Raw genomic sequence first — 72089 nt, 5'->3', positions numbered from 1 at the left:
AAAATAGGTTATATATATATATATATATATATATAGAGAGAGAGAGAGAGAGAGAAACCACTTAAGATCCTTATTCTATATTTACATTTAAGTAATTTAAATTTTTTTGTATTAGGACTAGTTTAGTTAAGTGCATATTTTAAATGGATAGTTTTGGCCCGGTTTGGCTTACCGCACTGGATGTGCTGTGTCGAAGAAGCACCAGCACTAGCATTGACATAGGTGCGGCAGCTGTTTAGGCGCACCCATGTGATATACTTTGAAATTGTTAAAAATTGCTAAGACATGTTTTGCTTCTATGGTCTGTCATTGTCATGATGAAAAGAGTTAAAAGAGTAAAGAATGCATTTCTTCTCATGGTAGTTGATAAAGATTGGAATTTCTGTCGAGCTAAAGATGAATCCAAAACTCAAGCAATGCAGATCAGTGTGGATTATTTGTGGTGGAATAAACTTTCACACTTAATTTTACAAAGCCAATTTAGGACATGTTGAGGGAAGTTGGTCAGAAATTTTGTCAAATGTAGGATGACATGATTGACCAAATACAGTCTATACTTTGAGCATGAGAGAGAAAACATTGCACTTAGTAGTTCAAAGTTTCTTCATGACATACAATCAATATTGGTTGAAAGATTGGCTAAGAGAAATACACCTCTACATTACGCGGTTCATTCTTTGGTTCCAAAAAATTATTCCAAAATTTGGAGCTGTTAAATATGATCCAAATCAAGCTTACGAGATATTTAAAAACAAACCAGCATGCATAGAGGCTTTTTGCACATCCTTACATCAAAAGACAAGCTACTCTTGAATATGCAATGTTCTGTATTGTTCATGAAGATTTAAATCTTTAGATGCAATGGTAGCAAGGGAAGACGAAGTCCTAAGTAAGATGAAGTCCTAAGTCCTTTTGACTGGTACGTATCCTGTGGATCAGAAATATACACACTCCAAAAACTTGCAATGAGGTTACCATCTCAGCTTGCTACTATCATGTTGCAAAGAAAATTGGAGCACACATTCTCAGATATACAATATCAAAAGGAATAAACTCACTAGCAAGCATGCAATTTGTGATTTCTTTTACAAAAGAAAAAAGAGTATAGCTGTTGTATATTTAATATTTCTTTGTGTTATTTGGTTGATTCAATAATTTTCTAGCGTTAAATAATTAGACTAAAATCATTATGCTTCTATTTTATGGCTATTATCCTCAAATTTTTTATTTTCATGGTGCATTTAAAAGCAATTGTAGATCATCTAAATTTTGGGATGTAAGCATTTGATCTCAAGGGAAAGTGTGACCCCATACTACTAACATGTTTAGTCAAACTAGCTATTTCTTCTTTTGATGATTTTAAGGATGACACTGAAAGCACGGAAGGAACAACAAAAAAGTCATCAATATGAGTCTGATGAAGTATGAACTAAAAACTATCCTATTGGAATTTGGTTTGAATCATTGACAGAATGATTGGAATCACTCACTAGAATGATAGATTCTTAGTTTTATATACTTAATTGATGATTTTATTGTTTATGGACAATTTTGTATTATATATATTCCCTTTCCGCACCCTCCACCTGTGTGAAAATATGGCCTGCTTACACAGAAAACCACCTAAGGACCATGAATACACCAAGGGCTTGCTCCCCATTCCAAGTCAAGAATGTATCTGAGTACCCTAAAATTCTAGACAGAAGATTGCAATTTTTATGTTTCAATTTAATTGATTCTCACGAGATAAGGCATCTGTAGCATCAATGACTTTTTTTTTGGAATCATGCTCTTTTAACTATACAATAAATTTTACAGACTTATAATGATAGCACATTTCATTACAACAGATTGTGTGTAAAGTAGAAAAGGTTCTGTTAGAATTTAAGGTGGAATTAAAGGGTTGAGGGCCATCTTAGTTCTTAGGCCTGGCAGGGTATTACAGTAGGTTTGTTAAAAATTTTGGACTGCACGCTGCACCCCTAACTAGCATATTGAAGAAGGATCAGTTGGTGGAGCACTCAAAGTAAAGCTGCATTTGAGAGACCATCAAAGAATACATCAAGGCATGTGACACTTGTAGACGGCACAAGTACAAGACTCTACGCTCTGCTGGCCTTCTACAACCTTTGCCCGTTCCTGACAAAATATGGGAGGATTTGTCAATGGATTTTATCAAAAGACTGCCTCGATCAAAAGGGAAATAAGTTATCTTAGTGGTGGTAGACAGGTTATCGAAATATGTGCATTTCATAACACAGCCAAGGATCTGGCTAAGGCTTTTCAGGATCATGTAGGAAAGCTGCATGGAATCCATGTTGGTGGTAAGTGATCGTGACCCCTTGTTTGTAGGTAACTTTTGAAAAAATTACTTCGAATTGCAGGGAAACCAGGCTGCAAATGAGTACTGCATATCATCCACAATTGAATGGTCAAGCGGAGGTTCTAAATCAGGTATTGGAAACATATCTGAGGTGCTACGGAGAGTACCAGCCTCATAACTGGATGGAGTATCTCTCTTGGCCTAAGTATTCCTATAACACAGCCGAACATTCTGCCCTAGGAAAATCCCTTTTTGAAGTGGTGTACGGCCACCACCTGACCTACGTCGCTTCCATCCTCAAGGGGAACGACAAGGCAGTACAATAAAAAGCATTGTTATTCATTCCCAAGAATATGAGACAGGCCAGTGGGTCTAGTTGAAGAACTTTCCTGCAGGAAGGGTCCAGCATCGATCAGCAGGAACCCATACATTGTCTGTAAGGCATTCAGGTCCCTTTAAGGAGATAGAAAGAATTGGGAAATTGGCCTACAGGCTATAGCTTCCAAAGAGTTCATCAATTCATCTCGTGTCTCATGTCTCCTGCTTGAAGGCCTGCTATTCTAGAGCTGAACCAGATGCTGCAGCCAACCCACTGCCAAGTATTCATTCAGGACTGTTTCCATTCCGAGTGCTTCAGCAAAAATTTTACAGAAGGTCAAATCAACCTTGCACAGCCTGGCTGGTGGAATGGCAAGGACCAGAAGCTCCAAACTCATCATGGGAGGACGCCACAGCGACACAGCAACAATTTCCTGAGTTCATACCTTGAGGACAAGGTGTTGGTCAAGGGGAGGGCAATGTTAGCCTCTGATCCTGAATCATCTTATTAGTAATAGTATAGGTCACGAGAAGAAGGTGTGGGTCGGGTCTTAGGAGCAAACAACCCATTTTAGACCCATTTTTCCCTCTTATAAAAAGGGATTGATACTGTATTAGGAGGCCACAACTTTAACAACATGGACCCTCTCTTGTGCTGAGAGAGCTTTTGGCCCCAAGTCAGAGGTGAATTAGGTTAAGTGTGTTGTGTGTGATTTTCTTCATCGCAACTCTGTTAGCCGGTGACTAACAGAAGGTGCACCACAGAACCAGGATTTGGAGGGCGCATATCTCTTACATGAGGATGATACACAAATCAACAATAACCATGGCTATCTCAAAATTTTGATGGCTAATCCTCCTTATGAGACCAAGTGTAAATCAACAAAATAACAGGAATACCATGAACAGAAAAACAAAAGGGCACACTCCAAACGGTTGTGAAAAGTTGAATACAAAGAACGAGAATAATAAAATCGACCCAAAAGTAAGTCTCAGAATTTTCCATTAACAGAAGAAGTACCTCTCTTAGGATTTTCTTATCGCCTTTGCCAGTCGATTGGTCAAGATCAGCAATCTCCCACAGAGGAACATCTAACAGGTATCTTATAACATTCTCATCCAAGAAAGGGAATCTAGCCTGAAAGATGAACAGATAGCAGAATATTGGGCCAATGTGATTGACTTAAAGAAAAAAAGAAGGGGATGAAGTACCTCTTTTCCATGGTCAGAAATGCATCTATCATCTCTGCCAAGGTTCCTTTTCCAGATTCTTTGCATATCCAACTTCAGCTCCTCCTGCAACGTGAGCCAACTGACAAACGAAGAAATGAATCTAGAAAGTTCCAACAATGAAAACCAGGAACTTGCATAACTGCAGAGCGTATGATTGAACACTACAACAACACGAACATTTAACAAAAAATATAATAACCTAGTATTGAAAACTAGGAGTGTGCTTCTGTTTCAGTTGACACCACTATACCTGCAGTCCCTTTTGCGTATCTGTTACACAGGTGCCTATACATATGCTTTGCATATAGTGAAATGAAGGGTCTGGTTTGTGCTATGTGTTTTACATGAGTTGATCAAGGCCATCAAATCTGTCACATCGCCAATGTTTGTGTCCGTTGTGCATTTAAAAAAAGAAATTGAACAAACATTTGGGGTGTGATGTGTCATAGCCGATGCATGTCGGAACCAAGACATGTGCACCGCCAAAACTTTATGCATCTTCGCATATCCTTCTAACATAAGATCAGAGTAATAACCAAATTCAGCCAATTCCACCAAGTTGAACTGAAGATAAATGAGAAGGCTAACAGCTACTTAGGTTCAGGTCAACCAGATGAGATGCACCCAAGATGTCGCTTTTACAAATAAAGGTGCAATATCTCCAAAGCAATTTGATGGCACATAAGAAAAATGTTTATAAAGAGGCACAACATGATTTTGTGCATTGCAACTGTGAATAAGAAAGCGCAATTGCAGATTTCCATTTTAAAGAAAGCTTACCCTCCTTGCCTATATTTAGTTTTGTGTCTACCATAGCCAGCACATTGCTCATCCGCACCTGAACCAACCAATAAAATTCTAGCTTCTGATTTGTACTTATGACGCTGAGCGGTTTTTTCACAATTTCCAGAAGCTCCTTCATTTACCCAGCCATCTCCACCAGCTGCCAACCATAAGGCTATCCCAATGTTAAGGTCCTAGATAGCATCAGGAAAATATCAGGCTCTAACCTAGATGGAGTACAAAGAAAAGCAAGTACCTTTTCAGGTAAAAATTATGATTGAAATTGCACAAGGTACAATAGAAACAAGTTAATGAGCAGCACAACCCCCTAAAGCTGCATTGCAGAATAACTTTTCATTATCGATGAACAGAAGAGGAAGCGGCACGGCGTCTAGCTCGCTTACATGTAGTTGGATCATAAGCCACTTGCTAACACAACTCAAAATAAGGGCTCAAAATAAAAAATAGAAAGAGTCATACTTCACAGTAATTTCTAACACCAAATTCCAAAAACTCTAAAATAAGATGATCCAGCCTACTATTGTCAAGACATTCTGTTACTATATTCTTTGTTTCAGTTTTCAAAATGCAAGTCTCACCAATCACTGCAGGTGGTGAGCAGGTGATAAAAGAGGAATGTAAAGGGCATCAGGTTGAAGACCCAGGATGAAGTCCCAACCCTGCCATGCTGTTGCTGGAGTTTTCCCATGGTGTTGTCCCGACAAGGTTTGGTGGTCAAGCCTCATCCTTAGTTCCAAAAAGAAAAGGGGCAAGTTTAGCCACAATTTACCAATCTGCCTTCGCAGCTTGCACTTTCTTTTCTTTCTTTTTTTTTTTTAACTTTTACTGACAAAAGCAAATATTTGATAAGGAGGTGTAGCTATTTCTCATCCTCACCACAAAGGAAATGAATCAATTTTTTTTATTTATATGCAAGGTAAACACTTTTCAATCCTTCATCCTGCATGAGAACTTGAAGTAGTTTTTTCTTGCTAAATAAATTTGAAGAGAAGAGGAAAAAATCATCATTAGCGCTCTACAGTGGATAAGGATAACCCTCGCGTAGATATGCATGTTTTATTGAAGAGCTGGAAGATCAGTTCAATCATAGTATCGTAACAGTGATGATCCAAATAATGATGAACAAATATCCACTACTCTTGCCATTTGGACTGTCTGAGTGTGTGCATTGAGATTAAATTGCTATTATGCATTTCAAACGCTTCTAATTGACTTCAGATATGACTTTGTAATAGCAACAAATTATTTTATTTCCTTTTTGTATGCATCTGTTTGCATAATTATTATCTCAGCTTAGTTCTCTTTATTAGTATTATTCCTTCACATCACTACAACATTAAATCTCCAGTTTCGCTACCACTTGAAAAGACCTCATATTGCTAATACAACATTAAACCTCCAGTTCTAGTGCCCACTTGAGAAGACCCCATATTGCTTAATTTCCTTCTTCGTTTCATGTGGATCCATGTTTTTCATCAACTAGGAAACATTATTCACTCTAATAGCATATAAACAATCTCAAAATAAGTCACAACATAATTCCAAGCACATCGCGATATTTTGGACATAAGACCATAATCTTATTAGAATTCAAGTTGGGTTCCATAACAGAAGCTACTAACCATGTATGTATTTGCTGGACTAATCAGTGACATAACATGCTTTGACTCTGAATCCAGCTTTGACAGATCAGCATCAATTTCCACGAGACGCCATCTGCATTAACCAAAAGTTAAATTAAAGCCTCGGTATATGCAGGAGAGAATGTTGGTATTACAGAAATTCATTAACTTTTTAAAAGAGGATAAAAGTTTGCAGGTACTATGACATCTAAGGGACCACCCATAAGCAAAGAGAAACTTTCCATATAAAACAAGAAATTAGTCCAGAAAATTTAAGAATGAAGGTCTTTAAGTGAAACTTGTGAAAAGCAAAATTAACAATTTTATGGTCAAAAGTAGGACATTCATACAAGGTCTTGTTAGGATAAAAAATTGTGAATGGATGCTTAGTAGTTACTAGGATTTTTTTGATGCAGGAACTCCAAGGAAATATATGCCAAGCATTTAAAGATAACAAAATGAACGTTGTACCTATGCCACATGGATGAGGATTAAGGGGACTCAATCAAATAAACAAAGCAAAACTTATGGACATTGTCAAATTAAGTTATGCACAAAATGCACCTCTGTGTTAGCAAAATTCAGACAAGGATAAATGAGGCATTTTGAAACCAAATTTCCTACAGCTTCATCCCAACTCTGATGACTTATAAAAAACACAGTTGAACAAAATGGAAGTTATTATTAAAGAACAACAAAGTCAAGGACACAGCGTCAACCATGTCAAACAGAGGTTGAATGCATCAAGGAGTGTCATGATGTATTGAAAACATGTTCAAGTGCATACAAATTGACTCAACATGGAAGCAAAGAAGGGCCGGAAGGAGGAGCACGCTGCACAGCAGGGCACGAGCAAAGGTAGCAGGGGTGAGGGCTACAACTGAAAAGAGTCAAAGCCCTAACCCCTTTTTCGTTTATGCTTTAACAGATTAACGAGCTCTGTCGCCGGAGGAAAAATGCTCTGTCGCCGGAGGAACGAGCTCTGTCGCCAGAAGAAAAGCTATGTCGCCGGCCGTCGAAAAAGCTCTGCCGCCGGTGCTTCGGTGCTTTGAGAGGGAGAAGACGGAGGAAGATAGATAGGAGCGATAACGGCACTTTTACGATCGTGCCCTAAATCGTGTTTTACAAAAATTTAAAAAAAAAAACAAAAAACATGGACAAAAAATGTCCATGACGCGGTTTGACTACACTTGACTCGCGTCAAACGGAGTCACGTGCGCATCCAAATATGACGAAAATGGTCGGGTGCAGCTGACCGTACCCAACTCACCTTGATTCCGTATGGGTGTGAAGCCAGGTCGCACTCGCATCACGTCGATGCGGGTGCATTACCAAAAACAAAGCATTCATGTGACTTAGGGTGCAGGTGCGGGTGCGGGTGCCGGAGCGGCAAATCTCAAAAATTTTAGGTGCGGCAGTGCGGTGAGGAATTTTTTTTATTATAAATAGTTTTTTATGATAATATATATATATATAATATGACAAAAATTGTCTATAAAACACAAAATGAAAACTGCCATCTTTTACCTTCAAAATGAAAAAGTTCAAATATAATAACGTTTAACTTCAAAATGAAAAAGTTCAAATATAACAACGTTTAATAACTTATAAGTTGTAACCGTGTTGTACAAAACAAAATAATCTTAAAATGTCATAACAACTACAAAATTTGATGCACAAAACAAAATAAACGTGCTGAATCTAAGTTCCAGATAGACTATTATGAAGAAAGTAAAACCAAACAAAAAGAAATGGTTAAAAATCGAATCTCTCATATTGCCCACAAGAATGAAGAAACATTATCATCAAAATACTAATCAAGTAATACTGGTGAGGCTGAGCGACAATGGATGCCATGAGCACCAACCTTCTTCCTCCCCAGCCCTTCAGCCCTTCTACTTACTGCCCACCCATTCCGCATTACACACAATCACGCCATGGTTAAAGAGGAAACGCTAAACAGGTAAAAAGAACATGCTAAACAAGTAAAACTGTAAAACAGTAAAAGTCGGTGCAGGCTGCAGCAAAAAAAAAAAAAAACTGACTTAATCATTTTAATGTTTTAAAACAGAACACTTAGAAAAATTGCATTATAGCAGGCTTAGTAGCATTCATAAGTCTTGAGTGGCTGAGTCTTGATGACAAACCAAAAAAATAGAAACAGAAAACAAATAAAATCAGTCAAATGAGACATTCACTCATTTAGATGGCATAGACCAAACTAAGATGCATCATTAAAAAATTTTAAACTAACATCTAATGAAAAACGAACAAACGTGAAAACGAACTCAATACGATGCACAATATATTAATAAAACAAAGAAAGGGACTGTAAGATGGGATTTGAAGAACCAGAGAAAGCGCGGCTGCCGAAAAAAATCCTACAAGCTCTTGCGGGCAGGAAGAACAAGCTCTGCCGCCAGCCGTCGAAAACAAAGGCAGCGGAAGGATGTAAAGCATCGGTCACCGGTGCATCAATGCAAGAGGAAGAAGACGGAAGAAGACAGAGAGAAGCAAGAAGGAAGGGGCACGATCATGCCCTAAATCGGTTTTAAAGAAACAAAATCAAGAAAATCAAAAAATGGACAAAAAATTCCAGTACACGGTTTGAGTGCCCCGACTCTTCTTAACTGCAGCTGGTTGCGAATTCAGGCCGCACCCGCATCCTGTCGACGCTGGTGCGTTAACAAAATTGAAGCGTCCGGGTAACTTAGCTGATTTGTTAATTCGTTATGCTCTCCAATTCAATTCAAAAGCTGATTTTCATAAAATCAACAAAAACACCCCTGATTCCAGAAATTTAATGCTGGAAATTGCTGATTGGTTAGGAGAGAAAACAATTTCACAATGGCCCTCCTTCGTTAGTGATTCCATATTAGGTTTTCCAAAGGTTTCACATCTAACTGTTTCGGATAAAACCACTTTCTGAAAGTAGGAAACCTTAACAAAATGACAAACTGATCTGCAAGGCAGCTTTGCCTCTAATTTAAGAATGATATGAGACTTAAACAAATAATAAGAATATTTTTAAAATTAAAAAAATAAAAAAGTTTCATATATGTAACAAGAGCACATTACTTTGAGAATTATACAAATATGAAAAAAAACAGAAACGCTTTTCCATAGTTATTCCTACATTATACATTATTCAATTTAAGGCAACTTCTGAAAATTTAACTGTCATATAACCAAAACCACACTAAAAACTGGACTTTTTCAAAGACATTATGCATTGAGATTTAGTAGAATAAATCCTCTTACTGAAGTCCATTTAAATCATGGTTTCCATGTTTTACAACTTTATGCTTGACTAACTTCAACAAATTTATTTTCCAAATCCAAAACTTGATAAACTTTTGCACCTTACATAAGATCACAGTTCATCCATCATCTAACAACGATTTAGAATGTAAATTGAAGAACAAAAATGATACCTTGCTCCAGGCCAAGGCCGGGCAGCCTAACTAGATCTTATCAATCTCTATATCCTTTCAGTTTCAGAAAAGACTTTGTCGAGATTTTTTCTGAAAAAAATTGCTTGAGAGAAGACTGGCAAGAAAAAACTGGTATATCAGCGATTATTAATGCATACATATACATATACACATAAATATGTATATCATATGCAATTTTTGAGAGAGAGGGTCCAATCATATCTATGTATACACACTGGCCAAAATCAATACAAATGCAGAGTTGCTTTCAAGGAAAACAAAATGCCAGTCAATGTTGGGAAACAAAAAAGGTGAAAATTACATGTTTGAATTTAAAAATGACAAATCTCCTCAGTTAGACACATGTCAATATGCTTCGACTTTGATGAACTCTGACTGTTATTAAAATATGACATTGCTGAATTATTGTCACAAAATAACTTTAGTGGTCTACCAACACCACTCACAATGCACAATCCGGTGACCAAATTCTGCAGTCATAAAACATGATTGGGTGTCTCACAACATGTTATGAACTCTGCAACCATGTTTGAAGTAGCTACCAGTTTCTGCTTGACACTTTTCTATGATATAGCTCATCCATTCAACAGATATACGTAGCCCAAAGTGGATCTACGACTGTCCTGACATCCAACAAAGTCAGAATCTGACCCAATTTTAGAATCAAGTTTTTTCAAAAAACCATTTTGACACCTAAATGACTAGAACTAGGTCATCTACATTCGTTTTGTGTCATTCTGAATAAGCTATACTCGATATAATACAAAATACATATATATACATAAATATACAGTCATAGACAACCATGCATAAAGAAATCAGAAAAATATATATCATGATATGTACCGTAAATGATTTTATCATTATTCATATTCACAAACTAATAAAATTTTGTGCACACAAGAAGTTCTAATTTACTATGTCATCAAATGCACTTCAGGAAATTTTGTTCAACATGACACCCATAAACGGTACAGTAATGCTAAAGACAGGCTTGTAATGCAAGCATATAGAGATGTGCTAGCAGATTATCCCAAAGTACCTCCTGCAAGGAGCGATTCTTTGAAGTTCCCTGATGCCTTCCCTTGCAGAGACTCTATCCGGTGCAGAGTGACCATCAAAGCTCACATTTAGCAAATCAATTTCATCTGCCAGTAGTCAAAACATAAACATGATTCTGACAAAATGAATAAATGTGGTACCTGGCTATCACTAACTTTAAAGCAAAAAGAAATCATAATACAGAGAAAATCTTCAAATATCTGAGCTAACAATACGACTTATTATGTATTTCGTACAACTGAAATAAATTGCTTTCCTGATAAAAGAGACGAAAGTTAAAAAAGTTTACATAATTGACATAGCCTACACAAAGGCCATAAGATTAATATTCAGAAAGACTCTAGTCTCTAAGCATTGTACTCGACTATGATACGGTCATAAGCATCCAGACTTACAAGATGGTTCCAAACATTGGTCCAGTAGAGCTGCCAATATCATGGAGTCCAATCCACCAGAAAAAAGAACTGCTACAGGGACAAGATGGCTTCTTGCAAGCAAATTTTCCTGAAAGCATATTCCCACAGGATACGATTAGTACTAAAAAGGATTAACTCTTCTACTTTCACCATTTTCACAAACTTTAGAGCTCCACTGCTAATACTGAAATATAATAATTAATATGTTATGTTATTGGATATTCTGTCAAAAGCATTAGGTGCAACCTAGGTAGTTAGATGATCCTAAAGCCTAGGTCGTATTAGGCAGGACTAGGCACGCTCAGCAGTTTTCCCAAAAAGGGAAAAGTCAAATACAATACTAATTCTTAAAATTAAGTATAAAGCTGAAGCGACCCTCAATGAAAACCAATAATCATCAACTGATAACAATAAAACAAATAAAAAAGTGTGATGACATAATTAAAGTTTAAAAGTTATATATCATAAAGAAAAGGAAAACTTGCAAGCAAATAAACAATGAGTTTCACTATTGTAGAGCAAAAAAAATATTAGAATTTCCAAAATGTCATATGCTAAATTTCTAAGCCTAATTTTTAGAACTAAAATCCTAAAGGAAAACCTAAATACGAACCTAATTAAAAGAGAAAGACAGAATAATGAATATAAATCATCAACATAATCACAGTTTTCCATCATAGTCGTATATGAATTGTAACAGGAACTATAACTATATGAGCATGAAGACACACTGAAAAAGAACACCACCCTGAAATGTATAAACCAAAAAACCAAGAACTATACAGTACAATATAACATAACTGACCCAAAGCACTGAGGCTCAACAAGAGAAATGCTCAAAGGCACTTGGAACAATCATAGGAAACAGGTAAGGGACTAAGAAATATTATTACACGCATTTATGTATATACTATATACCAATAAACCCATAGAGTGCACACACAATCACTCACATATTAATGTAAATAGATACATAGTTTTATATAAATTAACACCCACCCTCAAAAGTTTTATATAAATTAACACCCACCCTCAAACGTATGGTGTGATGACTGAAAGTTCACCAAAGTGCATTGTTACATAATTTCATGTCCTTGTCAGCGAACATTCAGGCTTCATAGACCATGAGTTTGAGCCTTTGAGGAAGGGTGTGAATATATATGTGGGTCTGTGTGTATTTTCTTTTCCTTTTTACCATTTTAGTTCTTTTTGTATGTTAATTTTTTGGTAGTGTTTGGATGATGCCTTTAAAAATGATGTCTTTGAAACTAATGTCATCTGAACCATTACAACAAACAATGTCTCCCTAATTCAGTATCATAGACAAACCTGTATGAACTTTGAACTAAGTTGATCTCACATTTCATAAGAACATATGCCTAACCACCATACCAATATTACATTAAGTGAAGAAAATAATGGAGCTTAACGCCAAAAGCCACAAAGGGAGCTTAGCTCAAAATATAAGCAAAAGCTGCAAAAAGCAACTGGTTAAATAAATATCAACAGCAAATAAGAAGAAAATCATAATCCACAGAAAAACCAAACGTTTCCAAAACCAGCAAGGAGACTGCGTCAGGCGAATAAAGAATTTGATGACAACAAAAATTGGAAACATTACAAAATCCAACACAAGAAAGGTTCAGATGGAAGCATTTGTGAAAGATACATGATCGCAAGTAGTTATCCTAGTTTGTGAACATTTGCTTATCCAAGAATAATGCAGATAAAATTCTGTTAGATTGCCCCTACAAAAATCAGGAGGAAATAAAAATACAAGAAACTGGTATTCTTCACTTGCAGCATTCACAGTGAAAAATCTCTCCATCCATAAAATGGAAAGGAGGTTCACCAAACAAAAAATGATCAGCAATAGAACAGCATTTAGACAAATGCTAGCAAGCATGAAATCAAGATGTTAGCATTGACTTTGCTACAAATTTCCAAAAGTTCTAGAAGCATTGACCATATAAAATGTAAGGAACAAGAGAAACAAACTATGCATATGATGGACTCTCTTTCTGCGGAGTTGCATTTAGAGATACTTTATTCCTGACAAAGTTTGCACCAAAAGACCACGTCTCTTCCCTTCTCTCCTTTTTTGTTTCTTTATACTATCAAGTAACGCCCTCATACCAAATGTTCACCCACCATCCTTCAGCAGAATCCCCTAATTTTCTCTGTAACTCCCCTAACTGCCAAAACAATTCCACCAGCATTCTAGACATCTGAAACAATTAGGGCAAAAAAAATGAAAGCATGGAAGATCCAGTTGAAAGAGTGACTCTAGGAATCCAACATCCTTCCCTTTAAAGATGATAATGGAATCCCCTAAGTTTCTTCGTAGACTGCCAAACCTTTATCGCTTTGAAGATGATAGTCAAAATCTAGAGAAAGAGATTAACAAAACACGATCGAGAAAAATGCCGCAAAGTTGCCAGAGGTAGAATTTCATAAGAATAGCACATGAGGACGACCTCCAGGAATAGCTTCAGTCGTGCATTCAGGCGAGCTCACACACAAAGACACTTGGGGTGAAAACCCCACCCCAAGCCCAGGGTTTTCACTCACCATATAGAAAACTATGTCAAATGGGTGTGGGTGCTGGTGAAGATGCTGGTGTGGCATGTTCCCAAAAAAAATAAAAAAGTCAGTGCGAGTGCGGCGAGAGCATATATATATAATAGGAGAGGTTACCTTAATCTCATACAAAATTCAAAGTTTTATTAAATAAAATAGGAGAGGAGAGAGAGAAAAAGGAAAAAAGAAGAGAGAAAGATAAGAGAAGGAAAAAAATTTAAAAAAAAAACACGAGAAAAGAAGAATGGGTGAGGTCAATAGCACCTGATTCGGTTTGACGGAGTCGGGTGCCATGTCGGGCCGCACAAACCGAATCGGGTGCCCTATCGAGCCACACCTGCACCTGCACCGGAGTTGACGCAGTGCGCCACCATATTTAGTGCACCCATGTGACTTAGATAAAAAATGGTTTTGTGAAAATGGGATTTCCATAGACCCAATTTCATGTCACCCAAACATGAGCTAAACCTTGTTTCAGAGGCAGAACAATGTCTTGTCTGTGAAACACCGTTTTGGATGAATTGGCAACGTCATCCAAACAGCCCCTTTATGCCTTCTAGTTCTGATAAAAAAATGGACCTTGACCCAGCTGGATTGGCTGTTGACGATTCCGAACTTTTGGGATTTGTCCAACAGCTAGTCCGGGTCCCCTTTTGCATATACAAGAGATCAATTACCTGCTCTTGCAAGCTAATAAACTATATATTTATTTTTACTTGTTTGCCTCTTTCCATTTGGGAGAAGGTCTTCGAGCCTCGCTTGTTGTAATTGTGAACAAGCCTTTTGTAGTGGCTTCTTGAATCATTTTGGCCGGATTTTTACACCTCTATGCTTCAAATTCAAATCAATGTGTACAACAAACTTAGCATTTTTTACTCGTTCAAAAAAAGAAGCCATACCATGCTTTCACAACACTTTGAGAACAATAGATGACACAATTATAACTTCCATACTGTGCATCTTCCTCGCATGAACATCGCTGTTATATGTTTTACAGAAATACCGATGAACACCAAAAGAAATTTCCTCTTACATATTTCTAGGTTTCTAAAGTTCATAATTGTTTACACTATTTGATAAAGAATTTTGCCCTTCTATCTGTTCATCATATGATTGACATAAATAAGAGAAAGGATTTAAGATTTTTTTTTATAATTTAATTTGTACAGTAATTGTTATGGTGCTTGACTTTTTTATTGATTATGATACAATATCCATATTAGGCTAAATATTATATTTGTATTCATTATGACAGAATATTGTTTTATGACTTCTTTAGAAATCTTTCAGCTACGAACAATGTGCTTCTTGCTTAAAAGTATGTGTGTCACCTTAAGAAGGAGCACAGCCTTGAAGCACATTTTTTGTTTTCAAGAACATCATGCTCACTCGCACAAACTGCAATATGAAAACCAATATTGCTAACAAATGAAATCTTAAAATTTGAGTCAGATATTCTTTTTCTCCAACAGTTGCAAACTTGAACAAATCAAAATGTTTTTTTCTAGATAGCACTATAGTTTGAGACCAATGTGGTTAACAGCACTTTTTTGCATATTGATTCAAAAGATGAATTAAATTCCCATAAAGCACTACAACAAAGCAGATATTGATGCATAAACTTTTTACAGTAAATTGCTTTCTCCAAATCACTTCGTTTTGAAGCATGGAGCCATATGCCTCATCTATACAGTAACCAAAACTTCGACTCACTATAATATGAGTTAACAGAAGAAAAGAAAAAACTGATAACGCATCCACCTCCCATCCAAACTCCTCACTCTGTTCAATTCACATTTTAACTTCTGAAACCCAAAGTATAGTCCTTAGTAAAGTAAAAGTCTTTTTTAAGCGTCACCAACATCCTGATCTATCCAATTGAGGATAAAGCAGCATTTTAGACATTGGTGGACAATATTTTATGAAAATTAATCCCTCTAATTTTAGGAACTTATTTATATGGAAAAACCAACTGACCATAAGATCCATGCTTTCAGTGTTCAATACCCTTTGTCTTTGCTAGATATTGACATATTCATTACTATTGAGATAGTTTCCTATTAAGTATATATCTAGCCATATAAGTCTACTAAGTTGATCAACTATGCATGTCCTACTAATATAAACTAGTAATAAAATTACTGACATATTAGAGAACAAATTGAGGAACCGCACGAACACTCAAAAGGACATCTTTTGATCTTAGTTGTCAAGGCACCTAGGCGGGACTAGGCGCGCCTAGACGGGACTAGGCGCCTAGGCAAAAAAAGTGACCTTTTCTTTTTGGGTTTTTTAGTTATGTTATCCATTACGTCAACTGTAAGCTTCTATTCCAAATAAAACTTGAAAAACTGTTCTGTTCTGTTCTAATTGAATGATTATACTTTGTAAGTAAAGCCAAAAAGTAAAACGTGAAAAAATTGTTCTGTTCTTGTTTACATGACAGAATAACAGTACATTTGCAGCTTGTTTACATACAGGAAAACTGTGCCGTTCTGTTCTAGCTGATGCCTTAGTTTGATACACGAAAAAAAACACGTCATCCTTGTTTACATACTGGACAATGCTTGCATTTCTTATAGACTATTTCATTTGAATCATTTCAAACGAAAGTCATATCAAATCAGTACATATAATATGCATTATAAGTTTACAACAGATTGTACATATGAAATATATAATATACATATAAAACACAAAACACCCTCACAAATGAGAAAATAAATTTGTATTCAGGTTGCAAAAGTGAGGTCTGCACGTATTTCTCTGATTACTAGGCATGCACTAAATAAGAGAAACTGGTGGTCGTTTTACCATAAACCTAGGTTTTAACATGGGTAAGAAGGCTGGCAATTATATAATATAACTGCATACAATATAAGTATATATGGTATAACAGTGTATAATAAATTTACAGGACTTAATTTGAAGGGAAGGTGACTTTTCACCTTCCCATGGACTAGGCGTGCTAGTGCCTAGTCCAGCCTAGGCGCTAGCATAGGTGCCAGTCTAACACATGTCGCCTAAGTGATGGACCTAGGCGACGGGTGTGGACTCATGCTTAGGCGTGGAATAGTCCACGCCTTAACAACTAAGCTTTTGATATTCTAATAAAAAAGTTAAGTACAGCGGATACTGATAATGCAACTGGAGTGAAGTAGTGACAAGAAAGCAAGCAGCAGTTTGATAACCCAATTACCCTTAAAATCATCTTGATTTCATGCAACAAAATACAAAACCCAACGCCTAAACAAAGGAAAGTTATTTGATTTTGAACCTGAAATATATAATCTTTAGAAGTACGTCTTGATACAGATTCTTTGAGTGCGTTAAGCAAATATTTTGCTGACAATGAAACTGCAAATGCAAGAGAAACATCAGAAGCAAAACAAGCATTTCTGGCATGCATTCCTCAAATAGGATAAATTGAACTGGAAGATAGGAAAAGAAGCACACCATTAAGCAGTGAAACTGTTTTTGGTTGGTTTATGCAGTTGATATCAGAATCAAACTTATTACTGCAATCTGCTTCACCATGCAATTCACTACCATAAGTAACACTACGGTGGCAGTTCAACTGTGTCAGTATGGGATCATTAACGCAAGCGACATTTGAAGGTGGTTTCTCTTCAAGCATTAAGCTTGAGATGTTACATCCTCTCTGCATTGGATAACACTGATGACAAAGATTATCATTCTTTGGTTCTACAAAGGATCTATTCCATGCAATCAACCTTTTTATCGGGCATCAGTCCACTCATGTTTAGTAACTGTACCCACCCTGCCTTGCTTATTACACTGACTATTATGCTTATGAATATCAAAATCGACACTGTAGATACCACAAGAGAGCTCTTCCCAGTAACAAGAAGCATCTAATAGATTTTCTCCTGGGATCGAATGAACCTTAACATTGCCAAGCGGTACACTGCAACCCTGAAACTCAGTACCACTCTGATCAATTTGATCTGCCATTTGAAATTGTGATCATGAATGAGTACAATTGTAAGTAAAGTTATAAGGAAACTACTTGAATTTCATTTTCAACTGTCAACCACTTATGCCAGCAACGTTACAAGTAATTCATAAAAAAGTGCGCGACCACTGCACTGCACTTGTTTCTTCTCCTATATGAAGCTGAAGAGAGTAAATAATCTTTTTCTTCATGTTCTTTTATAGATTATATGGTGCCTACCATTAAACTGTAGAACTAGTGGTGGCGCAACAGAAGAGATAATAAATCGTGAGTCCTCTGTATTGGGCCAATGAATGAGAAGACTTCGCCGACCAAATGCATCCCGACCGTACCACAATGTTCTTGATTTCACCTGCACAGCATTACAAGCAGCTATTCAGATATGAAATCTCTTAAAAAGTTTTTTCAGATTCACAACCAAGTTTTGTCCCAGCAATGAATACCTGCCAATATGCTAAAGCCCATGGCCCTCTGATTGTGGACAATATCTGTGGAACAGATGTATGGCCTTCTTTATCATTACAGCAACAGATCCTATGACTTGCATGGCAAGAACATGAACAACACCTCTGCAGCGCAAGCATTAGGATTTCAGAATCATTCTCCTTACTTCCAACATTAATTCCACCAAATATTTCACCTAAAAACATGGGAATATAGAAGAGATATCATGGAACCTAAGAAACATACCAAAAAAAAACAAAAAGCAAAAAAAAAAACAATATGCAGGAAACAAGAAACAGGCAAAATTACCAATAAGAATCTCAAGATAAGTTGATATATTCCATGCTCCAAAAATTCAGTACCATTTACAAGGTATCCTCGAAAATCACCTCTACAAACATGAATACTATCATGAAAAGTAAACTGCCATGATAAATGTACCGCATCCTCATTTCAGACAGACAGAGAGAGAGAGAGAGAGAGAGAGAGAGAGAGAGAGAGAGAGGGATTCCACGTAAATTAGGTTTAAAGAAATAAGGTGATTGCATGGATGGCAAAATGCATGATCAAGATACATAGTCCCACTTCAATCCACTGCAGTGTCCCCCTTGATCAAGCAATAACGATTGGTTAGCAAGTTCTCCCCATCTTACATTTTCTCCAACATAACTAAGATTTGGGAATCCAAAATAATTCTCAAAACTGAACCAATTCCAAAAATATGATAACAAATGCAGGCATATATGCTCTATGAGTAAGGCAACATGACAAAACATGCAGCAAGTGCATGTTCATGCTAGGAGGAATAGCAGAGTTAGCAGCTGAAATATCATTATAAAGTGCATCTTCATACTAAAGGGCATAGCAGAGTCAGCAATTACACACCATTATAAACAAGAATATTTCCAAAATCATCTGCCAGCGGTTGATACACTGGATTGGTACCCCTAAGTTGCAATGTAGCACCAATAAAATGCATTTCTGCAAAAGGCAATTCATGAGTTAAACGAGTATCATATCCACAATCTAATCTGCTTATGCCATTGGAGAGTAGCGTTGCAGTTTCATTCTTGCTTTCCTCCTCAACATGAGCATCAGCAGCAGCAGGATAAAACAGTGGCCTTGTCTTGTCTAAACCTGCCCAATATCCAAAATCTCATATGATTTTGCCACTGGAGCATGATTCCCCATTTTGTTGACTTTCTTCTCATCAAGAATGCTAAACAAAGTAAAATCATGTAACTTGCTATTACCTCCACATAGTTCAAGTTGAACTTTCTTGCTTCCCATGTGATCAGGACCCCGCCTCTGAAGAGCTGCCAATAGCATCTCCATAGTCCATGAACATCCTAGTCCCTGCATAAAGGACATGTCAAGTCAACTTCAAAACCAGTGACTGGTTAATAAGCCATAAAAAGGAAACAGAATATGCTATATGAAAAGAAGATGCCTTTTATAATCAGATGTGTGTGAGGTGTCGGATTCAGTATCCATTTTTCTTTTCTCTTTTCTTTCAGTCTGTTTAAGAGGTGAAGAGTCGATATATGCAGCCTAGTTGAGTGAACTAGTCTTCAGTCTATGTATTAAACCCACCCTTTACTTTCAAGTTTCAACATGGTACATATTTGCAAGGGGATTAACTTTACTGATATAGAGAACTACGCAAGTTCACTGGGAGCTGGGCTCCCGTCTTACTTGGTTGAGTAGAACATCATAGTGTTAGCCGACAATAACATGTTAAGCATTAAAAAGTGGCATTACCGTTACGAACCAACAACTGCCTACAATGATAACTTCTACAGTGATCTATCAAGGCGACTAATAGACTTGAAAATATCGATCCTCAACCATTAAAGGGAAAAAAGAAGAAGAGAAACTCATATAATATCCACTGTGTCTGCCATTAATTCTTCCTACAGTTGAAATTCATGAATACAAAAACAAAAGGATAAAACATAACTTGTTTTTGCCCAAGACCTTGAATGGACTTACCACAGACATTGAATAATTTTGGAGTGAGTAGACAATTTATGGAGGTGTTTCCTCAAAATTTTAGTTTCAACAAGTAATTTTAGCAAATGACAACCAAATAATTTCTGAACATTTAGTGAAGCAATAAGATGGGGGATAAATCCTTGTGGTCACGAGATGAAAATCTAGGCACCATAGGAAGAACAAATGACTAAAACATGTGCATACCCATGTTGCCTCCACCCCCACCCCCCACCCCCAACCTTCCTTGCAGCCATTGAAGAGGAACAAGAAGACAAGAAAGAGGCTCATCAACTTACCAAGCGCCATTTGATCCTCTTTTGGATTCATTTAAATAGTGAAGCCCTAGTGGGGCAGAATACAAACAATGATTAAAAACATTAGGAAATGACAATACAAGCCACTAATACAAAATATAAAGAATAAGAAGAATAGATCTGGGTCTGATGGTCAACATATCCAACGTCTGGACGTGCTAATACTTCCCCCTCAAGTTGTACACTAGTTCCTATCATGTGCAGCTTCCTTTTCAAGTAGTCATGCTTGCTTCCGACAGTCATTTATGAAAGTATGTGCTATCTGCAATTTTGACTCCACAAAATATGTGCATCACTTGTATGACAGCATTTGAGCATTCAATGAAAATAGTGTTTACCATTTCATCATTCAATGAGAAGGGAGATAATGGACAAAAGTATTTAGGAATGTTAGAAGTCATGAAATGCATAGACACACATGTATATAAACCATAATTAAAATATCCTTATAATATCACTGTTTTGAAGCCGGCTTATAGTATCAGCAAAAGTATTCCAATATTTTCAAAACATACCAAAAACAAAATGTCAAAATATTATGATGATATTATCCTGATATATTCCCAATATTTTTCTGACACATTCACAAAAGCCTCCTCTCTTATATTTCAGCATGTGGAATTTTTTACATTCAGTTTCATGTTTGCAGAAAGTTTTTATATTTGTTTCTTTATAATAGGAAACTTATTGTCATGTTTCTTTTGTTTGTTCTTTATGTTTTTTTCATTTTAAAATTTCCAATATTTTTTCCCTTATATTAGGCCAATAACATCCAGATTTTTGAAAGTGCTCAGAAAGAAAATTTTGCTGAGAAAATTTCGATGAATAATATCTCTGGCTATGATATACATATATATAAATAAAGAACATGTAAATTATTTCATAAAATAAAGTTTTATTATAGGTTACAATTTTGTACGTAAGAAAACAACATGTTCTTTCTCAGTTTTGAAAATTACAAACTTACATATGTATCGTCTAAATTTTTACAAATAAAATAGAAAAAATATGACTCGCTCGAGGCGTGAAGTCTAATCACCCGAGGCAGGAACCGACTATTGGCCTCGCGGGCCTCGCCGTTACCCATTTCAAAGATCGCCGGCCATGCAGTTCTCTACTCTCTAGTTCTGATAGTGCATAGTGTTTTTGCAATTTCCAAGTAACGATGCAAGCACGTTTTTTCTCTTTCAGAAAGTCTTGCCTTCCACACGAGACCCCTGCACTTGGTCGTTGAAATTGAACCGGCATGTGGTTTATATACGCCTATCCAAATTTTACATCCCCGGACAGTTATCAACGAACGGTGTAATCGTTGGTGCACTGAAGTATAGCAATCAGAACCATCACAACTCTGATATATACCAAACAAAAAAGAAACCAAGAAACAGTCGAAAAACAAATTCCCAACGATAGACCGCCACTCGTTACCGAGCAAACTGCTAAATACGAATCAATAACTCAACCTCCAGTAGAAAATAAAAAGGAAAAGAACGGGATGAAATCCACATGAAGACCATCCAACAAAAGCCAAAGAATTTGAACCTTTCCGCCCCGTGACGCCGGCAGTTCTTCATCTGCACCCTTCAGGCACGACGAGTCTATCTGGACGCCGGAAAGGATAAGAGCGATCCCGCACATCCTAGGGTTCCGGGAAAACCCTTTCGGAAAGTTAAAACCCCCACCGACCTCCGCTCAGTTGAAGCAAAATGCATAGCGCCCGGCGCCCGCCCTTTTGCTCATTTTAAGCCTGCACGTTTGGTCGCTTGGCCTGTTCTCCCCCGTTTTCCTGTGGACCCCACCGAACCAGGGGCCGTTTGATGGCCCAAATCAACCTCTTGAAAACATCTTTTCAGGAGTTTTATGCTGGAAATAAATAAAAAGCAAATGAAACCAATATTTTCGAAACCCGTTTATGTTTGAAAAAAAAAAAGTATATTGATCTTGAATTTAGTTTTATGGGAAAAAATTTCATGGTTGATGGCATAAAAAGGCAGAAACAACGAGTTTTGGAAATAACTAGTCGCTTTAGAAATTATAACTTACCACTAGACCCAAAACTCAATGCTTTGCCATCATTAACACATTTTTAAAACACTCAATGCTTTGCCATCATTAATACATTCTTAAATGTTTTCTGTAGTCTAGGCATCAACCCCATTGTCTTAAGCATATTTTTCCTAAATAACTCCAAGATACGCCCGCTCGCAAAAGCGTGAGCCACGTGCTCAAGAAGACGGTCCTAAATATTCCCCACAACATCACAATTTCTACCATGCTTCCCTATTGCTTAGAAATCAACACTCCAAACTTAAAAGATCAATATAAATAAATCATCGCTTCTCCAACATAATCATAAACTTTCCTCAAAAAACACAATCGCTAACATGCGTCCCCAAAACACCAATTCTAAATTATAGCATGCTTCCACAATAATTACACATGCTCAAAAGGAAAATATGCAATAAAATTGGCTCAATTACGCCTTGCTCACCCCAAATCAAAAATCTAGACTGCTACGATAGTCTAGGCAGCCACCTCAAGGATTCGATCAAGTGCCAAAGCCCAAGATTACTTGTTGTCGTCGCTATTCACACGTCCTATTTGTTGGTAAGAGGGGAAGATAGACTCCCCCAACTTCAAACCATTCAAACGGCAATATACGATGAGAATCCGCAACAAGAAAAAAGAAACATAGGTCTGCCGTGAGAAAAATGCAGCTGGCAAGGCAAAAAGGAGAGGTTCGGTTGAGGGAGGCTCACACGGTGAGGGAGCAGTCAAGGGAAAAAAAAAACAGGCAGCTAGGGTGAGAGCGCGTGAGAAGGAGAAGAGGAAGAAAAATCGTGAGGCATAGGGTGTGACGAGAGTGGAAAATCTAGCAGGGGGGGACAAGGGCTGCGCAGGAGGGAGGATAAGAGTGAGGGGAGACAGGAAGAGAGACCGTAGAGGGAGGTGCAAGTGAGGAGCACGAGAGAGAAGAGGGAGACGGTCAGAGAGAGGTCGTGCGGTTGAGAGGGGAGATGGCAGAGACAGTGAGAGAGGAGGAGGAGAAGAAGGACGAGGAAGGAGGAAGAGACGAGAGGAATCAAAAGTCTCACCTGAGCACCACCGCCGTCATTCTCGTCGCCGCCCAGCACCTCCGCTGGCACGAGAGACCTCCAGGAGATAGACGAGGAGAAGGAAAAACGAGGGAGAAGAGGGCGGTGTTGGGCTCCTATCGCACGAGGAGTTCGGGTCCGGGTCTGGACCCTGACCCGATCGTCCTGCAAAAGCCGAGCTACAATGACAACTTGTTAATGTTTTCAAATAAACTCTTACGTGCACATCACAATAGAGACACTATGTAAGTGTATAATGCATCTATTCAAAAAATCAAAAAATTGAGTGTTGACAAGTGTATCATAAATTTACCCCAAACTTTATAACGAGATCATTAAATATCTTCATAATGTCCTGCTGCCAATTGTAAAATGACCACTTAACGACATCATGAGAAAATGTCTTCTTTCCATTGACTTATATCGATGCCCAAATATGATAAACTATATTTGAGCTCAAATGAGACCCTTGGTACAAGATTTAGCACAATTGCACAATTTTGTTATAAATATACATCAATTTTTGAGACAATTTGAAATACTGTTGGTATCAGCTACTATTGCCGAACACCATAAGAGTCGCTTGGTAGCAATAATACGCCTGGTACCCAAATATTTAAACTGAACTATTGGAATTCTTAGGCAACACACAAAACACGGACATTAATTGTGTCCAAAAGATAGACATTAATTAGCCATTATAATGAACGTGGCCGGTAAGGGGCAAACTCTTACTAAAGATCCAAGCTTTTATCGGTGGCTGTTCGTTGTGTTTTGAAGATTGCCCCCAAGAAAGCCGTTAAAGAAAAATTGATCCAAGAAACGTGTTAAAACATCACACTATATCCTGCGGCTAAATATTCAGGCCTTTCTCAGTTTCTTGCTGCTGGAGAGAGTTCTCGAGTTTCCGTTCTTCCACCAAAGTGTTGATTTCATCGACATGGCCGACGAGGCACCGCCTTCGCCTGTGAGCCTTAGCAGACCTCTTCGTTGCATCGTCAAACTTGGTACGTGAGCCTAACCCCGATTCCTACCCCTGCTTCATCATCTTCTTCATAATGTGGCAGACTGAAGTTTGTCTATATCTTATAGACTGGTTAGGTTTGTTTGTAACTCGCTGGCTCACAGGAACTGCTCCGCGGAGCCTGACTTCTGGCTTTCCTATCAAGTATCAACCAATTGTATAGATCATATCAGCAGTTCCAAAATAGCTATAACCAACGGATGTCGGGTTCGAATCTTGTCATTTTCTTCATCCCAAGTTCCTTGGTGTTGAGCTCGAGTATTGTCACCATCAATAGTGCTAATCTAACGGGACTTCACGCTTCCCCAGATCATTGATTGGAAATGCAAGTTCTAAGTCCGATTCATCCGACAGACGAATGCGATACCGGAATCACGCTTATTTTAGAGGAAAGCGGCCGATAAATCTTCCAGTTTCTGAAGAAAGAGATTATGAATTATAGTCTCCAGTATCTTTGCGAATGCTTGACCGTGTACTTGCTACAGTGTATCGACATCTTGTCCAAGTATCCTCCTACTTTGTGTTGGTGAAGTAGCACAACACCACTCCCTGATTGCCAAGACGAGTTGTTAAAGCACTCCGGTGACTTATGACAGAAGCGGGTCCCTTGACGAATATGCTACTAGCATGTGCGTTTCATTTCCCACGTTGAAACACTTTTCGATCCGATTATTTATCAAACTGCACTTGTTAGGTGTCTGTGTTTGTTAATTATTTGGTTTGTGTAACAGCTTAGGAGAGTATTTTGTAATAGACGTGCTTCTTGGCTGCCTAGTTAGTAATCTTAAGTTTTATCCATATAGGTAGGGACGAGGAACCAAGAGTGGCTTCTGTTAATTTTTTGTTGTTTTTTTGGACATTTCTTTTTGGTTTCTTTTCTGTGTTTTATAATGTTACCTGCAGATATGGTTCATTTTGGATTTGGTTGTTTTAGGGAACTTGATTTAGATTTGCACGTTCTAGATTAATGACATTCTTTGTGTTTGGGTACAAACTTAGGTGGATCTGCAGTTACCCATAAAGATGTGCTGGAGCACATAAATGACAAAGATCTTGCTGCAGTTGCATCACAGTTGAGGGAGGTCATAATGCATTCTACTGCAAGGGGGTACACGATGGATTGGAGCAAGCAGTCGGGGATCCCTCCAACTATTCCTGCAGATATTGCAGATCAAGTTTTGAGTTCGAGTGCTTTCATTGTGGTTCATGGAGCAGTTTGAAATTTCACGTTGTGTTTGATTTGTATGCCCACAGATTGTAAAGATTTTTGGAGTAAAATTTTGCGATAAGTAGGAGCAAGATTTCTGTAAGAATGTAAGTAGCCAAGTGTGGTAGAAAATGCACTCCAATTGGCTACAGAAAAAGTGCATTGAGACAACTGCAACAAACAGGTTGACCAATGCACCAATTTTACATTTTTGGTATGGTATCCATATGCACGTAGGAGAATGTTACTTTTTTCCTTTCTTTCATGAAAAAGGGAAAGCTGAATTTAAATTAGCTTCTGAAAATTGCTAGGGGATTACTGAGAGATGATTTTATAACAGAAAAACCAGGCACCAAAGCTATGGTGAAACACTGTCTATCTAAAACCCTGCACGAAGAAATTTTCCGTGATGTACCAATCTGGCTCTTGTTTTTCCGCACACAATTGATCCCTGACCAATTTGGCAACATAGAAAATATCAAACCTCAGACTCACACTGTTTGTGCAAGCCTCAGATTGTCCTTTATCATCTGACATTCACCCAACTCCAACCTAATCTTACACTTTCCATCGGTGAACATTGTGACTACTGTTGTCTGGGCCACCATTTCAAGTTTGTCCTCCAGCACCAGCATTTAAGGTGATATGGGGTCAGAAGAATCACAGTTGGAACTTGCAATTACACCTACTGTCCTGCATTGTGAAACTAATTTGTTTAAGCTTAGCTTTTAATCGGTACATTAGCTTTCTAGAGTTGTCACCTCATGTACCCAGCATCTAAGCGTGCTTTTCTCTTGTCCTCCCACTTGAACTTCCAGAAATTTTATCGCCAAATAGGCCCCTTGCGTATACCTGTAAGTTATTTCATGAGAGTGTTCATCTTCATCAGATACTGCCACCGTTCTTAACTGTCAGAAGATGCAACACCCTTATGTTAGAGACCTGAGGCCTGCTTTTCTTGGTCCATGAGAACTTAAGTGCCAAAACCTAGTGTTTGTTTTTTCCTTTTTCCTGCGGAGATGAGCTTCATGTTGCATGTGCAGCTGAATTTCTTCAGAAAAAATTATAAGTTCTACTATGAGGAGGTCCCAATTTGGTTCCTTAGCCATTTTTTTGCACAAAGGGCATCTCTTAAGTAAAGTTGGATAGTTGCTTCATCCCATTAACAATGAATATTGTAACAGGTACGATGGTGTCCCAAAAGAACTACATAATGAAATGACAGCCAGACGAGCATAATCTTGAAATATAGATACCTTTATTCATCAGGCGGCCAATGCATTATGGAGTGCAGTCTTTTGATAACCTCCTAGAGGGACCCAGAAGATGACGTTGTTAGGAAACATGTAAAGACATGTATATATGCTGTACTTATGCGTACATATATATTCAATCTCAGCTGTATATGTTTTATACATGTACAATAATGGTTATATATATATGAATGTATAATTCTGATATATGTGCTTATATATAGGTTTAAGTCTTTATTTTAGTGTTTTTCTCTATTTTTGTTTTATTTTTACATCTGGACATTTTTGGAATTTGGCCAGATTGGATCTGGTTGGATAACGAGCTCCAATGGCTCTTTTTAGAGCTGTTGGAGCTAACCAATGGCTAGTTTTCTTTGAGTTCTTTCTCTTTGTTCTCGTGTTGTTTGGTCTATAAGGGAGAAATCCTGTTTGCAATAGCACTGTTTTAAACAGTAATTTTACTGTTTATTCATAAAGTTTTTGTCCATTTCCGTTTTGCGTCCCTGTTATTATTTTGTGCTCTTTTGATTTAAGATCATCATCTTAGCTATTATTAGCCCTTTTATCAGAGATATTTTAGGATGTTTCAATTGTTGTGCAGCTGGCCTTTCTTGCTAAATGACAAAAAGACCCTTGTCATAGGAAAAAAATTAAAATAAAAAATCCCAACAACCACTGGAGGAGAAATATAATTCTGGACTGGTGGAAACCTAGATAAGAGGCTAAATGAAAAGGATTTTGAATATGTGAAAAATGTACACATCCATCTCCTAACAGCAGTTATAATGCATGTTAGACTTGTTAGTATGTTACTAATCTCACTGTTATAACAGAAGCTTATCATGAAATCATTTTAATATCTCATTTAAAAATGTTTATAGGGTCCTTTGGGCACTTCCAGGCAAGTAGAGCTGGAGTTCACAGAGGTGGATTGCATTTACCTCTTGTAACTGCTGGTTTTGTGGCAACAAGAATATCTGTAAGATGCCCTGCTGGTTTTTGTGAAATTTCTTTACCTTGCTATTTATATGCATATATCTTGATATTAGATTCCATAGTCTACCTTCCAAAGTTCTGAATACTATCTATAGTGCAGGTTTATTTGGTCCAATTTCACAACATGCACGTACTATTGGAAAAAAACACGTATAATATGCCAAAACAAAGTCAGCTGTATTAAACGTGAAAAAATGTGTCTTTTTTAAGAAAATGCCAAAAAATAAAAAATGTGAAAAAAACACGTATTATATGCGTTTTTTGCATTTTTTTCATATTTTTTATGATTTTTTTTATTTTTTAGTAATTTTCAGGATTTATAAATTGTTTAAATTTTTTTAAAATTTGCTGAGATTTTTCCGTTTTATTCCTGAGATATACAACTTTGCTGTATTATATCCGTGAAATTCCTCGCCGTATAATACCCGTACACGTTTTCTGTGACAATGATTTGGTTATACCTCGGTGTCTCATTGATGAACTGAATCTTCAATTTTTCCTTGTTTAATGCAGGTTTATTTGATCATGCCTCTGGTATCTCATTGATGCCACTGAATCTTCTAATTTTATATTAATAGATAGTATGTAAGGTTACCTCCCATTAGTTTAAAATAATTTGTAATGACCTCTCAGCATAAATTTCTCTTTGCTGTCCTCAATTTGCTAGAAGCTGTTGCAAAGCGTCAACTTCATAAACATATGCACTTAAATGTATGTTTATGTGTAATTGGAAATGTACATATGCATATAAATTTCTTTTATATGTATGGTATCCTTTGCTTGTTCTTTTCTGTTTCTATATTTTATTATTCTCTGCATTTGTCTTTTTGCGAACGGCTCTTTCGTCATGGAGCATATAAATAAACTAGCTGTTCGGCTGATAACAACAGCCAGAGTCTAGCCATTGGAACTTCCACTAGCAGCTGGTTCCCCATGTCAATGTATATATTTGGGCCCTGAACCTAGTATTCAATGCCCTTTGATTGAGAGGTTAAATTTTTGTTTTCTCAAGAATGTAACCTTGTTGGAGATGAACTAGATAATTTTTGCTGTATTGCGATTTCCAAGTCTCTTATGAGAAACATTTATATCTATATATTGGAAAGATTACAAAAGAATGTGGGTTTTCATATTAAACTTGTCTTTCCCTAGAGCCTTCCCAAATCAACTTCTCATACTGGAGGTTTTGCATCCAATATTTATTTGATGAGGAAGTGATGTCATGTCTATTGTTTGAAAATTGAGAGATGCAAAAAAATATTGGTACAAATCTAACTTTTTTACATGAAGGGTTTATTATTCTCAAATACTTCTTCACAGTTATCTTTTACTTTCTATAAAGTAAGTTTCAAATTTCAAGGATATTGTGTTCTTTCCTTTGGTTGATTCTTTTCTTTTCTATAAAATAGGTTTTGACTTTTGGATATGTTCTATTCTTTCACTTGGTTGATTGACAGTGGCGACACTGCATGGTTTCTAAAAATGGTGGGCTTTGAATTCATTGTTGTTACTGTTAAGTATATGAATTATGAAACATTTTAGTCTTTTACGTTATCCAGGAAGTAGGCTTGTAAGCTATGTGATATAACATGCATTTTGAACTACAACTTATTTTCATTTTCTGTTTTTCGGGATTGTTTGAAAGGAATACTTTCTTATCTGTCCTATATTATTTTCTTAAGCTATGCATTCATTTCTTAGTATATGCCTTTGCATGCTTTACTTTGTTAAATTTAAGATTTTTCTTTTTGATCTTCAGGTGACAGCACTCAATCTTGAGATTGTGAGGGCACTTGCAAAAGGTAGGTCTGTTATGGACTGTTTGGTCCTCTCTCAGATGACTATATATGTGTATGTGTGTGTATAGAATGGCACGGTTGCTTGCTGTTGGTTGTTAAGTTTAGTCAACAAAAGCACTTTACAGATTAGTAATTTTGTTGGTGGCTTGCTTTCGCAGTTTGCAGTGCACGAGCTTAGATGTACATGTATCAGATACATCCATGCGAGTTAGAGGATGTAAATCTCATAAAGCACTCAATGCACATGTAACATGAATCTGCAGATTATGACGTAGATCTCGTACTTTTCTAGTTCTGTATATATTTTTAAATTTTAAGACTTAACAGAATGTGATAATTATTGTTTGGCTCCTCAATAGCATGACCGCATGTCTACATTTTTAGAAAGACAAGTTTCTCTGGTTGGAGGTTACATGGAAGTTAGTTATTTATCAACACAAAGCAGTTGTTAAGACCTACACACAACACACACATGTAATAGTCTTATATGTTTATATTCTTTTTTGTTGTAACATTTTGTTCAAAGGTTACTTTAGTACATTTCTAAAATTTTAGATTCAAGTAAAATTAGTTTTTGTGTTTAACACATGTAGCTTGTCGTCCTTTTTAAGTTTGACAGGGGTCTGCTCATCTTCTAAAGAGGATGACTGGATTAGTCTTCCTTTTTCAAGGACAAACCAGCTTTTAAAGGGCAGGGTTCGTCCTTTTCTTTTAGGTCACCCTTTTCTTTTCAAAGCACAGAAGGGGAAATAGAGGGGTATGAAAGGGAGGGAGAGGGGCATCGAAAATTTGGAAAAGGCAAAACGAGGGAGAGGAGAGGGGAAAATGAGAGGGAGAGGGGAAAAAAAGGAAAAAGGGAGAGAAGTGCACAACAAAAAACAGACGATTTTGGCCAGGTGAGGTTGACCAGTGACCACACCTAATGCGCATTGACCATGCCTGGGTGCATGTTGGAGTCGCACTTGCATCGCATTGACACGGGTGTGGCACCAAAATGAAGAATCCGTCTAACTTAGAGACCAATAACTAAAGCTGAATGAAGCGAGAAAATGAAGCCCATTGACCATTTGAATTTTCCTCCTCAATACTTCTTGAACTACCAGTATAGCCTTTTTTCTCTTATTCTTGTATTCCTATTAGGTGGGTGGATGAGTGATAAAACAAGTAGTTCTATCTGTGATTTGTTTTCTGCTGTTTGTGCAATAAATTTGTGAAAATGGTTGCCTAGACTGACAGAATAATAAAACAAGTAGTTCTATCTGTGGTTTGTTTTCTGCTGTTTGTACAATAAATTTGCGAAAATGGTTGCCTAGACTGACAGAATCCAACTGAACTCTAAACACATATTTGACATATAGAAGCTGACCTTCCTGGATTGCTAAGGACCATAGTCACAAATGCAGTCAATATTTTGAAAACTATAATGATATTAAAGCATATAAAATTTTATTTATTCAGGGGCCGGGCTCACTATATTCTAATATTTTGAAGATAAATACGTGCTGACAATATCACTTAAGACTGAAGAGATGTTTTCAATTATTGTGTTTTATGTATCTTGTAAAGTGCCTTTTGTTATGTAACATATGTTATTTTTTTATACTTCTGATACAAGACTGAAGCACCAAGATTTTCCAAGATTGGTTGAAAGACCTACACTATCCCCATATTTAACCTTATCCAAGATTCCAAATATGGCTGCACCAGAGATTTGTAGCTATGGTGGATTAAATATAATACCCTTTTGTTTCCTCCTAATGGTTGCTCGTCCAGGCTTCATGGTTGATGCTGTAGGTATGTCATTTGGACCTGGTGATCCAGTTATTTGCTTATTTACTATTTAAATAAATAACCACTTCCTCCTTTCTGTTTATTTTTGTTTCTTTTGGTGTGGTTGAGACAGCTGTTGGGAATTTCCATTCAGAGTTGATGATGTTCAGAAATATTTGCTTCCTTAATCACCACTGTTCTTGTACATAAAACAGTGTCACTATCTTGTGCAAGCTTTTTATGGTGGCATGTAATTTCCAAACGAACGGCTGTTGAAATGGTGCTTGCTGTCTTTCTGCATTTTTATGATTTAATCAATTTCTTGCTAGCTTATGGTGCCAGACTACTCTAATCTACTACAATCTTTTGCTAGACCTGCGATGGAGTTCAGATCTTACCAAATTATGTTTCTTGAATTGTATATAATACGAAAGAGCTTGTAAAGCAATGTCACTTACATGCTTTTAAGGGCCAATTTCAAGTTAATGGCAATTATATATTTCATTTCTTGTTTGAGCATAGTTATTTTGCTTTAGCATTTCTCCAATTTGACCCATGAATTGCCTGGATTTTTTGGGGAAAAGCCTCTAGTTTATGCAATTTATGCATAAATAGAATAAATTGGAGTAATCCAGTTACATCAAAACCAGTTACAATTCCAATTAATATTTCTACAATTAAAAATCTTAATTATCTTAATGGATCTTTTATATCTGCTTGCACTTTGAGTTCACTGTATTTCTAATATTCCTAATATTCCACTTTGGTTTTGATCTTGCAGAAGGTATTCCATCTGTTGGAATTTCTCCGTTTTCTTGTGGTTGGTCAACTTGTGAAAAAAAGGTTAGATGCCTGCAGAAACCCTTGTATTCATTATATTGTATCAGATTAGGATATGCTGCTCCTTGTCCAAATTCTAGTTCGTTTCTGGTTGTTCCTTAAAAGAGTATGGTTCATGGAATCTTGGATCATTTTTCCTTTTATCCTTTTCTTTCCTATGGACATTCCAAGGTTCTTCTTAGTTTATTATTATTAATTTTTTTTTGCTTCTAAATTTTAATGTTGATGACTGGAAATAGAAGTGGGTTCACATTCTCTAATGCTTAATATTCGTATCCACAGCTAGACATTTAGACCCTGACATTAGGCTTGAAATTCATATGGCATTTATCACATGACAGGCTTCGGTGTCTAGCATGCCTGGTGCTTGTCCATATTGCTTACAAAATGAGGCATTAGATGTGTATGGACGATACTGTTAAATTTAGTTGAATTATGCCTCATGGCAAATTGAAATGATGCGAAATGCAAACCAAGTGCTTTGATAGATGGAAAGGCTAGTGCATGGGCTGTGTAGCTAGATGGTCTACCTTAGTTCTGTTTTTGTCACTCAAGATGGCAGAAAAATACTTGTACGTCATCTAAATCAGGCATGGTAATTGGGTTCACTTCATGCTAGTAATTTTACTATTACTTGGTTTTCATGTAGCTATTTTTTGCTAAATCTCAAGTTTAATTAAGAAACCTTCATTTGCTTTTGATTTCTAGAGGAACACAACTTCAATACTTAATTCAGATAAAATAAAAGCCAGAGTCACATTTACGTACAATTATGAGAATGATTGATGATAATGATAGTACAAGTGAAAACACCTAACGCGTTCAACTTGAGATTTTTAGGGAAGAAGATCAGCAAAGCTGATTTTAGCTAATTGTCGAAACCTTTATGGTCAAAACACCAACTAGTCAGTCGAATTGTATGTCTGGTTGGCTGTGGGTGTTAACCCAACCAGTTTTAGACCAAAATCATGGCTCTAAAATTAGCCATTAGTCACCGGGCCTTTGATCAAGTATTCAGCATTCCCAAAAAATAAAAAAAGAAGAAGAAGAAAAACTAAGGAGTCAAAACACTTGACCCTCTTTTTCTATATCTACTGACGAGTTTGTTTCTTGTTATCTTCCTTTTTTACTTTTTTCTGCCTGCATCGTCTTTTCATACTCTTTTTTTCTTTTTTATCTTTTCCTTTTTTTCCTCCTCCTTTGTCTTTTTTTCTTCTTTGTTTTTTTTGTCTTCATGAATTTTACTGAGTTGCTGCCATGCTGTCTACCCTTACTGTTGATGCTTCTTTTTCTTTCTTCTATGAGGCAAGTGCTGAAGGTTTTTGCTCACTGCCTTTTATTACGCCAGTGACTTTATTTGAACCCTTTAGTAGCATTGGATTGTTACAATGTAGTTTATAACTTTATCATCATCAGGTACTATGCATAATAGGTGAACTATGTATTATACTTGATTTACGGTGATTGTTGATATTGTATGTATTCTTCTGATCATTTAATTGTTGTGTTTCTATATTCTTTTATTGATTTTTCTAAAAGACTGAATCTTCTATTCTCAACTAGTCTGGGTTGGTCTTCTCAGGGGCTTAACTAACATATGGCCTATGTTTGTCTAGCGGTGGGAAAACCTAGGGATTATGTTTAAGATCTCAAGTGTTAAAGCTCATCTAACAACAGAAAAACCTAAGTATTTGTGTGACATCTCAAGTGTAAAAGAGGAAGGAAGGTCCAATACCTGTGATTTGGAAAAGAGCTAATGGACATATATACTTGGGTCTAACACTACCTTGTGCCTTTGTTCAGAGTCAGTTGTGAACAAAAGTAAGCTAAGGGAAACAATAGAATCCAACAGACCAAATGTTGTAGACAGTTCTCATTGAGTTGTTATAATGGAAAAAGAGCTAATGGTCAGGTATACTTGGGTCTGACACTACCTTGTGCCTTAATCAGAGTCAGTTGTGAACAAAAGTAGGCTAAGGGGAACGATAGAATCCAACAGACCAAATGTTGGAGATAGTTATAATTGGTTTAGAATCATGTTCTATACTCACACTTGAGGCCCACGATGAGAGTTTCAGCCAACAAAATCAAACTAGAAATGCGCTATTTAAGGTGGTTAAAAAATTAAGTGTGGCATGAATTTGTCAAAAGGCTTGTATAGGAGATATTCAAGATTTACTTAAGGAAGGAAGTCTAGATGGTATAGGCTGTAGACGGATTTACAAAATTTAAACTGAAAGTTGACAATACTTTAGAAAGGTGAATCCACAAGAGTATAAACTAGATTATGAAGAAACTTTTGCTCTTGTTGTTAGAATGACCATTGTAGAATCCTAACTGCAACAGCTTCAATTTAAAAGTATTTGTCAAATACATGTTATATCTACCTTTTGGAATCTCAAATTAGATGAAAAAGTTCCAATGGATTTTCCTCCTGGTATGAAGGTTCATTAAGGTTAGATGCTTAACTTAATGACGACTCTATATGGACTCAAACAAGCAAGTATTGCTATCCTTATTATTGAATGTTTTTGATCTGTGAGTTATTAGAAGTTACAAAAAGAATCAGACCAAATGTCTGTTGAAAAACCAATTTGACATGATCGATTTTGGTTGCTTGACATCTTTCTTAGGTACTGAAGTTGCTTATTCTGATAGAGTTATCTTTAAGCTCTAATAAGTTTGCCTCACATATCATTGTCAGATCTTGACGGTTAAAAAAAAAACAAAAAAAAAACTAAGACATCAAATGTTATCGGTTTAAAAGTGAAGGTTGATGAGTACCTTTGAAGAATCCAACACCATATAAAAATTGGTTAGAGAACTGATGTATTTAAATTTTAAGCATAACCTGACCAGAGGTAGCACATGCTATACATGTGGCTAGTCAAATTCAATATAATCCTACATCTGTAAATGTGAGTACAGCTATCTGTAATTAGATGTGTTTAATTTACACCATTAAGAGATTATTTTCATTGTCATCATGTTTTCTGAATTTAATTGCATATGTATGTTAAGTAATGTACTTATATATGCTACATATGTTAATAATATTCTACAGAATCTACACTCCAGTTTTGTACTGCTTCTTGTATTGTTGTTTTGTATTTCTCCTGGTTTTATATTTGAATTCTTTTGGCCTAAGTCCCCAGTTTGAACAAGTTAGAGCTTCAATTATTTATTAATGGAAACAGACCTGAACTCCTTTCCTTGTTATTAATTCAGTGAGGTAAGGTTTGGCATATCTAGCTTGATGAGCCTAAGTGTCCTGCACTTTTGTTTTCAAATGGAAAAATTTAAGCTGGACATGTGTGGATTAACTTGCTGCCAATGTAACTAATCCATTTATTTATGCAATAGAAAGTACTGTACTTATCCAAGGCTTCTTGGTGACTGCAGAAAATCTGCAATATTTCTGTAGACAAAATTCACAATCAGAACCATCCACCCTACCATCACTCCTTGTAGTATTCACTATCAGAAACATCCACCTTAGCATCACTCCTTGTAGAGTTGTAGTGTAAAACAGCGCTGGCCATCATCAGTATCCTTACATTTAAATTGATGTCATTCAAATTCTACCAGACGTAACCTTAGTAATTGAAACTTGAAAGTGCTAGGCAGGCCTAGGCAGTGGACCTTAAAAAAAGGACGAGGTGGTGCCTAGGCAGATAACAAATGGTAAATGAAAGGAGGAAAAAAAAAAGAGGTAGAAGGAGAATAAAAAGAAAAATAAGAACAAAAAAGAAAAAAAACTAGAAAATAAATAATAATGAAAGGCAAAATAGAAGAAGAAAAAAAAAGGAGAAAAGGAAAGAATTTTACTTTCATTTTTTTTACTTGGCAGGCTAGGTGGACCAGCCTAGTCAAAGGAGTGGCTTCTAGGGCCTGGATACCTAGGTGGCTGCCCAGGTGCAATTTTGACTACTAAATATATAACAATATGTCATTTGCTAGGAAGCCACAGTCATTATATTTACAAACTCTTTTTTGTGGACATCTGATATTACGAGTCACTAAATCCAGTAGAAGCCAACCAACTGGATTGATTATGTGAATAACCAATAGAGAACTCATGCTTGCCATCCATAAATTAGAAGATATATTAACCTGTGATTGTGAACTTTATTTTTGCTGGTGCTTTCTCAATCTGAGTGCCTTTGTATTTGGACAATTTGGTCCTATACATGCTTTTGCTTCTTCTTCAGTCAGGCTTAGCTGTCTTTGTCATTGATTGTTTCCATACTCTATAGTTGGACTATATATGTGTTTTTCCCTTTTCCCCTATTGTAGGGATAGGTACCATGTTAAGTTGCATTTGCACAGGTGGATTGTGTTTCTTGTTGGTAAATGCAGGTCTTGTCTTCTTCACCTTTGAAATACATGTGATTGACTTTTGTTTGTTTATTTGATTGGTGAAGAAAATAGCAGCAAGATCTAAAGAAACAATCTTTTGAGTAAGTTTTTTACAGAATCAGACAAAGCAAACTAGATTGAGTTAAGTTCAGGTTGAATTCCAGAAAATGTTTTAGCTAACTAAACTAGATTGCCTTTTGGATGTGCATGGTGTCACAATGCCAAATTGCCAATATGGCTGCCTTCAAGATATAAAAGAAGAAAATGGAAAGGGCTATATGAGAAAAGGAATGGTTGCAGCCTTCTCTTGTATTGCTCTTCTATACATATATATCTTTTGTCATGTCAGGTATATGAATGCTCTTATTACAAACAAGTACATGGCAATAAGTTTTATTTTGCAGAAATTACACAAATGTCCCCAATCAATGCAAAGAATGCATTATTAGTGCTGAAAATTTCAATATTATGAATCCCAACTTGATCAACTATAGTCTATGTGGCTTCATGATATTTGACCATAATCAACAAGCATGCTTAATTAGGGTAAATCTCAAGCTTAAGTACCATTAATAACGGGTCCGGACTGGACCGACTCATACTGAAATCAGATCCATACTGAAAACATCAAATAACAAGACCTAGTAGAAATAAACTACTACTGCTCCCCATGATCCCTATATGGATCGTAACAATTACTCCCCCCTTATAACACCTTGTCCTCAAGGTGTGAATGATGGAAACCGCTTCTGTATGTCCTCTGAATCTTCCCATGACGCTGATAACTCCTCCTCAGAGAGCCACTCAATCAGCCACTGTACCGTCCATTTTCCATTCACCTTGAGTTGTTGTACTCCTACTAGACGTAGGGGTTGGATGCCAAAGGCGATCGCCAAGGCGGGGGCGGCTACAACTTCACTTTCTGTCGGTGGCTTGAGGCACGCTTTGAGTTTTGAAACATGAAAGACCAGGTGTATGGTGCTGCCCAATGGTAACTGTAATTCGTAGGCGAGATTCCCGATCCTCTTTAAAATCTGATAAGGACCAACATACCTTGACAACAACTTACTTTGGCCTGCCCCTCGCATACCTAGCAACCGTTGGGGGGTTGTCTTAGGAAAACCCAATCCCCTTCTTGAAATTGAAGTGCTCGATGGCGACGGTTGTACTGGATCACCATGCGATTCCGTGCTGCTGACAGGTGTTCCTTAAGATCCTTAAGAATCACATCGCGACACCTCAACTCCGTATCAACCAGCTGATCGCGTGCTGTCCCCAATTGATATCGGCGAATAGTCGGAGGAGGGCGCCCATAGACTACCTCAAAAGGGGTGGTGTTCGTGGATGTATGCCAATTGGTATTGTAAGTGAACTCTGCCCATGATAGATAGTTGACCCAGGTTTTGGGTCGCTCCCCCACAAAGCATCTCAAATAAGTCTCAAGACTTCGGTTTACAACCTCTCTCTGCCCATCCGTTTGCGAGTGATATGTTGTACTCATCTTAAGTTGAGTCCCCTGCAGTTTGAAATACTCTTGCCAAAAAGCACTAAGGAAAATCGAGTCACGGTCACTTACAATGGAGTGTGGCATAACGTGAAGCTTCCCCACGTGCTCTTGAAAGGTCTGTGCTACTGTTTTGGCTGAAAAGGGGTGTGAGAGCGCTATAAAGTGGGCATATTTGGAGAGCCTATCTACTACCACCAATATAACAGATTTTCCCCGAGAGCGGGGTTATCCCTATATGATGTCCATGGATATGTCTTCCCAAATTTGCTCAGGAAGAGGAAGTGGCTGTAAGAAGCCAGCAGGTCGCGTGGTCTCATACTTATTGCATTGACATACATCACATTGTCGCACATAATCCCGCACCGCGCGCTTCATTCCCTACCAGAAAATGCCGTCCTTAAACGCCGATAAGTCCCTTCCACTCCTTCATGGCCCGCGCTCTTCGAGTCATGATAATGTGAGATTAAAATACCTGGCAGATTTGTCTCGGGCGGGATAAATACACGGCTACGGAAGTAGAGGTAAGGAGGGCGCCACTCGTAACCATATCGTCTCGTCGGATTCTGTAGAAGGTCAGTTCGTATTCTTTGAACTGACGCTGCTGACTGGTGGGCCTGCTGAATGTTTGTCCAAATGTTGCACTGAATGGCTGATAGAGTCCAGAAGCCGTGCCCCTCCTGCACCTATCGAGAGAGACCGTCTGCTACTGGGTTTCTTTCCCGCTGCGATGCCTAATCTCAAAATCAAAGCTGAGCAGTTTCATGACCCAACGCTGCATTGCCGGTACCAATGTTTTCTGTTGTAGGCTGTGATGATCTGTGAGCACCACAAATTTCGTACCCAACAAATAATGTCGCCATCTAAGGACCGCCAATACCATAGCAATGGGTTCGCGCTTGTAGGCTGATTTGCTGCTGAACGTGGGTCCCATGGCGCGACTGAAAAATGCTATCGGATGTCGGTCTTTGCTCAAAACTGCGCCCACCCCTGTGTCGGATGCGTCTGTCTCCACCTCAAACTGCATGTTGAAATCGGCCATGCATAGAACTGGTGCTGTGGTGATAGCCTCCTTGAGTTTGTCGAATGCCACCTTGGTGATAGCCTCCTTGAGTTTGTCGAATGCCACCTTGGCCTGGTCAGTCCATCGAAACCGATCCCTTTTTGTGAGGTAGGTCAAGGGCGTTGCCATACTTCCAAAGTTGTGCATGAACTTATGATAGTATCCTGCCAATCCTAGGAACCCGCGTAGTTCCCGAACGAACTGAGGAATGGCCCAATTACGCACTGCCAGTACCTTAGCCTCTTCCATCTTCACGCTACCGTTGCCAATCACGTGGCCGAGATACGTGACTTCACTCATGCCGAATGAACACTTAGAGAGTTTGGCGTGAAGGGAGTGTTGTCGCAACGTAGAGAGCACCACCTGCAGATGATTTAAATGCTCCTCTTCTCTGCACTAAATACAAGGATGTCATCAAAGAAGGCCAGTACGAACCTATGCAGGTATGGCTGGAAGATATCGTTCATGGGTGACTGGAACGTCGCAGGAGCGTTCGTGAGGCTGAACGACATCACTCGAAACTCATAATGTCCATCTGGGGTTAAGAATGCTGTCTTAGGGACATCTTGTGGCACCGTCCGTATCTGGTGGTACCCGGCTCGAAGATCCAGCTTCGAAAATAGGGCTGCCCCCCTGATTTCATCAAGGAGATCTTCCACGATGGGCAGAGGATGACGATCCTTCAATGTTAGGGCATTCAAGGCACGGTAGTCTACACAAAACCGCCAGTTTCCATCCTTCTTGCGCACCAGGAGGGCAGGAGACGCAAACGGGCTGCGACTAGGCTGGATAATTCCCTGTTCTAACATTTCTTGCACCAATCGAGTTAGTGTATCACGTTGGGTCGGGTTATACTTGTATGGTCTCCTTTTCACTGCATCTGCCCCGGGATGTAGCTCTATATGGTGGTCATAGGCGCGCGAAGGAGGCAACCCATGAGGGACACTGAACACATCTGAAAATTCTTCCAACAGGGCCGGTAGTCGTGCACTGGTGAGGGCGGGTTCTGACCTCTCCTTCCCCTCCGCGCTGGTCATGAGGAGCATGTACGAAGCAGCCGCTCCCTGCAACATTTTGGAGGTGGCGGTCTCTTGAACTAGTTGTCTTGGAGCAGCTGACAGGGTTAGGCGCTTCCCATCCGGTTGTGTAAGGTGCATTCTCATGTTAACGAAGTTCCACACGACCTCGCCCAACCCTTTCAACCAGTGGATGCCCAAAACGAGGTCCGCCCCGACCATTGCTAGTGTATACAACTGTACCAAAAACCCATGGCCCTGTATCTCCAGTTTCTCGTCGGTGCACCGCCCCTTACATTTTAAGGTGCTTCCATCTCCCACGACCACATCAAAAGCCGACTGCTGGTTGATTTCACACCCTAGGGCTCTAGCGGACTTCTCACAGATGAAGTTATGCGTGGACCCTGTATCCACAAGTACACTGACCTTCCGACCGCGGAGTCGGCCCTCCACTTGCATCAATTGAGGCACTTCATGTCCCGATAGGGCATGGAGGGATATTTCGGGCGACTGGGCAAACTCTCCTTCACCTTGTCTCTGTTCCCCAATAGTCTCCGTCGGGGCGTCCTCCCCTTCTTCTTCGACTAGGTACATATGAAAGCGTCTACATGCGTGGCCCGATGTCCACGGTTGATCACAATGGAAGCAAATATTTTGATGTCGTTTTTCCCTTATTTGTTCCGGGGTCAGACGACGAATAATAGGGCGGTTTAATGGTTTGGTTAAGTTCTTCCGGCCGGGTTGTATTTCCGAATTCGTAGTTGCTGCCCCGTGAGGACGAACCCCAGCTGCCCCTCGCCCGAGGCTCTGATATCGCTGCTGCTTTTCCTCCACCATATGGGCTATCGCAAAACAGTCATGCAAATTGAAGGGGTCACATGCCTTGCACCTCAATATGAATTTCCTCTTTGAGTCCCCCAACAAAGGTACCAATCAAAGCTTCTATTGGCCATCCCCGAACCATATTGCTAAGTTCTTCGAAGCGCTCCTGGTAGTCTTCAATCGACCCCGTCTGACGTATTTTGGAGAGTTCCTGATTGTAATCAACATAAGCTGAAGGTCCGAAACGCGCCGCCATGGCTGAGATCAAGGTCCTCCTATCTGGTCGTCCGTGTTGATCAATCAGCCACCGGTACCAACAAATAACTTTCCCTTCGAAGTTCAAGGAAGCATGAGCCACCTTCATCGTCCCCAAGATCCCGTGGCACTCGAAGAACTGCTCGTTTTAAATATCCAGCTGCGTAAATCGTCTCCGTTGAATCGGGGAAGTCCATCTGGCGTGCTTGAAGCGTCCAGTTCGGTACTCTAAGCCTAGATGAGGTCAGAAGAAAACCCGCAGGGGCATCCGTTCGACTGTTGCTGCGGCCGGGAGTGCTATGTTGTTAGTGCCGCCGGTAACAGAGTTCAACATAACGGTGGGCAGCACGTTGGTAGCGGGCACGATCGATCCGAAAGACCCAAATGCGACGCCTGCACTGATCGGAGGCTGAGGTAGAGTCGCGATGGCCGGTTGAAACAAGGGTATGGCACTGACCGGCGACGTACGCTGATCCTGCTCCAACACACTTGTGTTGGGCGCGTGGAGGGAGCCTGGCGCCGTGAGTGTCGGCGAGCTGGTGAGGACCGCATGGGCTGGTGAGCGGTTGCTGGAATGTGGGTCACCGAGCTAAGCACTGCCAGAGTGGGGTGATGGGCAGATCGCGCCTGCTGCTATGGCGTGTGGGACGAGCTAGCTTGGCGCACGTCAGGTCTGCAGCTGCGGTTCACTTCGATGATCGTTTCTTCCGTCCATGCGCGATGCGCTTCCACCGCTGCCAGGGCGACGTTGTGGAAGACTGGTGCGTCTTGCTCATCGGACGTCGGCGGCAGCGGCGTGGCCATGTGTGGCTCTGATACCATTTGTTAGCCGTCGGCTAACAGAAGTCGAGAGGGAGGAAGGAGAAGGGAGAAAGGAACGAGAGACAGAAAGACAATCAACAAGCATGCTTAATTAGGGTAAATCTCAAGCTTAAGTACAATTAATAACGGGTCCGGACTGGACCGACTCATACTGAAATCAGATCTGTTAGAATATCTTGTATAGGGAACCGGGTCTAGATATGGACCAGGTATCGAGAGTGGCTCGTACCCTAGGCGGGTCTCCTCTTATTAATCCCACTTATTGTGTAAGTGGTGATTAAGTGAAATAATATTCTCTCTCCTAGGGTTGCGGTGTTACCCCTAGGTTAGAGCTTCTCCGTGGTTTTTCACCTCTTCTTGAGGTTTTCCACGTATATCGTGTGTTTCTTCTCCGTTTCTCCTTTCCGTTGCGTGTTTCTACATGGTATCAGAGCCAGCGCGTGTGAGACTGTTGGTGTGCCAGTAACGTTTCTGCCTTCTTTTTTTTCCGCTGCTGCTGGAGTTTCCACCGCCGGCCGCCGTCTCTGCTATTTCCGCCGCCTCCATCGCCTATTCCTGAGCTAACGCCGTCGCCTAGCCCAGCGCCGCCGTCGCCCAGCCCAGTGCCGCCATCGCCTAGCCCGCGCCGCCGTTGTATTAGTCCACCGCCGCCGCCATTGTCTTCACCTGCGCCGCCGCCTCGCCTGGTCAAGCGCCGTTGCCTTGTCTAGCATCGCCGTTGCCTCTGTCCAGCGCCGCAGCCGTCGCCTGCGCATTGCCATCGTCGTGGTTCTTGGGTTCACCACCCGGTCGTGTTCCCTGGTCCTGGGTAGTGTTTCTCTTTGGTGAACGTGACGGCCGACGAGATGACTCCCAAGATGGATGTTGCCTTCAACACGAGCAATACTACCAAGAGCGAGAACTTACCGGTTCAAGTCACGGCGCGACCCACCCAAAAGCCCGATCCAGCCCGCCCGGCCCGTTAATAATCGGGCCGGGCCGGGCTTTGGGCATAATCAAAGCCCATGGCCCGATATTGCATGGGCCCGGCCCGTTTCTAAACGGGCAGGGCCTCGGGCTGGCCCGTTTCCAATACCGAGCTTCGGTTTTTATATACCGGTTCAAGTCACGTCTATTCGCTTGACTAAAGACAACTATCTCTCTTGGTCTGCCGCACTTGAAATTGGGATAACTAGTCGTGGTCGCATTCCCTATATCACAGGGGAGAAACCGGCACCTAGTAAAACAGATCCTCGATGGGCAACTTGGGCGTTGGAAGACAGTCAAGTTAAGGTGTGGATCATCAGCTCTGTTTCTGCTGATATTCAGCCACTTATTCTGCGGAAGTCGACTTCTTATGATATGTGGACGGTTCTCGCAAGGATGTATGGCCGTAAGAAGAGAGTTTTGCGTACGTATCAGATTAAACGCAACATCTACTCTCTTAAACAGGGTGATTTGTTTGTGGCATCTTATTTTGCGGCCCTGAAGACTAAATGGGAGGAACTCGACTATCATATGAATGATGACTGGCACTGTGGTTCTGATCATGCCTTGTACTGGGACAAAGAATGGATGGATCGTACTTTTCTTTTCCTTGGAGGTCTGCGTGATGAGTTTGAATCCATTCGGAGTCAAATTCTCAACTGTGATGAGATTCCTGGGATTGAAGAGGTGTATGCTCGAGTGGAATCTGAGGAACAACGACGCCAGGTGATGCATAGTGACTCCAGTCAGGGGAGTTCTCCTTCAGCCTTTGTTAGTCGGGCTTCAGGGACTGAACAACGCCCTGCTCGACAGTGTAGCCATTGCAACAAATTGGGACATTCTGTTGATTTTTGTTGGGATCTTCACCCTGAGAGGCGACTTGTCCGGGGTCGTCCTCCTCCTAGTCGGCGGAGTCCTTCTATGCCTGAGTCTAGTCAGAATAGCTCTTCAAATGTTGCCAGATCAAAGCTTTCCTTCGATCAACTTAAAGAATTGCAAGCGTATATTAGCCGACTGTCTACTACTCAGGAGGACGCTTCTACGTCTGAGGGGGCTAAGTTAGCCCAAGCTCTTGTTGCCACTAGTGATCCAGGTAATTCCTCACATGGTGATTGGATTGTTGACAGTGGAGCTACGCATCATATGACAGGGGACCCTAAGATGTTTCAAGAGTACAAATTGTCTTTTGGGCAGCAACGTGTGTCTATGGCTGATGGTTCTTCTATCTCTGTGGCTGGAAAAGAGAGTTTGTCATTGTTGAATAAATACTGTCTTCATAATGCTCTTCATGTTCCCAATATTCCTGTGAATTTGTTATCTGTCAGCAGTATTACCAAAGAACTCAATTGCAATCTAATATTTTCTGCTGATCGTTGTTTCCTGCAGGACTTGGTGATGGGGCAGAAGATTGGGATTGGTTCGGCTATTGATGGACTCTACAGACTGCCCGTGCAGGTTGCGTCTGCTCTTATTTCAGCCACTAGTGGACAGTTGTCTGGCATGGAGGACAGATCTACCATTATGCGATGACATGAGCGGCTTGGTCATCTTCCATTTCCATTGATTAAGAAGTTGTTTCCTAGGCTTTTCCATTCTGTTTCTATGGACTCCTTCACCTGTGAAGTGTGTCAGTTGGCTAAACATGTTAGGGCTTCGTACCCTATTTCTTTCAATAAAACCACTCGTCCATTTGCTTTGGTTCACTCTGATGTTTGGGGTCCTTCGGGAGTACCCACTTGTCGTGGTTTTTATTACTTTATGACTCTTATTGATGATTACTCCCGTTGTACGTTCGTGTACCTGTTGAAAGAACGTAGTGAAGTTCCTGTTATTATTGTCAAAAATTTTGTGGCTTTTGTTGAGACTCAGTTTCAGACCTCTGTTCAGGCTTTCTGCACTGATAATGCTAGAGAGTATGTCTCCCAATCCTTGGATGATTTCTTGAAGAGCAAGGGTATTGTTCATGAAAAGTCTTGTAGTTACACACCTCCCCAAAATGGCGTGGCTGAATGGAAGAATCGTCATTTATTGGATGTCACCCGGGCTCTTATGTTCCATCGACAGGTTCCTAAGCGCTACTGGGGTGATGCACTTCTCACTATTGCCCACCTTATTAACCGTATGCCTACCCGTGTGTTGCAGGGTCATTCCCCGTATTCTATGCTTTGGCCTACTCAGAATCCCTGGCCTCTTACTCCTCGGGTGTTCGGGTGTGTCTGTTTTGTTCATGACCATAGTCCCACCCTCAAGAAACTTGACCCTCGGTCTATCAAGGCGGTCTTCCTGGGGTATTCCTCTACTCAGAAGGGATATAAATGTGTTGATCCTACTACTTCTAAAGTCTATGTCTCCCGGGATGTTACTTTTCATGAACATGAGGCATACTTCTGTGAATCCTCTTCAGGGGGAGTGTCTAGGGAACAGTAGTGAAGAGTATTCCTCAAATCAGTTGATTCAGTTTATGGATTTCTTGGATTACAAGGCTAGTCACAGTGTGGCAGACACAGTCAGCGATAACACTGTCAGCGATGATAGAGGCAGTCACATGGACGGGGACCTTGTTGATAATCAGTCCACAGCCCGTGATCACTTGTTTGGCCAGGTGTACACCAAGAAGAAGACAGATATGGTTGAGAATATTGATGTAACCAATCCCGATCCTGTAAGTTTCCCGGATGAACCAAGTCCAATCAATGAAGAGCTTCCTATAGCCTTGCGTAAGGGCACCAGGTCATGTACTTCTCATCCTATTCAGAGATTTGTTTCTTATGCGAAACTTAGTAAGGATTATAAATGCTTTATTACATCCCTGTCTAAGTCTGTGATTTCCAGGTGTGCGGAAGATGCTAGAGAGGATCCTAAATGGCTACAGGCCATGACATAGGAGACGGATGCCTTGGCGAAGAATGACACTTGGGACGTAGTTGATATTCTCAAAGGGACTCATTTAGTTGGTTCCAAGTGGGTGTTCAATGTGAAGTACAAACCGGATGGTACTGTGGAAAGGTCTAAGGCTCGTCTTGTTGCAAAGGGGTTCAGCCAAAAATATGGTATTGATTATCTTGAAACCTTTGGCCCTGTCGCCAAACTGAAAACTGTGAGGGTCATCTTAGCACTTGCCGTGCAAAAGAAGTGGAGCATGGATCAGCTTGATGTCAAGAATGCATTTTTGAACGGCCATCTAGAAGAAGAGGTCTACATGAGCATGTTAGAATGTATGTTTTCCTATATATATATATATATATATCTATGTGCATGTACATTACATATATTAGTGTGCTAATATATGTCTTACATATATAGATATGTGTATATTTTAGGGTACCTAGGTCATACTTGTAATTTTCCTTTTTATTTTATGTATTTTTCTATTTCTTTTTACACCTTTATTATTATTTAAGAGGGGAACTAGCTGTTGGGCCTCTCTCCAACGGCTAGAATTCTAGCCGTTCGAAATGGCCCAACAGCCATTTCCCCTCCTCCTCTCTTCTTTCCTTGTATTATAAATAAGGGACTGTTGTCCCCTTTTAGGTCATGGCTTGTTAAGCCACATCTTGTAGTATTTTGCCTTGTTTGGCTGAAGATCAATATGTTTTCCTTATCCTCTTGTTAGAGGATTCTTGTGTATTTCCTTGTTGAGTTAGTGAGAGATTCAAAAGTGATATTCTTGAAGTATTTGCCTAACTTGGGCCTGATTTACATGATATCAGAGCCTCGTCTTTGGCTCTTTGTCTTGCTACCATTCAAGATTGAAGGTTCAGTTTTTATTCTTACGTTGGAGTTGTGAAGCACTCCAAGTGTTCGAGATATTGCTTGCTGCAGTTTTACACAAGAAGAAGAGTGTTTTTGCTGGCTTCTTTTTGGTGATTTCTTGACGAAATTTAGCTCCCTTGGTGGTGAGCTCGTGGCTGTTGGAAGGGTGACTGGTTTCTATTATTGTTGAGTTTTTATCCTTGCCGTGGACTTCTTTTCACGTGGCTGCCATCTTCTTCATAACTTGTAAGTGGATCTACCTTGTTGATTGTGCCCATGGATGACAAAGTCTCTTCTCTTCCTTTTCCCAAGCTCTCGTCAACAAATTACATACAATGGGCTAGAACTATGGAACACTTTATTCGTAGTAAAAGCCTTTGGGGACTAGTTGATGGGACAAAACTTGTACCACAACTAGTCCTTACGAAAGTTGTTGATGGAAGGGCTATGGAATTAGATGCAACCGAAAAAGAGAAGGTAATGGCTGAATACAACAAGAAATGGGAAGAATGGAGTGTTGGTCATCACAAAATTATTACTTGGATCTTGACTTGTGTTGACAATGCTACTAGCGGGCAAATCTCTAAATTAAATTCTGCCCTAGAAGCTTGGGAATATCTAAAGAAAACTCATACCATGAGAGATGTTGCTTATATGCATCATGTTCAACTCAAAATTCACAATCTTCAACAAGGAGATAGATCCATTAAAGATTATGTGGCTGAAATGGATCAATTGTATGATGAATTGAGTATTTTTGAACCACATTGGACACAAGATCTTATTCTTAGAGAAAAGCAAATACAACGTGAGAAGTTTTACAAGTTTATCATAGGTCTTAGACCGGAATTTGATGGTGTCAAAACCGCTTTACTTCATCGTTCTAAAACACCATATATGAATGAGGCTATTGCGGAGCTTCAAATGGAGGAAAATCGTCTTTGTCTTGATAAAGAGAAAGTCAACAATGTGCTTGCCACATCTAGGCCGGGGGCCCATTTGAGACCTTATAGACCTCCTCACTTCAATCGTACAAATGAAGGAGCAAGAAGAAAAGTTATTTGCTATCATTGTCAAGAAGAAGGACATACCAAGCCAAGATGTCCAAAACTTAGAACTTTTGACAAAAGAAGCAATGTTGCGGCTCCAATCCAAGAAGAAAGAAAAGAAGCAAGCTCATTCAAACTTGATCAACTCATAAGTGCTCTTCAACCGTTTCTAAAGGGAGGAGGCACACCTTCCACTTTGGGAGCTACCGTGGCATCTACTTCTTCAAGTAAGTATTCTTGGATTATTGATTCGGGTGCATCTTTTCATATGACGCCTTGTGGATCCCTTCTCACCGAATGCACTAAAAATGATTCTTATTCCTTTGTGAAAACGGCGGATGGTACTTCTCTTGAAATTGATTTTATTGGAAATCTTGACCTAGATTTTGGATCCAAAACTTTAAAAGTACCTCAAGTAAGACACACTCCTAAATTAAGCTTAAATTTATTGTCCGTTTTTCAAATAGCCGACCTTGGTTTTGATATAATCTTCTCACAATCCAAATGTTTGATACAGGACCGAGTATCCAAGAAGATGATTGAGGAAGGTTTTAGAACAAAAGATCTCTACTACATAGACTTTTTGGATCTTTCAAGACCATCTTGCAATATCTCCAAAGAATGTGACATTCAAACTTGGCATCAAAGACTTGGACATTCCAATATAGAAAAAATGTCTCATCTTCCCTTCATGGAGAATTTTTGTCAAAAGAACTTTTGTTGTAATGATTGTATCAAGGCTAAAATGAAAGCCTTACCTTTTGATAATAGAAACTTTATTGCCCAAAAATCTTTTGATTTAGTGCATTCGGATGTGTGGGGACCCGCTCCTATTATGTCGAAAGGAGGATTATTGTACTATGTGATTTTTATTGATGATTATTCTAGACATACTTGGGTTTACTTTCTCAAACATAAATCGGAGGTTTTCATAAACTTTAAAAATTTTTACAACATGATCTATACCCAATTTGGCTCAAATATCAAAGTCTTTAGAAGTGATTCGGGAGGAGAATTTATGTCAAATGAATTTCAACAATTTCTAAAAGAAAAAGACATTGTTCATCAAAGATCTTGTCCTAACACTCCACAACAAAATGGAGTGGCCGAGCGTAAACATAGGCACATTATTGAAACTACTAGAGCCCTTCTTTTATCTAAAAACGTTCCCAAAAACTTTTGGGCTGAGGCTGTTTTGACTTCAACCTATTTAATTAATAGAATGCCTACCAAACTTTTGAAACATGTTTCTCCTTTTGAGAAACTTCACCATGTTAAACCTAATTACAATAGACTTAAAGTCTTTGGTTGCAAATGTTTTGTGTTAAGTGACAAAGATGATAAGCTTTCTTCCAAAGCCATTTCTTGTGTTTTTATTGGGTATTCCGAAACTCAAAAGGGTTATGGATGTCATGATATTGAAAAAGATAAAGTTTATGTTTCAAAAAATGTGATCTTTCTAGAAAATGAAGATGGTTTCAAAGATGAACCCAAGAAACTAGAAGATTATACTTTTCTTTGGACTAATGATATTGATGATGATGAACCCGATAAAGTTGTAGAAGTGCCAATTGAAGAAGTCAACAATGACAATTCTACTCATTTGATTCCTCCAAAAGAGATCTTAGTTTATAGAAGAAGAGATACCCAAAATCAAGAAACTAATCAATCTCTCCCTAGGAGATCCCAAAGGCACACTAGACCTCCTCAAAGATTTATCTCTTATGAGTCTTTTTTCCCAGAATTTCGAGCTTGTCTTATGGCACATCATTCTTTTTATGAGCCATCTTCTTACCTTGAAGCTAAGGAAGATCCCAATTGGATTGAAGCCATGAATCTTGAACTTAAAGCTCTTGAAAGCAACAAGACTTGGGATATTGTGCCTCTACCAACAGGGAAAAAGACTATTGGTTGTAGATGGATTTACAAAATCAAAACTAGAAGTGATGGAACCTTAGAAAGATACATGGCCAGACTTATTGCCAAGGGATATGCTCAAGAATATGAGATTGATTATGAAGAAACCTTTGCTCCTGTTGCTCGCATTACTTCTGTTAGAACTCTTATTGCCATTGCTTCTGTTAAACATTAGACTATTTTTCAAATGGATGTTAAAAATGCTTTCTTAAATGGTCAACTGCAGGAAGAAGTTTTCATGAGTGCTTCCCCTGGTTTTGATCTACCTCAAAACAAAGTTTTACGTCTTAAGAAAGCCCTTTATGGTTTAAAACAAGCTCTCAAGGCCTGGTTTGATAAGTTTAGTAGTGTCATGTTTAATCAAAGTTTTCAATCTTGCTACTCTGACACTGCCATGTTTGTAAAAACCACCTCCGTAGGTGTAATTGTTTTATTATTGTATGTTGATGATATGGTTATTACTAGGAGTGATGATAAAGGGATTATAGAGGTTAAACATTTTCTTAACAAATGCTTTCGGATGACTGATTTGGGAAGACTAACTTATTTTCTTGGAATTGAAGTTGCTTATAGCAAACAGGGTTATCTTCTTTCTCAAATGAAGTTTGCCAGTGAATTAGTTGACAGAACAAATATCTCAGATGACAAAGTTGTTGATATTCCAGAGGCACTGGGAGTAAAAATGAAAATTGATGATGGAGAGATATTGGAGAATCCCACTCCTTTTCGGCAAATAGTTGGCGCTCTCTCTTATCTCTCCATCACCAGACCTGACATTGCTCATGCCGTGCATGTGATAAGCCAATTTCAACAAAGACCCACCTCAGTGCACATGGGAGCGGCAATGCGGATTGTCCGTTATGTGAAAAACACTATCAACAAAGGACTATTTTTGTCTTCCTCTTCTATATTAGAATTAGTTGCTTATACAGATGCTGATTGGGGTGGAGATCCCAACAATAGGCACTCCACCACTGGTTTTTGTGTGTTTTTAGGTGATTCCTTGATTTCCTGGCGATGCAAGAAACAAAATAAGGTGTCACTATCATCAACAGAAGCTGAGTATCATGCGATGGCAACTACAACAATGGAGATAGTGTGGCTTAAAAGCTTATTGAAGGACATGGGAATTCATATCATGAATCCTGTCAAGCTTTGTTGCGACAACAAAAGTGCAATCTATATTGCTAGCAATCACACATTTCATGAAAGAACAAAGCATATAGAGATGGACTGTCATTATATTCGTGAAGAGTTTCTTCAAAAAAACATAGATCTCTCCTATGTTCCCTCTGAATATCAACTAGGAGATTTCTTTACCAAGGCTCTTGCTGCTGCCAGGTTTCAATTTCTCCTTGGCAAACTTTCGGTTATCACACCGTAAGTTTGAGGGGGGATGTTAGAATGTATGTATTCCTATATATATATATATATATATATATCTATGTGCATGTACATTACATATATTAGTGTGCTAATATATGTCTTACATATATAAATATGTGTATATTTTAGGGTACCTAGGTCATACTTGTAATTTTCCTTTTTCTTTTATGTATTTTTCAATTTCTTTTTACACCTTTATTATTATTTAAGAAGGGAACTAGCTGTTGGGCCTCTCTCCAACGGCTAGAATTCTAGCCGTTGGAAATGGCCCAACAGCCATTTCCCCTCCTCCTCTCTTCTTCCCTTGTATTATAAATAAGGGACTGTTGTCCCCTTTTAAGTCATGGCTTGTTAAGCCACATCTTGTAGTATTTTGCCTTGTTTGGCTGAAGATCAATATATTTTCCTTATCCTCTTGTTAGAGGATTCTTGTGTATTGCCTTGTTGAGTTAGTGAGAGATTCAAGAGTGATATTCTTGAAGTATTTGCCTAACTTGGGCCTGATTTACAGAGCATGCCTCCTGGATATGCTCAAAGCGGAAAATGTTGTCATCTCAAGAAAGCCTTGTATGGATTAAAGCAGTCTCCTAGAGCATGGTTTGAAAGACTGAGAATAGTGATGAAGACTAATGGATACAGACAAGGAAATGGTGATCACACCCTATTCATTAAGCAAAGAAATGGCCTGGTGAGTCTTCTTCTTGTGTATGTTGATGATATGATAGTCACAGGTGACGATGAAGAAGAGAAAAGGAAGATGAAGGAGAGGTTAGCTGCCGAATTTGATCTTAAAGATCTGGATAAACTGAGGTACTTTCTGGGGATAGAGATTGCTCGGTCAGAGACAGGGCTTGTTATGAGTCAAAAGAAATACACTCTGGATCTTTTAAAGGAGACAGGTAAACTTGGATGTAGGTCCTTTCTAACTCCAATGGAATCTGGTACAAAGATAAGCATCAAAATTAGCAACATCCTGGATGAGGAAGGAAAAGGGCGGTATCAGAGGTAAGCTCATCTATCTTACTCTTACTCGCCCTGATATTACTTATGCTGTGAATGTGTTGAGTTAGTTTATGCATGCTCCAACTGACTGTCACTGGAAGAGTGCATAAAGAGTGTTGGGATACCTAAAAAATGACCCAGGGAAAGGATTACTATATACTCAGCAAGACCAACTTAATATTGAAGGATACTCTGACGCAGATTGGGCAGGGTGCACTGATACTAGGAGGTCTACCACAGGGTACTGCATCTTTCTGGGGGGTAACCTGGTTGTATGGAGAAGTAAAAGGCAGGAAGTTTGCTCTAGATCCAGTGCTGAGGCTGAATATAGGGCTGTTGCTATGGGAGTTACAGAAATGTTATGGTTAAAGATTCTTCTAGCAAATATTGGTGTTGAAACGAAAGAGAAGATGAAGATGTACTGTGACAACAAGTCTGCGATTAACCTTGCAAATAATCCCGTCCTGCATGACAGAACTAAACATGTGGAGATTGATCGCCACTTCATACGGGAACGCATAGATTCAAAGGAGTTGATCCTGCCGTATATGAAGTCTGAAGATCAAATTGCAGATGTTTTAACCAAAGCCTTATGTACATCTCAATTCGAGAAAAATGTGAGCAAGCTTGGCATGTTTGACATGTATGCCAAGCTTGAGGGGGAGTGTTAGAATATCTTGTATAGGGAACCAGGTCTAGATATGGACCCGGTCCCATGGGCGCGGGTACCGAGAGTGGCTCAGTACCCTAGGCGGGTCTCCCTCTTATATAATCCCACTTATTGTATAATTGGTGATTAAGTGAAAATAATATTCTCTCTCCTAAGGTTGCGGTGTTGCCCCTAGGTTAGAGCTTCTCCGTGGTTTTTCACCTCTTCTTGAGGTTTTCCACGTATATCGTGTGTTTCTTCTCCGTTCTCCTTTCCGTTGCGTGTTTCTACAAGATCCATACTGAAAACATCAAATAACAAGACCTAGTAGAAATAAACTACTACTGCTCCCACGATCCCTATATGGATCGTAACACATCACCTCACTTGGTAGGTAGAAGTTGGAAACTTAAGCAATTTGGTCACAAGAACGTAAAGTCCACTGGAAGTTATTTGCAGAATAGTGTGTTGGTAATAGTGATAGAATGAAAGGAGAGGAATTATATGAACTGCACCGACATGTTATGTTCTTTCCTATTTGTCCACCATGTTGGTTTATTTGGAGGATTGTGAACTAGTGTTCTTTACCACATGATTGGGTTTCTCTGAGGAAGTGAAAGATAATCAATTTGAATATGGGAAACTTCTGCTTGAAGTGGTTCTTTGCCCATACTTGTATACCTAATTGTGTTAAGTCAGCAACACTTCCAAAGGCCACAACTTCCTGTCACATCTGTTTCCAGGATTGTCTCTAGCAAGCTAACTTGGTGTTTCAAATTGATTTGTCATTTGGTGCAATTTTGCTTCATCTCATTTATTTTCTCAATGATATCATTTCATACTTGAATAAGATACTTCTGTTATACTTGAAACCTTCTAATTCAAAGGTTGTTTGTTTTTCCAGATTCAATGCGCTGATATTTCTCCAGTGACTCATGCTATTGACTCAGGGCTTATCCCAGTAAGTTTAATTTGACTGGGAATATGAAGCATGGCATATAACTAATTTTGGTGGTATTGAGGTCTTGATTTCTTGTTTGCATCTCTAGTTCTTCCTGATTATGCTCGCAATTACCTGTGACTCTGTTTGGCTTTTTGGACTGAGTCCTGGACTTTTGATCCATTCTGGATCTTAGGATAGAGAGCATTTCTTGGATTTTTGAGTTTGTATCTTTTTGTTTTGAATTCCGAGATCCATTCGGATTTAGATTTTAGGCCCTTTAAGAAGGGCTCTTAACTCTATTTTAGGGCTAACTGCTGATTAAGAAAAACGATATTTGCTGTTGACTTCTTTTGTGTTTCCTGCATTTTCCCTTTTGTTTTGTGTTCTTTTGGTGTCCTTCCTGCGGGGATTAGAGCAAAGACTCTAATCACTGCATCACTTCAGATGACCACTGCATTGCCCTTTTTCCTGGGATGCGTGTATGTGCAAGCTCACATGAGTGTCCATTTTCATGTTTGTATGTGCACAAGTTAATATGCATATCTGCTTCATGCCTGTGCCTGAATATCTGCTGAACGAACTCTTTGAAGCTTGACTCATCTGATTTATATTCAACTTAATTGTCCAACATCTCAATGTGCCACTTCCTCCTGCCTCCCATCCTGTGTTGAAAAGACCATCATGGTTTTGTGTGTCTGTGTGTATGCGTGTAACAGCTCTCCCTTGTGCCTATTTAAAGGACCAATCTGCTCCCATTTGATCAAGTAGTCTTTTTAACTGTGTATAACATTTTTCTGTGCCTTAGCCCGCAGTTTTTTGTTCAGTTATTGTTTTTTCGGCTCTTTTGAGGAGTGATTTGATAATTATGAGATATAAATTTATATGTATATCTTGAATCATAACATGTGCATGTGGTCAAGACATGAGAACAGAACAGTTGATCATGATTATTCTTTAACTGTAAAGTTCCAAAAGACTAATGGGAGTTATATGTAATCATTTTACTATATTGTGACCTATTGGTAAAATTTGAAATATTGATGAGTGTGTTTTCCTAGGTTATGCATGGCGATGCAGTGCTTGACAGTTCACAGGTAATTCCTTGTAATGAAATTTTGCTTTCTAGACATGCTCCTGTATATTTCATTTAGCACATTGTGGCAAATTGCAAAGTGGTCAAAAAGTGCAATATGTATATCTTTCTATAGTTGAAGCTGCATTGATGTGAAAGGACACCAATTTGGTCTCCCTCTCCCCCTCTCTCTGTGTATGTGTTTTCAGTTCTGCATTTATTGTTATCGCTGTTTTTTATTGTTTATACATAATTGACAGCTTCTTTATTTTAATGCCATTATGAAATGATATACTAAAATCTGTTGCAATATTTTGAATTAGTTTACGAGAGGTCTATGATTAATCACACTTATACGTTTTGGAGGAACTCAGAGAGCATATATGTGGGTCTTGTTCTATCTTATGTCCTGGCTCATAACCCTTTTCCTGGGAATGACTGAAGCTAGTTGTAGAACAGGCCAGCATCTCTTAGATTATGACTTGATTCAGTTCTGAACCAAGTTGTTATAGATGGTTGCAGAGCCATGCTCATATATAAATGTGGTGTCCAGCAAAGAGAACGTGCTTCTTATTTACAAGAGCAGCGGACAGTGACATCCCAAGCATGAGAATGATTCGGTCTTCTTGTATCTAAAATCTTAAAGAAGTTAGATGACTATATGTAGCTGAGTTTTATGCTTCCTTTGCATGGTTTGTAGCCCCTTTTGGAAGTGTTAAAACTAGCTGTATGGTGTTTTGACATCTCCCAAGTTGTAAACTCAAATCAATTTGAGACTGGGGCATCACATGCAAGTTTTGAGTGTCTGACACCATCAAAAACATCAGAGACAATATTCACACTTGTTTTCAGTTCATCTGTAACTAACAGGAAAGAAAAGTCATGTCCTTATCCATTTGTTCTTTACTCAAAGGGCTTGTCATAGGTGTCAAGGCCAGTGCTGTCAAGGCTGTAAAGCAGCACCTTGCATACATGTGCAGATCTCTTGGTTGTAGCATAGTACACCAAAGAATAGCAATAGGGTTAGTTTGATCAAATATATAAACTCAATGGTGGAGTCGCACCACCCCAACCGAGACATGGTTTCTGAGGTCAAGGTTAGCTATGCCTATCCTAAATGATAGGTGATATTGTAAGTGCTCCTCCTCTTCTTAACTGCAGAAAATCTATCCATATGACTAGGGGCACAGGTTGAAAACTGTGATGCCACTAAAAAAGCAATTCTACTTTGACACTTATGTATGGGGTATGAAGAAAAGAAGTCTTAATCCTTCTTTTCTTGTATTTGTCAATTTATGGCAGTGGTTTCTATTTTGCTAAATTGACCCAGTTAAGTTTCCTGCTTTTCCACTGCATGTGATGATAATCATGACCGAACATTCAAAATTTGGCATACTGATAATTCTTCTTTTGCAGGGTTGCACCATATTAAGTGGGGACATAATAATACGTCATCTTGCTCAACTGTTGAGGCCTCAGTATGTTGTTTTTCTTGTATCCAAATGGTGATATGCTATTGATGGCTGGCTATAAATTCTGGATGCTTCACTTCTTAAGTCAGACTCTATTGGGCTGTACTTGAGTTCTATAATCAATTTCAATATCCGTATTTTAGAGGTGTTGAAAACAGTTTTCCCTTATATCAGCAAAGACAGATGTTATGGGAGTCTACGACCGCCCTCCAACAGATCCAAATGCCATACTCTTAAGAGAGATAGGTAGGGACTTAATTCAGATAATCTAAAGGCAACTGCATTTGCTGTCATGTTTCATGTGTCTTCTGGTCTCAATTACATCTAAGCTTCTGATTCAGCATTTTTTTACGTTTGTCTTGAACATCCATTGAATAATTTATTAGCAAACTCATCTTTCCACCTTAGCAGCTGTTAATGAAGATGGTAGCTGGTGTGTGGTTAATCCAAGACTACAGGACATTGATTGCCAAGGTACAGAAATTGGCTGATGGCCTTTGTTTTGACTCCTTTTTCAACCTGTCGATTCTTTTCATAAAGCTTCTGAAAGAAAGAGAAAAAGGCTGGGATTGTTTTGGCTTGGTCATGTCAACTTTCTAGGCTTTGAGCGTGATACAGGGAGCATGATTTGTCAAGAGAGAAGCTTTTTATGCCAAACTATGGCACTGAGGCCATCTTAGGCCAGGTTTGCCTTAGGGTTTTGGACCCCAGCTAATTGCCATGCTCACTGGATTAGCCTAGGCCATTTAAATTAGTAATTTTTTTTCTCAAAACAATTGATGCATGGTTATTGTGTATTTAAACTGCATACAGTATGTGCGAACTGGGGAGATTGGTCACAGTTTTTTGTGAACCATTGGTTTGGGTTGTCTTAACGTTTACCAAAGTTGATTTAGTTTGCAGATAGCTTATGGAGGGGATAGGACTGGATGTAGTTGTAAGCCGTCCTTTTTACTCAAGCTGACAAAAAATTGGTCCAAACCTACAAGGCTCGGATATAGGTGTGGCTTAAGTGCGAGTTCAGTGCAGCGCTATTTGTGTGTGTGTGTGTGTGTGTTTATGAACTATAGTTCGGCTGTTTTGGGACCAGGATATAGTTACTCGGAAATGAGACTTAATCGTCAAAACTAATGATAGCAGATGAGAGAAGCTAGTTATCCTAGGCTATGTCGGACAAAGGTTAAGGCTTTGAATGGCAATTCAATTCATTAGTTGTGACTTTATTGCTATTGTTCTTTCTTTGTGATACTGACGAGACTGGGAATTGCTAGTATGAGTTAACTGCACATGCATCCATGTTTTGTTGAAAAAATGCCGCACTGTACTTGTGAGACTTAGTTTCAGATGTGATTATAAATAAATAAGGTGAATCTCCAGGTTGCTCTATCTCAAGACTTGATAATGTGAGCATAAACGTGTCCCAACCCAGCTTGTTGCCGACCTTCTTTCACAGCATTTAAATAATTAAAGTGAACAAGCTTTTAAAAACAGCGGCTACTATTTCTTGACCTATACAGTAATTTGTTATTTTGAATTAATGTTACTACAAGCATTGACATTTTTTCAAATTTATGATTTCTTACATAACAAATCACACTTTTCCCTGAAGAATGATATTGTAATAAGGGGCCTATCGGTTAATTTTGCACATTTGAGCTTTCCTTCTGACATCTTTTTGAAATTGATCATGCAGTGGAAATCACAGTAGCACCTCATGACACAACTGGTGGGATGACAACCAAGATATCAGAAGCTGCAATGATTGCAAAACTCGGAATTGATGTTTATATAGTCAAAGTAAAATCTCATGAGAGTATGATACTTTTCCTTCAGCTCGTCATTTTTTTGGTTGGGTAATGTGTGGCAGGCATACTGTGACTCTGTAACAGGCTGGTACAACTCATTCTGTGAAAGCCTTGAGGGGAGAACTGAATGACCTACCAGGGGACTGGCTTGGAACTGCAATCCGCCCTTCAAATAAAAGCACCTAATTGCTCCACAGAATGAAAAGGGGAACAATATGAATATGCTGAAAGGCTGGAAGTAGCTGCTTTGCATTATCGTGTGTAGCATGTTGCGGTTGGCCTAATGTAATATAATTGTGAAACATGTATTATTTGAGGGTCAGTCAATATTGTAAACTGTAACATCTTCCTTTTGGCTCCAAAATAAGATGCATAATATAATGTATTGTAGAAGATTGTAAGTTATGTTGAAAAGAAATTGTGAAATCAAAAAATCAGAGAAGGTTCAGGAAAAAATGTGAAAAAAAAAAATATTACTTTGAAAAATTATCCTAACATTAGACTACACCTTTTACGTTTAAGTGGTCATGAATTGCATAAAATATTGATTTCCAACAATGAAAATACGTGCTATAAACAGCATGGGTATTTCCATTAGAGGTAATTAAAATTAAGAACTTGTTTTCATACGTAAATGGACATCAACGAAATAAATTGTAGCGTGTAAGACTTGCTCTTTGAGCAAGTGGTGAAGTAGCCGGGAGCTGTTGCAGTCAGGTGATTCTGTTGTCGCTCTTTCTCTCTCCTAGGGCTCCGCTCGGGCTCAGCGGAGGCTGTCGTTGCCACTTGCCAGCGATCCCTCCCTGCCGGAAGGAGGGTGGGGTAGCGCGTGAGGCGCTCGGAGCTGAAACCTGGCTCGCCGTTGTTGTTTCAAGCGGGGTTTTCTTCCTTTAGTTTTTCAGTCGGGATGAAGGGGTTTTTGGGAGGGTTTCCCTCCCTACTTGCAGGACGATGGAGGTGGACATCTGGGAGAACTTTCCACCACTGGGCAACGGTCCACCGGTGAGGGAGGAGTCGCCCGCTGCTCCACATGAAGCTCCCAAGCCGCGGGGGCCAGTCTCATGGGCGTCAAATGGTGGTGTAAATTGGCGTCTGGATTCCCATGAAGCTGATGGCATGGAACGTTAGGGGATTAGTAAGGGATGCAGCGCACCAAGAGCTGCGTTCTTTACTTCTCACTGAAAACCTATCACTTTCTTTTATCTTAGACTCCATGTTATGTGATAGCAAATTTCAGCAGTAGAGACATAGTGTCAAGGATTTTGTCGCTGACTCCAATTCTAGTTTTTCGCTAGAATAATTGTTTGCTGGAAACTTGACGTTTTGTCTATGTGTCCGCTCTATGCCGACAAATCTTGGGTTTTTGTGCAATGTGTCATTAAAAGGTCCTTGCTGCTGGTGGAATTTACCTGTCGAGTAATCCTATTGTTCAAGCTGAAGAGCTCAATAGATTGCAGCTTATTGTCAATAGCCTTGAATTACCCTGTGTTATCATGGGTGATTCAATGCTATGAAAAGCAGGGAGGATGAGACCGGGCGCAGCCCCCTTGCAGCATCTTGTTCCACTCTCAATGCTCTTCCCCTTAACTGCGGCCTTAGTACACTTCAAGATCACAGCCGCAGGTTAACCTGGTCAAATAACATAAGAGAGGGTCTGGTTCTCTATCGCCTGGATTGGTGCATCATCAATCAAGCTTGGAGGGAGGTCTTTGGTAAAATCTAGAGCTTTTGCCGCGTACCTCTTCAGACCATTGTCCCTTAATTTTCAGAATGCAGGTCAGAGGCAGACCAGTGGGGGGCTTTACTATTTTTAGGTATTTCAAATGTTGGAGCACTAAACAGGGCTGTAAGGAGGTTATTGCGTCTACTTGGAGCTGCTCCTTCACCGGGTGCCCCATGATTCAACTGAACTCCAAATTAGAAGCTACCTGTGGAGATTTGTCTAGGTGGAGAAAGTTCCAACTTGGTCCGATATAAGCCAAACATGCTAGCCTCATGATGGAAATTGATATACTCCAAAAAACTACAAGACTCAGGATCTGCCATGTATGCAAATCATAAGAGGATGCTTCAGTGTGAACTTCATAATGCTCTCTTGGAGGAAGAGAGTAGTTGAAGGCAAAGATCACGGTGAAATGCCTCTGGGACCTCTTGGACTCTGAGGAGTTTTCTTACTTCAATCCCTATTTTAAGCTATCTATTCATAGGATGGTTTCAATGCAAGGGGACATCCAATCAATGCACTGTACTATATGGATAGGGTCCATTTGAATCTCCCTATGCTCAAAGACAATAAAGACCAGCTTCTCTACCAAAAACAGGCTGGCCTCCCTCGAAAGGTGGTGGATCTCTGGGAGGACATCAGAAAAAAGCACCCTGTTCAAAGATGGCGCAGTTGGATTTGGCATAAGGACTGTCTCCCTCGTGCACAATGATTCTACTATATCGCTAGTTTTGGGAGATTTCAAACACAAGATCGGTTGAAGGCCAGAGGCCTCTATGTTGTGAATATGCGCTATCTTTGCCACAAACAGGAGGAAGATACTAACAATCTTCTCTTCACATCTCATGTCACTAAAAAGGTTTGGAGATTCATTGCAAATAAGTTCGGCAAGTACTGTGTTTTCCACCAGAATTTTATCTCGAAACTTCAGTGGTGGTTCTCTTCTAGTTTCAAGAGGGGCTGGATTATGGCAAATGTGCCTTCATTTAGTCGTTTGGCAACTATGGTCCACTAGGAATAGACGCCTTCATGAATGACGCCCCAGTTCGTCTTGATGGTCTGCCAGCTTAGATTTGGGCGACCTGTGTTGAATGCTTCCTTACTAAACTTCATGTGCACAACAAAAATTATAAGGAGCTGGTCGGGTGGCTTTGTTCAGACAGTTTTGTTGATGCATGGCCGGTTATGCAAGAGAACAATTTTGTATCCAAATCTCCTCAGTTGTCCAAGAGCTCACTAAAGTTGTGGTAGCCACCTGAAAAGGCTGAACTCCTCCGCCAACGTGTTTTCGGATAGCATGGTCTTTCTCAACTTTGAAGTGAATGCGGAAGCAATCATGCTGAATTCTATTATTCAACCTTTTTTTATTTCAGTTAACATGAGGTTTCTTCTAGTGTCAGACAACAAGACTTGATTGGGTAGACTGGTCGTGTTTTGGAATGTAGGATTGATTGTTTTTCTGGGTTAGCCAATACACTTGTTTTTTGACGAAAAAAATTTGGGGGAGAATTTATGTCCTTCCAGAAATACTTAAATAAGATGCTCAGATCACGAAAGATAATACTTCTAGTTTCCCTTTTGAGTGGACAGAATCGTAAGTAGTGTAGCCACATAATTTGGGTAGTCATTGCCTTTGAACTAACTTGCGTCCCAGTGACCCCATGTTAAGAAAGTCTTCATCAATTGTAATATTAAGGAAGAGGTTTACATACATCCGTCTCCATGTTATATATTTGAAGAAAGAAATATTCTAAACTTCCTAAAACACTTTATCGTTTAAAGCAAGCTTTAAGGTCTTGATATGAAAGAAATATTCTAAACTTCCTAAAACACTTTATCGTTTAAAGCAAGCTTTAAGGCCTTGATATGAAAGAAATATTCTAAACTTCCTAAAACACTTTATCGTTTAAAGCAAGCTTAAGGCCTTGATATGACAGGCTTAGCAAATTTATTGAAGATTTTGACATCTTGCTCTATTTGCATTTATTTATTTGTTAAAAGAAAAGGTGCAAAACTAGTGCCTTTTTTTGTTTCTATAAAATGCCATGATTCTTAAAGGAAGTCACAAAGAAAGAATGAAGCAAAAATTGTGCACACGAACAAACCTGATGTCTAGTCTTGGTTTTTTAGAAAGTTTAGCCTAAACTAGACCCTAACTTAGCCTAGAATGTAATGTAAAACGTGCCTAGTATCCTCAGAGTCTCAGACGAAGGCCCAAATTGTGTGGAAGTCAAACTGGCTACACTCTCAGTCCACACCTAGTTTAACTTAAACCTGTCTGGTCTTTGACTAGGGTTAACTTTGACTGGTCTAAACCAGCACTTGACCTACTTCGATTAGTTCTAACTGAGCTTATCCCCATGGGCAAGATTGCCTCCTAATTGCCTTACTTATCCTAAGGTTTGACTCACTGAAAGCTAGACTTTAACAGCTAAAGATACTAGCATTTAATCTAAATAAACTTAGAAGAGGAAACTTTCTAAATCCCCAACGCTTAGCTAATAACTCACTTCCTACTTGACTTGGACCTTGCCTCAAGCAAGGCTGCAAGGCTGCTCTCAAATACGGCCCAACTTTCAAACAGAAGGGAACCCTTCCGGCACGGCCCTTATGAGTTATGAAATGCATGTCTAATTAGAGGTGGTGTCAGTAAATCCCAGCTAAGGGGCATTAGTTATAAAATTTTAATTTTTTAAGAAGCACCAATATGTAAACGATAAAAAATACCCTGAAATATCAACATGAAAATAAGCATTTTTTATTGGTATGTGTGGGCAACTGCCCACACAGTGTCCATACCTGCCTCAGCCGCTGTTTCTAACTGTTGAGTTTCAATCCAAGTAACGTATCTCATGTATAATATGAACTCAATATGCATAGACCGAAACTCATGAGCTTAAAATCCCACCCCTACCGTCTGATTCTATATCAAACCTTTTGAAAATGTAACATAGATCAATGTGGAATGTGGATCTTACATTGCTTCTAAGTTTGATTCAGAATAGCTCTGCAAAGTCATACCACATCAGATCCATAAATTTATGATAACTTAGCTCTCACAGGCACCAGTGTGAGCCTGATACAAGATCATCCGTCACTATGGACAAATACGTGAAGGACGCTCATCTGCTAACTTTACCACCGTCCAAGCAGAAAAGGGAATTAAAAAGACTAAAAAGAGAGCAGGACCCTAAAGCTCCTTCATAGGACCCCAGTGAGGAAGGGCAGGTGCCTGTGTTAGGTGCGTCTGAGTTCCAGCAACAGCAGCAGCAGCAATGTTGGGAGAAGAAGCATAGTCCTCCTCAAGTGGAGCCATTCCTGGCGTCTCCGGGGAGCAGTCCATTCGTTGCCTGCTCGTCCCCGCCGAATGCCTTGTCATTGCCTTCTTTTGTCGCATCAGGATACGGTGCTTTGCTGGCCAGCCTGCTAAAAACACGAGAATGTGAAAACCAAGCACAACGCATGGTTTCAAGGCCCTACAATCTGCGTCCTTTCTGATTCATGTCCCCTGCTACACGTCACCACGATCTTTGAATCAACGTAAATCAGAAAGTAGTGATTCACATGGCACTTATTTAATATTTTTAAATAGTTTCTGTTTCGTGCTGTCATTATATTTGCAATTGATTAGACCTTATAGAACATTATTGAATTTACGTTCCTAATTTTTAACAAATCTTTTCTCTAAGTTTCTCAATACTTTCTCTAAACCATTATTCATTTCGGAAAACATTCCTATTCTACAGTGCCAGCCAATTCTCTGCATCAGTTTGAGAAGCGAGTCAATTACAGCAACTGAATTGGCCTGTTTGGTTGGAGGGAAAGGGAAGGAAAGAAAGGGATTGAGCAATCCCTCCTTTGTTTGGTTGGCTAACTAAAGAGGAGGGAAAGAGAGGAAAATAGGCAAAGTGTGTTTGGTTGGGAGGGGAGGGAAAGAGAAGGGAGGGGAGGGAAAGGGAAGAGAGGAAAAGAAAAGAATTGTGTAGTGTAAATGCAATCCCTCTCAAATCGGACGGATTAGGAAGGAAAGGAAAAGGAGAGATGAGCAAAGTGTTGATTGCCCACAATACCCCTTCCTTCACGTTCTTAATTTTTTAAACATTTTGACTGTTAGGAGTATTATTGTAAAGTATTAACCTTTCCTTTTCTTTCATTTCTTTTGTATCCAAACAAGCTTTTTAATCACTTCTTTACTTTTCATTCTTTTCCCTTCCCTTTCTCTTCCCTCGCTTTCCCTCCCTTCCTTTCTCTCCCTTTCCCTCCTATCAAACAGGCCCGCTACCTATCAAATACCATAATACTCCAAAGCAACTAATGCCGAAACGTCGGCAAAGATATACATACCCCACCCATTTGTTAATTTCCTGTTTCTTACCAAAGGCCCGCAGAATCACACCACAGTAAGCAGCCTAATCACCAAGAGGATGCTCACCTGTCACGGCGTTTCTCTAGGAACCGCTGGAATGAGTTCCGCCTGGCAATGGGAAGGTCTGCCACACTCACCATCATCAGAAATTCAGAACCATTAGTTAAGATACAAGTCCGACGGCGACGACGACGATCACCAACATCAGCAACAATAACAATAACAAAGACCAGACTGAGTATTGCTGTTTGTCATTACCAGATTGGGACTTGCAGAGCGGTGGAACGACTTTGGTGGTGGGGTTGGGCAGCTTGCTTGGATGCAGAGCCTGATTTGAAGTGCTGTGGAGCGAGGGAGACCGAGAAAGGGGACGAGCTGTCCCCTCTGACGCATTTGGCTCCTCTGCGTTCTTCATTGCATTCGCAGCACTCACAGCAGCAAGCATCATGATAGCTTGAACCTTTTTGTTTCCAATTACAAGCTTCTTAAGAAAATTCCACTACAACAGTGACGAAAAGAAAGAAAAACATGTAGCAAGGCAGCTTCATTTTGGTCGTGGTTGGAAGACCTCTGTGATCCTCTAACCTATGCAACTCATGTCTAGATGCTTCACAGGCGATGCACTTTAAGAGACTTGAAGGTTGCAGTCTTTTGTTTTTGAGATGTTTTAGGACGTTTTCATGCTGTCTATATGACACTTAAATCAAATTTGTAACTACAACCTGCTTTTGTGAGGCAGATCGAGAACCACGTTTAGGCAGGAAAGCTGCAACAGTATCTTTCTTCTTGTCCTTTTCATGTATTAGAGAAAAAGAAAAAAGATGTTTTTGTATCCAATTGAAACAAGTAAATTATTTACAAAATTGTTTCATGTGAAAAATTGTTTTTTCTCTCTTACAAATGGCAGTGAAATGATCATGCCTTTCTTTTGATTTCTGAGAAAATTGGAGATAAATTTACAGAACCAAGTTTTGTCCCTTTAATTACTCCTACAGACCCTTCTTATCGGCTGAAAGAAAGAAAGCACAAGGAAGAAGGAAAATTTACAGAAGAAAATGGAAAGACAATCTGGTTTCCTCTCACCTTTTCAGAGGGGATGTCATCAAAAACGTTCACTGTGCCTCCATAGAATATGGTGAGCTGTTGAGGACGGTCGCCATTCTGTTGCGCCGCCGTGGACCTTTAAGACAAAAACTTGTTACTTAAGTTTCTAATCAAATCAGTTGGCAGCCACAAGCAAAGAAGAGCGAATTGCCATGAGGGGATAGAGAGAGAAGAAAGAGGGAGGAGGGGGGAGGGTAGTGGTGGAGTAGTGGAGCTTAGCAGAAAACTCAGGGGAAGGATCGAACTGAGGACTACTCTTTTCAGCACAAACATTATGATGAATATCATATGCTCTTCTGTCCCTTCTTTTCTCCATCCTTCTCCCACAGAAAAAAGGCTGCAGTTGGCAGAGAAGAACTCTTCCTTAAGAACCTTAGGGTGAATCATCCGTGTGCTTTCAGCCGATCAATAGAGTGAAACCAGGATCAAGTACTATGTATGGAGTATTCTCCGCTAAAAGAAAGGCATGATCATTTCACTGCCATTTGTAAGAGAAAGAAAAAGGAAAAACAGAGCTGAAGACTGGATTCTTTTCACGCGTATCCAAGGGTAAGATAGCATCCCCAAACGCGGGGAGGTGTGGTGGCAGGGACGAGAATTGATAAACAAGAATAACAAGAAGCCGAAATTGTGAAGGTTTCAGACAGTGCTGATGTAGTCCCTGCGTAAATCGGCTCAGAAAGGGGAAGAGATGAGGACTGTGTACGGTCTGCGTCTCAGGAACTGAGGGTTCAACAGATGGATCTCTCTCCCTTTCTCTCGATCGTGCTGGAAGAAGCCAAAATTGGGAAATTTCGGAACCAAATCTGGAAAACTAGGGAACGGGAAGGATACCGGTTCGCCTGGGTGGCGGTGGCAGTAGGACCGGTCGTCAAAGGGTTGTGATGCTTCAGAAACCAGCCGAGCTGCTCCATCGACGGCCTGCCGCCCGCCGATCCTTCCTTCTCCTTCCCCCTCTCCCGGAAATAGCTGCTGAAGAGGTTGAAACTGTCGCGGATGCTGCCGCCACTGGGTACCTTCGCTCGCTCGCCGTCGCCCGCGGTGGCTTCCGACGCAGCCTCTCCCCGCTGCTTCTCCTCCAACGCCCCTTTCCCTTCCCCCTCCTCCACCTCGTCCCTCTTCCCGACCGTCCCCAGGAAGTCGAGGGGGATGCGCCCGTCGTTGGTAGTCGTCATCCGCCGCCGCCGGCACCTGGTTCGCTTTTTACTTATTCCCTTCTGTCCTAGCTTTCCCTTGTCCTCCTCCCCCCCTTCTCGCCGGCTTCACCAGAAATGGTTGCGCATGTTTGAGGAAAAAAAGGAGCACCGAAAGGACGAAGGGAAGGGAATAGTTTCAACCCTCGTGTTCGGCGAGTTTTAATTGCCATTCGTCGAGAGAAAGTGTGGGCCCCACCCGCCTTCTCCCTCACGGTATTTTGCTCGCCCCGCCGACTGCTGCTGCACCTGACGAATTTCTTGGCGGCCGCCAATCACGTGCGCTAATTGGACGCCCTTCGTTGCGGGTAGAACACCAGGAGACAGCAAAGTAGGTGTGCGGTCCCCCGCATGTTCGGAGAGTTGAAATGACTAAAAAGTCCAAAGCTTGCTACAAGGATTACTCTTTTTTACAAAAGCAAGTCTAGGCAAGGCTGGGCATGGGCCGGCCGGCCCGGCCCGGCCCGGCCCGATAAAAATGTAAAAATCAAAGCCCGTCATTAAAGACGGGCCAGCCCGAGGCCCGGCTCTGCCCGATTATTAACGGGCCAAGTTGGTTGGGGCGGGCCGAGCTTTTTTAAGACCCGGCCACACCTTTTTCTCCATTGACATACACTTTGTGAGTGACAGCAAGAAAGAGAGAGAGAGAGATCCGCTTGACGGCAATGGAACAGGGATCATGCGGTTGAAAAACCAACCTTCAACAAACCGAACTGATCTGCTTGACAGCAGCGATGGTGATGGCATTGCGGTGGACAGCACGGTGGCAGTCAGTAGTTGTAGAGCTGATGGGCAACGGTCGATGGGGAGGACTGGAGTGTGGAGGCAGTCACAGCGCAGACTCACAGATGCGGGCAGAGGACTAGAGAAGAATGACAGACGATGGCCGATGCCACGACGGGGAGGACTGGAGGAGGCGTTCGTCGATAGGGAGTCACCAATCGAGGATGATGAAGCATAGGCGAGCCGCCGAAGTTGGGGGGATGAGAATGAACCCTAACAACATCGGGCTGTGAAGTTTGGGGGAGGAGTCGAGGAGAATGAACCCTAACATTAATTAACAATAACATAAGTTAAATTAAAAAAAATTAAGGTATCGGGCCGTCGACAATCACGGGATGAGGCCCGGGCCCGACCCGTTTAGTATCGGGCCGGGCCGGGCCCGACAAAATCTGGCCGGTTAAAGAAAATTCTAGGCCCGGGCCCGAGTCGGGTCGGGTACAGGGTACCCGGCGGTAGCCCGGCCCGGTGCCCAGGCTTAAGTCTAGGGAGTCAAGTCTAACAGCAATCAAACTCTCCAAGGCTTGGATTTCTCGTCATGTTATATTGTTTTACTTTTTCGGATTGCAAATAATAGCAAGCGTGATTTTTGAGTTGAAAGTTGTAGTAGGTTCATATGAACCCCAAAACAAGCTAGAACCTTAGAAGAATGTTACATTGAAGGCAGTTTTTCCTAATTAAATATTAAAAAAAAGCAAGATTAAGATGTCATGTTTTTTAAAACATTTAGAATGTCTGTTTTGTTTTCATAAATGACCAAAACACCCCTCATAGTTGCTCGAGCATTGGGGTGCATGTTGGGGGCCTCAAACATGTTGCATCCTCGCACATCCTCTAACTCACTTGTCTCTCTTGCTTTCCTCTCCATTGGATTCTCTCTTCCTCACCTCAAGGTGGCTTTTGAATGCATATCATTCAAATGCTTGACATTAAAATGCATGGTATTTAATACCATGCAAAGATGCGATGGAACAAAAAGTTACACCTTCTATATAACTGGTAGTGTTAGAGTGGCTCCGCCACTGGCCAAACCAGCTGCACTAGATCAATTTTCTTTTGCTCTTACATTAAGATCGTTTAATATTTACTTTGTTATACATGTAAGTGTCTCTTGAGGTATAAAAACCTGTGAAAAACATGTAAGTTCATACATGATAATGTAAAAACCTACTCATATATATAACCAAATTTGGGTGTAAGACTTTTTTGTGGTATTATTATGCCACTACCAACCCAAATGCCCAAAGTTTAAAATTCCAAACAAGGTTTTTTTTTTATTGTATGATAGAAGTAAAATTCCACAACTATAGTGGAATTCCCAATTCAAATGTCCCCTAATAAACTTTGCCCAAGATCCCTCATGATGATGGATATTATGATATCCTATTTATATGCCAAACCTTTCAAGACATGAGTGATTTATTGGGAGTGCTTTGGCATGCCACTAGCACCCCCTTTGTTCTAAATGATCGAATGACCAGCATTCTCAAGTTATGAAACTTTTCCAACTCCAACAATCTTTTTCTCATAATTCATAAAACAAAAACATTTCAGGGAATCAAAGCCAGAGCTTTTTTTTTTTTGCCAAGTAACACTCATTCAAAAAGATATTAGACATAATAAAAAAAATAAAGGACACTAAGGAAATCACTGAGGGACACACATATACCACTAAACAAATTCTTGAAAACCACCTATATGGAAATAAATAAAATGTGTGGGACTGTATGGCCAACTGCCCACAATGCCCACATGTGGCTTGCCCTTATAGGAAATGCCCCTTAACTCTTGAAGCATTGGGTCATTGTGATGAGCAAATGTTTTTAAAGAAATACCCCCAACTCCAAGAGGTCACTTGATTTGATAACCATAAAAATTAGAGATGCAATGTGGTAAAGCAGAAGAACACACAAACACTAAACACAAAGCCTTACTTCTACATGCAAAGTAAAAAGGAATGATTTCTTATTTTTCAACATGAAAATGTCGATGTATGGTGTTGAAGAAAAATGATCATCTCGCATGCAAGATTCACATTGTTTCCCAAGGAAGATTGGCCCTTGCTGGTTTTGATGAAGAATGGAAAACATGTGAAGAAAGTGGGAATTCCTAGGAAAAGCTTTCAAAAGGGTGATTTTCGAGCTTATAGTAGAAAGATGAGATACTAAAGCAAGGACTTTGCTTTTGAGATTGAGTGGTGAAGAAAACTCATGCTTCAAGGTGGCTATGTAGGTCGTCCAATTTGGGTTGATTAGATGGGCTAGATCGACTGACACAGTTGCCTGCTAAGCAAGTGTATTGGAATAGAGGGAATGTCTTGTGTCCACTATAATTTTGAAAATGGTTACATAAACAACATTCAATATATATATATAAGCTGAAATCCTCCAACTAAGTTGAGCTTTGTCCGATCATCACCAGTGGCTTGATACATTGCATTAGGCAACATGCTATGAGAGGTCAGAAGTTTTCTTCTTCAAACCTTGATGAATTTCTAGATGAATAAATCAACAATATATATATATACACACACACACACACACATATATCCTTCAGCTATTCTGAGCTTCGTTGAATCACGACCACCCGATGCAATACATTGAGTGGTGTTTTGTGAGACACCAAATGATATGTTGGTTTAAACCAGCATGGATTTCTAGAAGGAGAAATCCATGAATCCTATATGCATATATACAGTAGCGATGTCCTCTCCTTGGTCTTCTTAATTTTGTGCATAGTTTTTGTAGACATAGCTTGTCGAAGACTCATCTTCTCATAATTGAAATTGTGTGAGACTATACAAATATGTTGTGACCATATTCTTCATTGAAATATTGTTCCCCTATTTCTTATTAGTTTCATTTGTTTGAGTTGACTCTTATTTTGAACAACCAAAATGTAGCTTCATGCACATATATTGCTCAATATTCAAGATATGGAGATGTAATGTACAATGTATGATGCATTATAAGATGTTATGATTCATCAATTGCATGTGTTAAAGTATGTTGTTGAACATGATGTATTACTCAATGTGTAGGTGTATTGGAATATAATGCAGGATATATGATATATTGTCAAGTGAAATATGATGTTGCTAAAGTATGATATGAGTGAGTTACAATAAGCAAGGTTATTTTTTAAACAAGGATAAGAAATCACTGGTATCAATAGGGACTTTCTGTAAACATCTTCTTACCTATCTCCAAAATGTCTTTGAGACTACATAAAGCTCAAACACCTCATTGATTTGAAGCCATGGATGCTTTGTTGAAATCCTCAACTCTCATGAAAGCTCAAATAAGTCCTCAATTGTTATAAATGGGATACAAACAAGTCCTTAGAATCTACATTAGATTACTTCAAATCCTTGACTCCCTTGAACTTGAAGAACATTATGAAAAATAACTTTAAGCAAAGGAAAATTCATGAGTTACATAGATCTCGACTATATTCCACCAAAACAATCCATTGGTCGACAACATTTTTCCATTCCATTTGTCTCTCTATAAACTTCTTCATCCCTCGAGCCTCTAAGCTTCATGCTGTCATTCCTTCTCTCTCTCTCTCTCTCAAAGGAAGACTTGCGAGATTAAGCCCTTAGTAATGACTTTGCCCACTTCAAATGCATACTACTACTTGCCTCCAACTCTCACTGTTTTACCAACCTCAAGCAAAGCATTATGACATTCTTTTAACTTATCATTTTTAAGGTTGACTGCAGTTTAGATCTATTAATATTTCTTGATTTTCATAATGCTTTAAACATATCATTATCCAAATTATGTTTCACATGTATGAACAATATTTCATAATATCTAAATAATATTTCATATATATTATAAGAATCCACATTTAAAAATAGAATCAAGTTTACCGTCAAAATTTCTCATCAGTTTTCGTGCAAACTCTTTTAAAGTCATACTTACAAAACATTGTGACGATGTTCTTTGGCTTCACATGGAGGACTTACTTTGACAAAATAATTTACACATTTCCCTTTAGGTGGTGTTTGTCATGGGACTCACCATCTATACTTATCTATCTTTTAAACTTGGCTTAGTTTAATTTTCGATCTTTAATCTTTGATTCACATTTCCTAAATCATGGCCAATTATTGGTGGTCTATGAAGACCTTGTTAGCCTAGAGAACATACGTAATTCATGCATACAAAATAAGATTTGTGGGAATTAAGCATTAGATGTAGCCAAATAGAAAAACAACCCTACATATCCAAGGTTCTGATGGATACACCATTGGAGCTAGTATCAAATCAAGGAAGAAGGTGGACATGATTATTAGAGACTAGGTAATTATTACATTCTTTGGTTAAGGTTTTGCCTGAAAACAATATGACTATATGAGGAGGTGTATTCTCTCTCTCTCTCTCTCTCTCTCTCTCTCTCTCTTATTTTAAGCACTATTTTATGTTAACAATTTGTGCATATGCTACATATGAGATGTTTTTCTCAAAATTATATCCTCTCTCCTAATCACCATGATAGCTACAAAGCAACCCACTCCAATGTCAGGCCAAATTT

The 72089-nt window shown here is 39.4% G+C and overlaps 2 protein-coding genes and 1 pseudogene across 4 annotated transcripts; 1 reads left to right on the top strand and 2 right to left on the bottom strand.

The window, feature by feature from the left end:
* Nucleotides 1-22355, bottom strand: part of LOC116257411 (uncharacterized) — a 26253-nt pseudogene extending 3898 nt beyond the window's left edge.
* Nucleotides 22356-24368: 2013 nt separating this feature from the next.
* On the top strand, nt 24369-58826 carry LOC116257507 (isopentenyl phosphate kinase). Of its 2 annotated transcripts, none has more exons than XM_031634336.2 (12): nt 24369-24644; nt 25661-25876; nt 28003-28100; nt 29877-29919; nt 32468-32529; nt 53994-54050; nt 55091-55126; nt 56521-56598; nt 56756-56822; nt 56985-57050; nt 58270-58373; nt 58466-58826. In XM_031634336.2, exons 1-12 carry the CDS (start codon nt 24578-24580, stop codon nt 58565-58567), a joined length of 996 nt encoding a protein of 331 aa, XP_031490196.1. In that variant the 5' UTR covers nt 24369-24577; the 3' UTR covers nt 58568-58826. The 2 variants fall into 2 exon arrangements, with proteins under 2 accessions (XP_031490196.1, XP_031490197.1); XM_031634337.2 differs by having other exon boundaries at nt 24371-24644; nt 56988-57050.
* Nucleotides 58827-63063: 4237 nt separating this feature from the next.
* LOC116258173 (protein TIFY 3B-like) lies at nt 63064-66901 on the bottom strand. Of its 2 annotated transcripts, none has more exons than XM_031635321.2 (5): nt 66409-66901; nt 65554-65650; nt 64729-64930; nt 64537-64594; nt 63064-63530 (listed from the first exon to the last, which is right to left on the bottom strand). In XM_031635321.2, the coding sequence occupies exons 1-5, from the start codon at nt 66747-66749 to the stop codon at nt 63407-63409; spliced, it is 822 nt and encodes a 273-aa protein (XP_031491181.1). In that variant the 5' UTR covers nt 66750-66901; the 3' UTR covers nt 63064-63406. The 2 variants fall into 2 exon arrangements, with proteins under 2 accessions (XP_031491181.1, XP_031491182.1); XM_031635322.2 differs by having other exon boundaries at nt 63064-63527; nt 66409-66900.
* Between the last annotated feature and the right edge of the window lie 5188 nt (nt 66902-72089).

Source organism: Nymphaea colorata, chromosome 7, assembly GCF_008831285.2.
Source record: "Nymphaea colorata isolate Beijing-Zhang1983 chromosome 7, ASM883128v2, whole genome shotgun sequence".
Taxonomy (NCBI): Eukaryota; Viridiplantae; Streptophyta; class Magnoliopsida; order Nymphaeales; family Nymphaeaceae; genus Nymphaea; species Nymphaea colorata.
The sequence above is the reverse complement of the archived record's forward strand: the minus strand, read 5'-3'. Positions and strand labels throughout refer to the sequence as shown.

What these genes read in the sequence shown, in the direction of transcription:
- LOC116257507 (XM_031634336.2), top strand. Translation starts at nt 24,578, where the DNA reads ATGGCCGACGAGGCACCGCCTTCGCCTGTGAGCCTTAGCAGACCTCTT. An exon ending in CTCAGTATGTTGTTTTTCTT is followed by an intron (nt 56,599 to 56,755) that starts GTATCCAAATGG and finishes ATATCAGCAAAG; the next exon opens with ACAGATGTTATGGGAGTCTA. An exon ending in CATACTCTTAAGAGAGATAG is followed by an intron (nt 56,823 to 56,984) that starts GTAGGGACTTAA and finishes TTTCCACCTTAG; the next exon opens with CAGCTGTTAATGAAGATGGT.
- LOC116258173 (XM_031635321.2), bottom strand. Translation starts at nt 66,749, where the DNA reads ATGACGACTACCAACGACGGGCGCATCCCCCTCGACTTCCTGGGGACG. An exon ending in ATGACATCCCCTCTGAAAAG is followed by an intron (nt 64,931 to 65,553) that starts GTGAGAGGAAAC and finishes GGAAACAAAAAG; the next exon opens with GTTCAAGCTATCATGATGCT. An exon ending in CTAGAGAAACGCCGTGACAG is followed by an intron (nt 63,531 to 64,536) that starts GTGAGCATCCTC and finishes TCGTGTTTTTAG; the next exon opens with CAGGCTGGCCAGCAAAGCAC.